General features: G+C 37.4%; 1 long non-coding RNA gene across 1 annotated transcript; it reads right to left on the bottom strand.

The window, feature by feature from the left end:
* Positions 1-44,270: 44,270 nt before the first annotated feature.
* LOC129266180 (uncharacterized) lies at positions 44,271-53,093 on the bottom strand. Its single transcript, XR_008585053.2, has 3 exons — positions 52,956-53,093; positions 47,406-47,615; positions 44,271-45,629 (listed from the first exon to the last, which is right to left on the bottom strand). It is a non-coding gene; the product is annotated as an uncharacterized LOC129266180 (long non-coding RNA).
* Positions 53,094-72,089: the final 18,996 nt, after the last annotated feature.

Below are 72,089 nucleotides of genomic sequence, written 5' to 3'. Positions count from 1 at the left end.
TTTGTGGGGGCTTTAAAAAATATAGTACTTGGGCAGATTTCTAACGTTTCCATCTGCTCTCTTGACTGTTTTCTTCTCTTTTAAGGACAAGTCCACCCCAACAAAAAGGTGATTTGACCAAATAGAGAAAAATCCAACAAACATAACACTGAAAATTTCATCAAAATCGGATGTAAAATAAGAAAGTTATGACATTTGAAAATTTTGCTTAATTTCACAAAACAGTTATATGCACATCCTGGTGGGTATGCAAATGAGGAGACTGATGACGTCATCCACTCACTATTTCTTTTGTATTTTATTATATGAAATATGGAATATTCTATTTTTCTCCTCATTGTCAAGTGAAACAACGATTAATTCCTCCCTAAACATGTAAAATGAGCATTGTTTAATACGATATGATTCAGTCAAGTTGATCCTCATTGTCAAATCTAAAAAAAATGAAATATTGTATAATTCAAACAATAAAAAACAAAAGAAATAGTGAGTGAGGGACATCATCTACTTTCTCATTTGAGTTGTACATATCACTGTCTTGTGAAAAATAAGCAAAACTTTCTTATTTTACATCCGATTTTGATGAAATTTTCAGCGTTTCGTTAGTTTGATTTTTCTCTATTTATTCAAATCAAAATTTTTCCGGGGTGGACTTGACCTTAAAGGCTGTTTTCGATAGCCTCATTATATAGTAAATTTTTTTTGACTTACCAAGAGTGTAAGCGTACTACAAGCCATCCATATATGACAAAGATAGAGATCGAAATCTTGCTTTATTATGATAATTGGAGCCACCGATTTTCTTCGGAAGAACGCTGCCCATGCATTTTATTACTTTGCCCTCCAATCATCACCATAGCAACCGGGTAATAGTACTTCATCATAATAATAGTCTTTCATTGCCGTATCAGGTGTTTTGATATATACACCGTTCTGATTATACAATAAACCGGAAGAAATTACCTATAATAATGGTAATGCTGTTTTATGATGTCCGATGTTGAAACGTATAACGTAGAACCTGTTCTTTTGTGTTTCTGTGTACGTGCCAATCTTTAGTGTTGTAAATTACGTTCAGAGGTGTATTTTCGTTTATTAAGCGTGGAGGTTGGTCGTTACATGGTCCAGATTTGGAAAGAGGTATACACTCCTCTCCCCGGCTCTCTCTCTCTCTCTTTCTCTCTCTTTCTCTCTGGAACTTACACACACACACACCCTCTTACACACACACACACCCTCACGCACCAACAGACACACATTCAACCTCATCCACACACACCTTCAGACACACACACACACACATACATATATACACACACACACACCCACTCACACTCTCGTAAGTTTAAAATTAGTCTGCAAGCACAGACTCATATTCGACACTTTAACCATCCGTGTCTAGAGTGAAGACTATACGCCAAACTCTCTAGCCACAGTGAATCTAGTCTCACTACTTCAGACTCGGCATTATTTACCATGGTCTACAAACTGCAGACTAGTTCACTCCATCCTGGTCATCATTTTCCTCTTCCTTAATTTAATCGGGCACCCCCCCCCCCCCAAATAAAAAAGGTATCTTTAAAAAAAAACGAACATGCTTATGTCACAAAATAAAATAAACACAATCCTTCAAAAATATGTTCGCCCCGAATACCGTCACGAGCCATGTCAAATTTCAATGTCCCGAGGTGGCAATACAAATTCCTCACGACAGCTTGAAGCAAAGCTACAAAATGTGACGGTTTCATTTCACACGAGGATACATTTTTACAACTCAATTTCTCGTCGCCCCAGGCGCTCTACCACCGATGCATTCTCGGTGCAATATAAAAAAAGTTCATCCGAAAAATTATACATTCGGCCTTGGGTCGAAAAATGATTTGCGTGGAATATACTGCACTATCGCCCTCCCAGGTTCCTGGCACAGTTAATTTCCACCGGCCTTCGCATGCTATTTAGCACAAAACAAAACATAGGGCGTTCGTTAGCACTTTTTAGGAATCATAACATTGAAGAAAGGGGAAATAGTTTTAAGTTGGGAGAAATACGGCCTCTAAAGAGGTCGATAACCTATCATAATAATAGTTCACTCGAGTCAATGACATAATAAACGCGAGGTACTTTGATCGAGCCTGGGGTCGGTTTATTGCCAGGGTGCGCCCGCTGAGTTGCGACCTGGTTATAGGGGTCGCAGCGGCGGGGAAGTGGTGTGTATGTCATGTGCGTGTGTGTGTTTCGTGCGAGTGTGGATAGAGGGATTGTATTAATAGATTTATTTCATTAGTAGCCTTCGTGGATAAGTGGCATTGTTTTGGTTGATCGAACCACCGTTGTTGGTATGCCATGTGAGGAGATTGATGTTGTAACAGATGATGATGATGATGATGATGATGAGATGATTATGGTGTGGATGCTGATGATGATGATGGTGGTGGTGGTGATAGTGGTTGTGATGATGATGATCAGATGATGGTGATGATGATGAGGAAGATGATAATGATGATGATGGTGATGATGTCGATGATGATGATGATGATAATGATGATGATCAGATGATGATGATGATGATGATGAGGAAGAAGATGATAATAATGATGATGATGATGATGATCAGATGGTGATGATGATGATGATGATGGTGATGGTGACAGGGATGGTAATGATCGTGATGATGTCGATGATGATGATGATCAGATGATGGTGATGATGATGGTAAGGATGGTGGTGATGATGATGATGATGATGATGATGATGATGGTGGTGATGATGATGATGATGATGTCGATGATGATGATGATGATGATGATGATGATGGTAAGGATGATGATGATGATGATGATGATGGTGGTGGTGATGATGATAACGATGATGACGATGGTGACGGTATAGTGGTGGTGATGATGATGACGGTGGTGATCAGGTTGATGTTGGTGATCGATTTTGTAAGAATATTTGGCGGCGCTGGTGGTAGTGCTGGTGGTGGTGGTGATGGCGGTGGTTGGACATAAACGACAAAGTTCAAATGAGTTCATGAAACTTCCCCTCCCTGTGCATCGATCTCCGCACCCGTCTACCTATTTTGTATTTGGGATAATGAATTGGAACAATATATCAGTGATTCAGTAAAACCACCTTTACCGCTAACACCTCCAATACGAATTCCAAATCGCTCATGATGGATTCAGACAAGTAATACTAGTCCATATTCTTAGTATTCACATTATTGGATTTGGTTGTTCGCTTATGCGCAATAAAATTTGAAGTTATTTAGGGGAACGGTTAACATGGTTAAAAGAAGATGTATTTCAATATAAACTCGTCAAAACTTTCTGAGTATTTCAATTTCCTTTTTCACTTATCATCGAATTACACCCTTCATCGCTTATTGCTTTTCCCACTGAAAGCAAAAAAAATGCTCATTAAAGTGTCAGGAATGGGGTTTATTTGGCTCTTTTCAACAAAAACCGCAGAATTCACAAACGGACCATGAAAAAGTGTACGCGCAACATAAGTAATTGCAGTGTCCCCGCTGATTTTGGAGGTTTCGCGTAGCAGCGCCAGCCTTGTGCCACCCCTGTAGTTGCGGGGAGCCCAGAGGCCAGTGTTTTGGTTCAGCGCGGTGTGCTAATCAAATACATATTGTACTTGAGGGGAGCTATCCTATTATTCCCCATGAATATCACTCGCAGAAACTTGGAAAATTCGATTTCCGAAGCTGTGTGTACGGATTAATTTCAGTTTAAATGACATCCTACTCAACAATCGAAATCAGAAACCGAGTCTTGTTTGACCTTCTCATGTGTATTTGTAACAGTTAATTTGGTAGATCATGTTGCACCGGGCCCATCTTTTCTTTCTTTATGGCATGTCGTAAAGTATGTGGTCCCATTTTACTCAAAACAGAAAGGCCAGTCTGGGCGGTATCGCCTTCACAACGCGAAAGACAATGTACAAAAATGTACAATTTCGTTGTCTTCCGAATGCAGCGCGCAGGTGCATCGTTTGACGTCATGCACATCACGTGATCCTTACTCGCTTACGCTAATGGCTGGTTTTAATTGCAAAGCCTTGATAACAAAATCATATATATGATTCCGTTCACCAGTTTAAAAAATAAACAAATTAACTCAATACAATCGATTTAATGGGTGAATCTTCGACATGGTTAAGTGGGAAATAGTGGCTTGTCGGACCTAGCAACGATGTGTATGCAATTATTGATTCTGACTATTGATATGCAATAACGTCACACTGGTGGCTGGAATTCCTCGTTTATTAGCCAGTGGCCCCATGGCCGAAATATGTCACACAGCGACTCTGATTGGCTGTGCAAAGGTGCAATGTAGTGCCGTACAGATGGAGGGCTTGGGGCCATGTACCCCCCCCCCCCAAAAAAAAAAAAATCGTGACCAAGAATAAAAGGATAAAAAGAAAGTAAATGATATAGAAAAGGGTCAAGTATATCTTCTTAATTATGTCAAAATACATCACAAAATTAGAATTTTGAATTAAAAAGGTAAATGCCCAATGCGCCCTGTCTGCCTCCCCCCCCCCCCACCCCCCCCCCCCATTTTTTCTCAATACGCCAGTAGATAAGTAGTAGCAAATGTAGGCGATTCTTTCTTTTGAAATGAGTGCTTTCAATATCGGTTTAGTAAATTGTATTCGATTAGAAAATGTGTCAAGAACGTATAGGCCTACCAAACAAAAACATAAGGATATTATAGGCCTATATTTAAAAAGAAAGTGTTTATATATAGTTCTATAAATAGCTGTTGAGGAAGAGACGGGCCAAGGATAAATACGTACACCTATTTTTCGAACTCCTTTTTAGACTGTGACATTAAAAAAAATATTCCGCAATATATTTGTGTTCTGATTGACATATTGAATTCATTTTGGTATTTAATCAATAATAAGCGATAGTAAGACAATAGTGAAAGTGTTATATTTTGTTAAGCACATAGAGTCTTTTGACTATTATGCGCTATATTATTATCATCCGGTCTCAAGTAACCAGATAAGAATGGAAGCGGGGGACGTGCTCTTTCCCTCAATCCCCCCCCCCCCTCATCCAGTTCTAAAATAAGAGAAATGTTGTGGGGAAATGGCATTGTGACATTAGCCACTCCCCCCCCCCCTCACCCTCACCGCGCCTCTTTACAAATCCATCTTAGAATAAAAAGGATAAAAATGTGTTTGTTGGGGGCCGACTGTTTTTTTAATTCGTAGGCCTAAACAATGTTTATTTGCAGTCACTTGACATGATTATTTTTTTCTAGATAAAATACGCCAGTTTGATACAGTGTCCATAGTGGTTTTACAATTCAATAATGAAAGAAATAACCATGAAGCTATTAATAGCTCTATGAAATAACTGTCACTTCGATATTGTACCTTATACCTACAATAAAATTTTAAGGCTTTCGTACGAACTTCGCAAAGCTTTGATGTCATTGGTGAAGGTAGTGAAATGTGCTACATTTTTCATGATTATAGCGCAGATTATACCACTAAATGCCGCATGAAAATGCATAATCCTAAACTTGAAATGGTACACGTTATAACTGCTCCCGAATTGAGTCACACGACGTAATTCGTAGTATTCCATTTCTTTCACTCTATATTCATAGAGCTCGCGTGGGTAGAGATGTATTAAAAGATTTGCTCGCATGAAACTAATCTTTTTATAACGCTGTATTTCCTTCAATGCATTCAAAGAAACATGATTTGAATTCAAAATCGTCGAAAATCCGAGTACGGCGCCTTTTTTTATTAAATACAATAGTCATCATGATACTGTCCAGTGAACAATTTCATCCGAATGATTCACTCGTTTTTTTGTTAATTTATTCCCTTAGCTTTGTTCTTTTCGATGTTGTTCAATTCCTATATGATTTCAAATAATGCACACTCTTTCTTCATTTATTTTCTCTGATTTCCATTGATTTCTCACATTGCGGTAGTAATTTCTCTCTAAAAAAAAGCTCTCCTGTGAATGTAAATATGGAGGAGCCGTGTTGTAGTGGTTCTGACTCTCGCCTTGTAAACAGAGGGTCGTGTGTTCGAATCTCACCGCGGTCTGGCTTCCTTTGGCAAGGCGTTAATCCACACTTTGCCACTCTCGACCCAGGTGCTAAATGGGTACCCGGTAGGATGTGAAGGTCATTGTAGCTTGTCCAGTACTGTGTGCGCCTCATCGGCGACTGACTGGAATACTCCCCAGGGAGTGGAGGATGTGCACACATTGTGCGCGGGAATGCCTGATTGAATCCGATGACCGGGGTAATAACATATCTGTAAAGCGCTTAGACACGTCGTTTCGATGTAATTAAGCGCTATATAAAAGCGGATTATTATTATTAAATACAGTGTAGGTGAAATGAATTTAAATGTATCAATTTCTTTGCTTTAATTTCTTTCATTTTCCCTTGGTTTTTTTTCACTCCTCCCTCTCTGATCTGAAGGTCCATCTATCTACTTTATAAATTTTCTGATATTTATCTCCTTTCTCTCGGTTTCTGTACTGTGCATGTCACTCTAACCATATATAGTACACCCCTCCTCTCTTTTTTTTCCATTTTTTCTTTCTTTCTTATTTCTTTCTTTCGCTTTCTTTCTTCCTTTCTTGCCTTATTCATCTCTATATTTCTTTTTTTTTCTTTCTGTTCTTTCTCTCTCTTTCTGTTATTTGTTTCTTTCTTTTTTTCTTTCTTTCTTATTTCTACCTTTCGTTTTCTTTCTTCATTTTCTTCCTTATTTATCTCTATATTTCTTTCTTTTTTCTTTCTTTCTCTCTCTTTCTATGCTATTTGTTTTCTTTCTTTCCTTCTTCATTCCTTCCTTCTTTTTTTCTTTCTTTCTTTCTTAATCTCTCTCTTTTTTAATGTGGCTGTCCGTTAATCTGCACTTGTATATCATTCCACATTTTGCTTTATTTCCCTCTCATCTCACTACCCCCTCCCCCCCCCTTACTGTCTATACTTGTTATTTTTCCTATAGGCCTTTATAAAATTAAATATTCTCATCATATCCAGTATTTTCACGTTCCGTGATACATCTCAGCGTGATCATACAGGGAAACTAATTCGACCAGATTGAAAATGATCCTGCGCTCGAATGAATAGGTTGTATCCAGTCATGTAGGGGCGTACGTCGAGTCACGGAGGGGGCACTTTATTGGTGTATAAATGGGGGCGGAACCGGAAGTTGTGAGTGAGAAAATGAGCTAAAATCAGATGTTGACTATACAGAGGAAGAGAGGAAAGGTGATTTTATACCATCACCACATTTTTTTTCTGTCATTCATTTTTGCGTTTTTTTCTCTCCCTTTTTTCTACTTTTTCTCATTTTTATCACTATAAGTGAGATTTTTGGACTTCTGTTGCTATGTCGGGATGTTTAATCGCACCGACTGCATGTAATTTCACATATTGATTGTCCCTATTTTATGAAAAATTGGCAAATTCTAAAAATCAAACTAACACATTATCTATAAAAAAAAATCCTCAGTATATCAACGTTCACATTTGTATCAATGCCCTTCTTATATTTGAGATGGTACATGTAGATCAGAAATTTTTTCAATGGTTATTGTTAGCATAGTCTTCACCACTGAGCAATCTCACGATACGAACGATTCTGTTGAATCCGTTTTTGGAAACAACTTTAAATTCGGAAATATCAAAATCCCTTTTTATTTTCTGCAATAAAGGTTAAAGCTAAATGAACGTAGTTGCAGTAAAACACTGATTTCGTGAGAAAGTCTGTAAAACCAAGGTAAAGTATTGATATATCATCGTGGATCTAGATCTGGTACAGTTACATAAACTGAACTTTGTGAAATCATAATATCTAGCTAAAAAACGATCACACTGAAGATCGCCAACACAGATAGGCACACGTGGGACAGTGTATTATTATTGCTGGAATAAAGACCCGACGGAAGTGACCGAATCCGCGCTTATTTTGCTTATTTCTCAGCAATTACACAAGTTCTTCCAGAATCCTTTGGCACATATTTTTTATTCATACAAACAGACACTTTGGTGATCATTATATTAAATTATGTAAAAGGTCATTTTGAGATCGTTCCCAAAACTGGAATTTATCTTTAACGATAAGCAATACTGTATCGTCATTCCTTTACACAAATTTTATCTGATCGCATCGTATTTGATGGTTCTTCAGGACAAGAACTCTTTGACAATAATACGAAAGCGTAGCATAACATTTTGCTGATACAACTATCGCATCATCCCAGTCAATGAAGCGACCGACATGGTACCCTTGGTTTGGTATGTCATCTGACAATGATCGGGTGATCGACCACGGGGAACGGGGTCTTCATGCTCTACATCGTTGACATCTGGCGTCATAGCTTCCATTGACGACACCCGTGTCATTGACGGCGTCATTTATGACATCATTCCTGTTCTACAATCAAAGGTCAGCCGACCTGATGAAGGTGAACTCGAGGCGGGATTTGAAAGCACTTTTGGACATATTCAGAGAAGGCAACATCCTTTTTATAGTGACCTTTTGTTAACCATGTCCACGATGATGAGATTAATATAGCACTTTAAGTATTTTGTGTTCTAAACTGGTACGCCTAATAATCAAGAAGCAAAGCATATATAAGGACATTAGTACGTGCGGCGATTTCGTAAGAATTGTTAGGGGGAGACAATGCTCTCCCATATATAGGTTGCTGTATATACAAAGTTAGAAATTCAAGGGGGACAAGTGCCCCCCCCCCCCATCTGCACCTATCAATTCGGGTATTTATTTGGATTTGCGTACACTGACTGACAGTGTTTCAGTAATTTGCCTCTTTTATTTTACCATATATAGAACAGAGATGCTCAAAGGGGAAAGTCACCCTGGCAAAAAGTTAAATAGCAGAAAAAATATATAAAAATTGGTGAAGGTTTGAGGAAAATCCATAAAAGATTTAAAAGTTAGAAGATATTTTTCTTTATTTGTGGCGTCATATTGTGAACAGCTTCCCATGTATCGTGAGCTAAAAAAAATCAATGAAATTTTATTTTTTTTAGAAATTGAAAATGTTTTTTATTGAACCTTCAGTATAATCATCAACAGACAAATCATTTCACACCCGCTCAAGAAAGAAACAAATTTTTAGTCAACACGAACCATTAAAAAATTAAATTAACGCATTTTATCTTACATAACATATGGGGCAGCTGCATGTATACTATAATGACATCACAAATCAAACACCTAAAATTCTAATAACTTTCTTAATCTTGAATGGATTTTCCTCAAACCTTCGCCAATATTTTTTACTTATTTTCTCTATTTTTCACAACAAACCTTCGTCAGGGTGAAATCCCCTGTCATGCCTGTAATGACAGCAAAGGCCTTTTCTAACTCAAGCTAAAAAAGGGTTCGAGAACATACCGGTGGGCTTTGAAATACGTTCGATGTCATGCCCCTGTCAACGTCACACCTGCGAAACTGACCCCATATATACCAAATCCATAACGTTATTACCAATGACATTCCATCTATCGGTTTGGAGTCGGTTTCATTGATGTGACTGTAACAATAGCGTGGGGGTGAAATCGATGATTAGCAATTCAGTTACATACTCCTTATGAATTGTTTGTTTGTTTGTATTTATTTCCATATAAAAAGATAAAATATATACATGCTCAATTTAACATAACATACAGATTGCCATACAGATTTGTCCTAAATATAGCGTGGGGTGAGATCGATGATTAGCAATTCAGTTACATACTCCTCATGGATTAACCCCCAGGATAATTTTAATGAAATAGTGATTCGATTTGGCTGTAAAGAAATGTCTGTAAAGTAAGCCTAGGTCCCGTCTTACAAAGAGTTGCTATTGATCCGATTAAGCACATCTATGAATGGCCAGCAGTGTCAACATATAACATGGAAGCGTCCTTGTGTAGCGGTTCTGACTCTCGCCTCGCAATCAGAGGGTCGTGCGTTCGAATCCCACCATGGTCTAGCGTCCTTTGGCAAGGCGTCAATCCACAATTTGCCATGCACTCTCCACCCAGGTGTTAAATGGGTACCCGGTAGGATGCGAAAGCCTATAGTATGCCTAGCAATTGAGTTTGAACTCTTGTTGGAACGCTCCCCAGGGAGTGGAGAAAATGCATACATTGTGTGCGGACATGCCAGGATCCGATGACAAGGGTAATAATAATTACAATGTAAAGCGCTTAGAAACAAAGTGTAATAAGCGCTATATGAATATGCCTATTATTATTATTATATAAAATGCATGTTTGTTTAAAATATTTTCTAATACATGCATCTTTTCCTTGACAATTTGGCATGCTCCCCTTTGTTTCCAAATGGACATTGTGCTAGGTTCCTGTATATGGAAAATGAAGATATTGATGGATTTCCATATAGTTGTGGTAATAATAATAAAAATATAGGTATATTTACCCAGGGTAGCCACTTCAGTTTCGAAAACTGTTCTACCAGCGGGCCCTGCAATTATTATTACCCCAGCTTTAGCTGAGCTGCCTAGGCGCTCAAGCATGCAAGGAATTTCTTCCTACCGGGTACCCATTCACCTCACCTGGGTTGAGTGCAGCGCAATGTGGATGAGATTCTTGCTGAAGGAAATTACGCCATGACTGGGATCCGAACCCACGACCCTCTGTTTCAAAGTCAGAAGACTAATCCACTGGGCCACAACGCTCCGTGGTTGATCGGATCAATCACAAATCTTTGTAAGACGTGGCCATGGTTGCAACCGTGTCATGCACCGTAAAAAGTGAGCTTCGAAATAAGATCTGGGCCCCGTCTTACAAAGAGTTACGAATGATCCAATCAATCGTAACTCTATGGAAATCCATCGGTGTCATAATTTTTTCTACGAAAAATTTGCACAATGTCCTTTGTAAAGAAAGGAGAATACACCAAATTGTCAAAAAATCAATGAATATATGGATATACATTCATATATAGAATTTTTTTGAGCAAACATGCATTTTAAATGTTGACTTTGCTGGCTTTCCATAGTTGCAAGATGATCGGATCAATCGTAACTCTTTGTAAGGCGGGCCCCAGATGACATGCCCTATATATTCAACGTTAAATCAGATGTGGACTAAACACCGTATGGTGTTTAATCATTCATGATTATGAAATGTGTCATGAATTATTCCATATGTTTATTCTAAATTGATACAGGTATACATTTTTTCGCTTAACAAAATACCCGTACTATACGAAAAGGATAGAATTTTGGAGGTGACCATTAATGCTGGAGTCCAGTTTTTATTACCACTGTTATATTATTTCTATTATAATTAGTCATTACTATCACAATATAATTCATATTCACTCAGCTCTTCACGATAATAAATAATAGTAGAGTAACAACATTACACAGCGAATAACTGTAAGTATTATCACACAATATGGCAGATTAGATTATGTAGGGATAATTTTACACCTCTTAAAATTAGAATTTACATTAGAAATTTAAGAAGGGTGACAAAATGATCAAAGTCAACTGCGCAAATGGGAGTTAGACGTTCGGCATCGCTTCATATGACATTTAGATGTATCATTTTAAGCTATTCTTTTATCCTTATTATATTTTAGCAACCTAGCAGTCTCTCTCCCAGTGACGTAATGGACCAAAAATGAAATTGAGGGGGAGTAGACATGGCATATCGGGCAAAATGTATTAAACTTGTGAAAAGAAGCGAGTGAGTAAACATTTCCAAAATATCAAATTTTATGATAGATTTTAGTATAATATTCAGAAAATAATAACATATTTCACCATTCTCTCTCTCTCTCTCTCTCCTTTTGTCCCTTTTTTGGTCGTAAAAATCCCCCCCCCCCATCTGTATACGCCAGTGAACTCTCCAGTATTGGACATGTTATTCTTTCACCTTCTTTCTTGATGATGATACAGTCGCACCAACGAAACCAATTCCAAACTGACCAATGATGCTATTGGAAATAACTTAATCGGTCTGTAGTCGTTTGTTCCGTTGTGACTGTGGCTTGAATGACAAAAACGAGAGCGAGAGAGTGGACTTGCTTCTTAACTGGATTATCCACAGTTCTGGTTATTCTTTTTTCTTTCAAGGCGTTTGCAATTTAAAGATTGTTATCTTTCGAGTAAAAAGAAATGAAAAAATAAAAAAATATATAGATATTTTCTGGCAACATCTTATGAAATGCTTAACACATGATCGCAAGCAACCTGGTGAACTGTTATTATTCTTGTTCAGCAAATAACTTGATTATCTGTAATGGAGTATCATGGGGTCAGGGGGGACACAAGGGGTAAGACAGTGCCAATTTGGGGGGGGGGGCATTGGGGCATCCCCTAGCGATTTATTAAAATGCTTTTTAGCCTTAATTCAGATAATATCACATTTTTCATACATACAAGGGTAATAAATAAAATATACAAAATAAAGTGAAGTGCATGTATACAGCAATATAACAAATGAAATATTGTACATTATGATATACATTTTTTAACAAAGATTATCACAACCCATAATACAAACAAATAAACAGTTATTTTCACTTGTATTTACTGTATAATAATGCGGTATTGTATGATGGAAAAATCCAAACATAAACAGACTTTTTAAATTCTCAGCAGATAATAAAATTGATATATAAAATAATTTGTTTAATAAAGATGTTAATAGGCTACCCCATAATTAATATACATATATATATATCTATATCTCCATATTTTGTAAGACAATACAAACAAAATAAGTCGTTTATACTTACAAAGTGTACACCAATCTAAATAAAGATTTTATATATAAAACACACACAAAAACAAAACAACAACAAAACAAACAAAAAATATGAAGGGGGAGCAGCCAAACTGAAACCCATCTACTTTATCTTTTACCCATAATGGTATAATGATATATAAAATTTATTGATATTATTACAATACTGTATTATCAATCATTTTATGCAAAATGAGCATTGATGGGGGTTTTTTTGCGCGGCGTAAAGCGGAAAATGGCGCCATCTTACTTCTAACCATCATTCTGTCTCCGGTTGAATTTTCGGTTGTTCATCAATTCAATAGAGTCGTTGTTTGAAAGTTGCCCGACACAACTCACCCCTATCACAGACTATATTGGACAGAATGCCTATAGTATCATCATAAATTTGGGTATGAATAAAATACACTTCAAGAAAAAAGTATCAGCACGCGAGCCCCTATCCCTCATCCCCCCCCCCCATAAAGGAAAATAAATAAAGAAATAATCAGCAATGTTGTTGTGTCACAAATGTTGTCACATACGCCCATTAGCCTCCCCCCACCAATTTTTTTTACCGCCCGTACACCAGTGCTAGAAATACACCCATGACAACAATACATCCATATCTAATCTAGATCGTCGAATCCTTTTCACGTTTGTGGAATTATAAGATCCGTGTTGCATATAGCTTTTCTCTTTGATTGAATATTCATACAGGATCCTTCCAATTTACAGATGAAGCTTGCGCCTATGCATTCTAATGAGATAGGCTTAATATTTGGTAACTTTTTATACATAACGGTAGAGTTGATGACACCCATTATGCATTGTTATTATCAAACCTCGATTCTCTCTTCTCCTCTCTCCCCTCTCCCTCTCCCTCCACTCCACCCCCCCCCTCTCTCTCTCTCTCTCTTTCACACACACACACACCCTCACACGGACACACGCATGTTTTCCCTCCATCATGTCCATGATCAGTAGGGGTGGGGTAGGCATCGTGACAACCTCAGGATGACGACAGTTATTATGCTCACTCTCCCAAACAAGTCGGTCTCCCTATATCTCCATTTCCTTTCCCCAATGTGCCCCCTCCTTTCTCTATTTCTTTCTCCAACCCCAATATCTACCTCCGTATGTCTCCCCCCCCCCCTTTCTCCCTCCCTCTCCCCTTCTTCCTCCCCCCCCCCCCCCTCTCCTCAAACCTAATTCCTCTGCTTCATAGCCCTATATCAGTCCAACCGACACTCCATGATTATCAAGCGTATATAGCGTGGGTGTCGACAAATCTCTGTACCCTTTTTACAAATTTCTTTCGACAAACATTATTGATGAAATCTCGAAGCACTCGTCCTGAATACCAAAGAGGGCCGCTAAACCCCGTTTGAATAATTTAACGTGACCTTTCTTTAAAAAACCTGCTTCTTTTGCCGCTCTGGTTAGTTTTGTCCTTATAGATGTTGTTGTTGTTGTCATCGTCGCTGATGGTGGTATAGAACGGGTTAATTTCTAATCAAATTGGTAATTTCCTGATGTTACACTTATTATTCAATCATTATGTATTATGATAAACATTTTTAACAGATTCTTCCAAAAACCAATCACAAGAACAGCACATGTTTTTCATCTTTTACGTGTTTAAATTATACAAAGTTGTGCATTGCCGTCGCTTGTAATTTGCTCTAATCAATGAACCCTTTGAACATGAAAATTAACTTTGTCTTCATATTCCCGACATGACCTTTAAAAATGGATGTGAATTTGGCGAGATGTAAGAAGGAGCGAAGAGCAGCGTGAAATGTCTGTAGTGGAGGAACAGCGAGTCTTTAGCCTTGCGTGAAGGTCACCAAGCATCCATTGGATGCGTGCGAGCATCTATCATGAAATGGCGCGAATTAGGCATGGGTGCATCGGGAGGGCGTCCGCAGATTTAAAGGGGGAGTGAACTGCGTGTTACCTCTCATTCACTGCGTGTTTTAAATTAAGAGTCTTAAGATATACCTACTGAGATAAGTATTATACAGAAGATTAATCAAACTAATTTATGATTGATTTCAATAGATAAATGTTTTTTGAGAGGAAAGGTACCTATTTTGCTTCTTGATAACATAATTATGATAATATGGATGTACTGAGCAGTGAATTCTTGTGTTGCCATTCAGCTAAGCCTATATCAGAACAAGAGTAAACTGTTTAGGATGTTGCATTATGGTTAATGGACCTGGCCAGATATGAGTAGTTTAGGACTTGTGGTCGCTGCTGCTTCGTTTGCCCGTTAAACAAACTGTTCTGTTCAGAGTCATACTCGAAATATTATACTAAAGTTTCGGTAGATCTCACAGTTGTGTTAATTGTCCGAATTGATGATATGAAATAAATAAAAAATGGGCTAAAAATTCATGATGATATCTTTATTATCATGCAAGTACTAGTGCTGTGAGATAAGTGATCCCTTTCTCCTCACCCCCCCCCCCCCCCTTCTCACCCCTTCCCCTTTCTCTCTCACCCCCCCCCCCCTCTCTCCACCTCTTTGTCTCTCTCCCTCTCTTTATTTCTCTCTTTCTCCTTCCTTCCTCTTTTCTGCTCTTATACCCATATGCACCACCACCACCATCAATCCTCTTTTCACCCCTCCCTCGTCTGTCTACCTTTATGTGTTCCTCTCACTAACTCCCTCCCCCTCCCGCGCGTCCTCCTCCTCCCTTTCTCATCCTTATTTACATCCATCTCTAAAAAAAAAAAAAAAATGCTGAATACTGTCATTATACCGCAACCTGAATTCCTTCCTCTCTTATAACTTATATTACCCTTCAATCTTGTAGCCCTTAATCCAAGCAATTGATATGAACACCTAACTTAATAAAGTTCACTCCATTTCGCGGTCACAATAACAAGCACTCTCAAAACACACCTTTTTCAAAACCGGTGTTCTCATTATTCCAATCTCGTAATTACATGGAATTAATGAATAATTACAATGGTACTTTCTCTTGTACTTTTTATTGCATATTAATATGTCAATCCCCATTTTCTGAAAGATTCTTAATGGAACTTTTGTTTAATAAAAGAAGACGAATTCGGTTTACGCTTAAACCTTAGATTCAAGAACTGAATACAGCCTGGCCAGAAACGAGTTATTTCAGGTGCAAGCAAATACACTATCTACATATTTTACCTCGCTTTTGATATGTCTCTAAAATTGAATTATATTTGCTATTTACATCCATTTATGATATTTTTTACTGTTAATATTTCTCATGTTGTTTATTTCATCATGTTATCACGACACAATTGACCTCTCAGACGAAACTTCTTCAGCTTTTGTTAGTTTGTATTCAACTATTGTGTATCTATATTCTATTTATAATTGTGTTTTATTATCTTGCTCTCCGTAGATCCGCAATATTGCTTTTCTACGAAATATTGTACTGTCAATATCAAATCTTGTTTTGACCGTCAAACACAGAAAATGTGATGGATATTGAATAGCCTGGGGTGAATTTGGAAGAGGGGGAAAAATTGTGTTAGCAAATTGGTCTATTCTTTGTGTTGTCGTGGTTATTTTTTAGTCCACTCATTTATTCTTTGTGCGTGTTCTACTTTTGATTGTAAACAGATATTACGACGATAACCACATAACGCAGTTTAAACGAGGATAAGATGTCAACCCACTCTCCCCCTCTCTCTCTTTCTCTTTCTCTCTCCCTCTCTATCCATCTCCACCTTTCTGTTTTAACCTTCCTATCCCAGCCCAACATCTTCATTCTATTTGCATTTTCTGTCAATCGCTTCTCCACCATCTCTATCAAAATGAATGATTCATTATTTTCTCGGTCACATCGGCTTGCCAACATGCATTGACACAGACCAACCCAAGTGCATTTTTAAATTTCATTTGGTTCATCATCGTATCGTGTGACTGCGGTCTTGTAACGATCGGTAATCGTCTCGAGGAGGCACCATTCAAATTATTCACATAACCTCCTTTCTGACTGCATCCCCAACATGATGCCTGCCTGATGGGGCATCTTCTTCTTTGTCTGAAGAGTGATGTAGTTGCCATGGCAAAACGATCTGGGGTTATTGCCCGAATGGTGTATTTTTGGACAAAATCCGTGCAAAGTGCAGCAAAGAATAATGATGAAGGAATGTACATTAGCCTAATGTAGCAGCAGGAGTTGATACCAGTCAAATTAAAATGAGAATAGTCATAACAAAAGAAAAGTGATAGTGGTGGTGATATAGTAGCATAAATTTTTGGAGTAGAAGAAGTAGTATTTATTATTAGTAGAAGTCGTTGCAGCAACAATGGTAATAGTAGTAGAAATATTATTAAATGTAGTAGCAGTAGAAGTAGTAGTAGTAGTGGTAGTAGTAGTAGTAGTAGTAGTAGTAGTAGAACTAGTAATAGTAGTAGCAACAATGGTAATAGTAGTAGGAATAGTAATAAAAGTAGTAGAAGTTGAAATAGTAGCAGTAGCAGCAGTAGTAGTAGTCGTAGTAGTAGTAGAAATAGTACTGAATAGTAGTAGCAGCAGCAGCAGTAGTAGTAGTAGTAATAGCAGTAGTAGTAGTCGTAGTAGTAGTAGTAGTAGTCATGGTAGTAGTAGTAGTAGAAGTAGTAGAAGTAGTAGTAGTGGTAGTAGTAGAAGTAGTAGTAGTAGTAGTAGTAGTAGTACTAGTAGTAGTAGTAGTAGTAGAAGTAGTAGTAGTAGTAGTAGTAGTAGAAATAGTAGAAGTAGTAGTAGTAGTAGTAGTAGTAGTAGTAGTAGTAGTAGTAGCAGTAGTAGCAGCAGTAGTAGTCGTAGTAGTAGTAGAAATAGTACTGAATAGTAGTAGCAGCAGCAGCAGTAGTAGTAGTAGTAATAGCAGTAGTAGTAGTCGTAGTAGTAGTAGTAGTAGTCATGGTAGTAGTAGTAGTAGAAGTAGTAGAAGTAGTAGTAGTGGTAGTAGTAGAAGTAGTAGTAGTAGTAGTCATGGTAGTAGTAGTAGTAGAAGTAGTAGAAGTAGTAGTAGTGGTAGTAGTAGAAGTAGTAGTAGTAGTAGTAGTAGTAGTACTAGTAGTAGTAGTAGTAGTAGAAGTAGTAGTAGTAGTAGTAGTAGTAGAAATAGTAGAAGTAGTAGTAGTAGTAGTAGTAGTAGTAGTATTAGTAGTAGTAGAAGTAGTAGAAGTAGTAGTAGTAGTAGTAGTAGTAGTAGTAGTAGTAGTAGTAGTAGTAGTAGTAAAAGTAGAAATAGTAGTAGTAGTAGTAGTAGTAGTAGTAGTAGTAGTAGTAGTAGTAGTAGTAGAAGTAGTAGTAGTAGTAGTAGTAGTAGTAGTAGTAGTAGTAGTAGTAGTAGTAAAAGTAGAAATAGTAGTAGTAGTAGTAGTAGTAGTAGTAGTAGTAGTAGTAGTAGTAGTAGTAGAGGTAGTAGTAGTAGTAGTAGTAGTAGTAGTAGTAGTAGTAGTAGTAGTAGTAGTAGTAGTAGTAGTAGTTAAAGTAGAAATAGTAGTAGTAGTAGTAGTAGTAGTAGTAGTAGTAGTAGTAGTAGTAGTAGTAGTAGAAGTAGTAGTAGTAGTAGTAGTAGTAGTAAAAGTAGAAATAGTAGTAGTAGTAGTAGTAGTAGTAGTAGTAGTAGTAGTAGTAGGAGTAGTAGTAGTAGTAGTAGTAGTAGTGGAAGAAGTAATAGTAGTAGTAGTAGTAGTAGTAGTAGTAGTAGTAGTAGTAGTAGTAGTAGTAGTAGTAGTAGTAGTAGTTAAAGTAGAAATAGTAGTAGTAGTAGTAGTAGTAGTAGTAGTAGTAGTAGTAGTAGTAGTAGTAGTAGAAGTAGTAGTAGTAGTAGTAGTAGAAGTAGTATAGAAGTAGTAGAAGTAGTAGTAGTAGTAGTAAAAGTAGAAATAGTAGTAGTAGTAGTAGTAGTAGTAGTAGTAGTAGTAGTAGTAGGAGTAGTAGTAGTAGTAGTAGTAGTAGTGGAAGAAGTAATCATGGTAATAGTAGCAGTAGTTTAGCAGAAGCATGCAGTTGTAATTATATAGCGGCAGCAGGCAGCAGCAGTGGTAGCAAGTAATATAGTGCTGGAAGTATAACATGAAGTAGGAAGTTTTGTATTGATTCTTACTTTTTTGCGGAATTTGACATTTGACGTTGGCATGAAATTTTCGTTGTCGAATTTGCTTGTAAAGAAATGAATGATCAAATTGGGGGATTATAATTGTGCCTGTGTGGGGAGGGTGATTATGAATGTATGCAATTATTGTTTTCGCGTCTTTAATCGTCACTCTTGTCAACAAGATGAGTATAAATATTCATTGGGGCAACATGACGTCTATCGTTCGTCTAAAAATAGCCCTACTCGGTGTCTCGAAGATGTCCTTCACCAACCCACGACGGGGCCCGCGTTTCAGATTTCTATGCTCAAGTCTGGTTCCTTAAAAGAAAGCAAAATGTGCTGTATGGTCGATGGAGTACCGGATGTGATTGTGCATTCGACCATGAACTATGGAGACATTTGAAATTTCGATGGATTAATGGATTAAGGGAAGATGGGTCAAGACTTGGAGATACCAAATTAGCATCTCCATGGTCAAGGGGCATTTGCTCATAAGGATTGAAGCAATTATTGAAATCTCAGTGGGGTAGGCCTATTTGCCCTTAAAATATGGTGGCAATTGAAATCCCAATGGATTAACAAAAGGAGGGGCATTTGCCCATAAACTATGGTGACAATTGGAAACTAAATTGATAAAAGGAGAAGTGGTCGAAGCGTATTTGACCATGAACTATGGTGAAAATTAAATTCTCACTGCAGTCAGTCATGTTATACATTACGTCTACATCTACCATAGATGTGTATGTATTAATGACACATAGCGTAGAACATCGGAGCTCACAACTGTCATGACAGTAATTGGATTAACAATAAAAACTATCAGGGATATTGTGAAATTGTCTTTTTCCACTGTTCAGCAATTACCATATTTGGGCCTACCAGTGTTCTTATTTTATCAGGTTCTTATTTTATCAGGTGATGAGAAGAAAGACAAAAGGAAGTAACAGAGAAGAAAATGAATAAAGAATATGGAAAAAGTAGCAATCGCATTTTTCATAACATGCCAACACCTCCCCTAAGCATTCTTAAATATTGGCAATTTTTTTTTTATAACACTGTGTGCATTCATGAGCAGTTACATTGTCTTAAAGATAAATACCAGGGGGCCGTTTCATAAAGCTGTTCGTAAGTTAAGAGCGACTTTAAGAACGACTGGTGAACCTTTCTTACGCACTAAACCATCGCCAATGGTGTATACCATTTACCAAAAGAAAGGATCACCAGTCGTTCTTAAAGTTGCTCTTATCTTACGAACAGCTTTATGAAACACCCACCAGGTTTGGTAACGATCTCAAAATGAGTTCGAACAGAATCCAATAAAATGACCACCAACGTGTTTGTATGTATGAATGAAAAATAAATATGTGCGAAGTGAAGAAAATGCGTAATTGCTGAGAAATGAGCAAAATAAGCACGGAATTCCATCAAATGTCGGGTATTTTTCCGAGCAATATTGATACACAGTCCCACATATGCTTTCCTGTGTTAATGATCATTAGAATTGTCGATTTTCAGCTAAAATATCAAGAATTCACAAAGAAAGATTTATTTCAATGTACCAGATCTAGATCTGTGATAATATTGTGGCAATTAACGTCTTTCTCATAAAATAATTGTTTGCTGCAATTACCAACAAGCGTGAGTGTACCCTTTAAAGTTCACCATCCGTGTGGCACTTTCCCCCCATGTATAATACCTAGACTTGTGTTTAATAGTAAGAAATAGGAAATAGACCATGCTTGGATTGATGTCCTCATTGCACCAAAGTATAGACTTTCCATAAATAGAGCGACAGCTTGCAAATGGGGTAAGTACGAAGGATGGTTTTATATAATCACTCTGCCAATCGATGTTTGAAAAGATTGTGTCTTAGTATAGTACGTCACTTTCTTCGCGTTGGTTGAATGGTTATTGAATTTTAATGGGACAGAGTGTATAATAAAAAAGGACGGTGGATTATTGAGGAGTTTTCGCAGCAGCTACGCAGACGCTTTCTGGAACGTAGAGAATCTATTGTCAAATGCTCTTCGCAACGATGAAGACTTTGTCGAGGGCCGCTAAATCGAAATAGCAGTTTCGTCCTTCACTGCAAAAACTCTGGTGTTGATTTAACACCAGCCCGGAAGCTAATATGTCCACACCAGAGAAGTGTTAAATAACACCAGTATCGTTTTGGTCTAACAACAGATATGTGGTTATACAACACCAATTAGTATTAAAACAGCATCGATTTGATTCCAAACTGATGTTTTTTCAATACTTCTCTGGTGTGGACATATATAGATTCCGGGCTGGTGTTAAATCAACACCGGAGTTATTGCAGTGTTGACTGTGGACAACCTACATATTATTTGTGATTTTTCATCAGCTCTGGAACGAAACTTCTGTTCCGGTTCACCAAATTTCTACAAAGACCCCCAGCTGTCCATTGTCTTGTGACAGGCATTTTCAATACATTTACTGTGTCTTGAACCTTCCGTACCTCGTGGACGAAAACTCCCTATTAAGACACTTAGGAAGCCGGACGGAGTAGCGGACATGAACGGGTCCAAGCAAATTGACGAGCCAAAATAAGGAAGAATAAGAAAAGGTCATCCCCGTTTCCGGAAAGACATTCCCTTGATATATTTTTTTCTGACACCTAGAAAGACGGGCCGTCACGTTCGGACGGAAAGAAAGTTATGTAGACGGAAAATCATGCTACATGAACCTTTGATTGACCATAGACAGTTATGGGAAAGTAAAACATTATGTAGGTACAACAATTAATTAAAACGAAAAGGATGTCGTAGAAGGTAACAATAAAGGGGAATGAAGGTTTATAAGTACAATGGAATAATTTGGAGGGAGGGGTATATGGGGTAGGACGGGTGATTCTAATGGAGTCAACGGATTTTATTGGAAGTAAAAACAAAATCAAACGTGGGAACAAGAAAAATATGAAGAAAATGTGTCGTGGAAGGGAACAAAGAGAGAGTGGAAGCTAAAAGGTAGATTAATTAAAGATATTTATCGGCCTATGTAGGTGGGTAAGGGGAGTCCACGTAGACAAACATACGGAAGCATTTAATTAATGAGGGGGCGAACATGAAACGTAATTAATACGCAGAGTCAATCAGAGACGACAGAGCGAACGGGTGGGAATGGACATTAGTCCCGAGAGAGGAGACATAAAGAATGAGAGAGGTGGAAGAAAAAAGAGAGAAGATGAAAGATAAAGAGAGATGAGAAATAGCATGGAAATAGGGAGAGAGGGAAAGAGTTTGTGATACAAAACGGAGCAGAGAAAGGAGGGAGGGAGAGAGACAGATGGATTTTTAGTTTGTTTGTTTGTAACGGTTTTTTATTATCATTCTATTTGCTCACAAATAATACAAAGAAATTAAAGTCATAAAACGTGTTCCAGTCGTATCACGGGATAGAATTGTATATTTCAATACTCGTTTCACATCAGCATAAGATAGCATTAGAGCTGGCTTACCCCATAATGGGTAAGATGAGACATTTATTCGTGTGGTTTTTTATGTACATACATGAGTGTTACAAAGGTGATTTTTCTCTTTCAGGCAATACAAATATTCAGTGTAATGATAGAGCATCATGACAGTAAAAAAAGAAAAGAAACACAGCGAATTGTAGTTTAGGATGGTATAAATTTCCGTACATATCTACGGTATCTTGGAATAGAAAAATTGGAAACAAAGACTCGTTGAATATGAAAAATTGAAGAAGTGGAATTGGTTTATGTCGATAAAACTAATTAAGAAATGGGTGGCAAGCTTTGGAGATGATGGGGATTTTTAAACCTTTCAAAATATTTTCACTCTATGATTTCTTTGTTATTTAAAATACATTTTACATTTTTCTTGAATGTCATTTGGTGTTGTTAACGGCCCACTTCGGGTGTCTTTTAAAACGCTGCAATGTACATTGAAAATGAATGAACAGATGAATATAAATGAAGATCAAATACGCAAATGGATAAATAAATGAAAAATAAAGCACGGAGTAAATTATCTACATAAATGAATAAATGAACAAACAAACCAATAAATATAATAAATAATGAATAAATCAATCAAAAAATAAATAAACAAGTAAAGATGAATAAATGTAAACGTGAAAAAATGAACAAATGAATAACAGTGAGAAATTAATAAATTGATTAATATAAATAAAAGAATAAATACATGAATAAATAAATACGTGAATAAATAAATAAAATGAATAAATAACATATAAACGAAATAAACAATCTTTTCTTCTGTTTTAACAGACATATTCTTCTTCTGGGTAAACGACCCCTTTAAAGCTGTAAAGTGGGTGCACGGCATAATGGATGGCATAAAACATTGGTAACGTGAGAGACGTGTTCATTATTCATGCAATGTACTAACCCCGTCATGTGAGGCACCCTCTGCCGATATGTCGAATCGATCATGCCCGCTCAAGCAACTATTTTGTCTGGTAGGTCTGGATCGACAAGGTGATCGGGCTCAAAATTTCTTGATCGGGGGATCGAAATAAACGCTCTGAACTCCCTATACGAATATTTTGATACTGTAAAATATTTCATTTGATTTTGATTCAGGGGCGGATCTAGATTTTTTTTTCCAAGGAGGGGGGGTTTGGTACCGAGAATTTTACAAGCAAAAAAAGCGGGCGTTCGCGACAAAATGAAGATAATTTGGAGTTGGCTCCAGAATATAGGTCATTACTTTTTATTTTACTTTGTAGCCCCAGGGGGGGGGGTAAACCCCTACCTCCCCCCCCCCCCCTCCCCGTTGATCCTCCACTGTGATTTAATTTGATTTGATTTCTTTAATGCTAAATGGTTTGAGAACGATGGATGGGGTAGACCGTGGTTGTTTCCCCTTTTCAATGAAACATTACCAGAAACAGAGCCTAAACTCAAACTTTCTCTTGAAGTGCTGTCCACAGCGATTACTCAGTAGACGATACCGATATGACGTGGGTGTCGTCTGCTCTTGCGCAATCCCTCAGGATTAGGAAATTCGTTGCATCTTCCCGCGCTTTTGTATTTATCACGCAATACACGCACTTTCTTTTCCTTTCTTTTTACATTTTAGCGTAATGGGACAATAATTATTCTCTCTTTTGAGGAGCATAACTGAAAATCCTTCACAATTATTAATGTGAACTGGTTTACATGGTTTAGGAAAGGGGAACAAAATATGGTTCGTTTTATGTGGATTATGTCCAACTAAATTATCGATCAGTATTAATTTTTCTTTGCTCTCAATCCTAATGGACTAGTAATAATCAGCTTAGTTGTAGCTATATAGGGGGAATTTAGGACGATTCTTTCGAATGTCAATTTATGGTTTTCATGTTTTGTTTTCTTTTGAAAAAACTAATGTTCTTGGAATTCTGTGTGTAGCATTTCAGTGCGTGGGAAGTGAATCTAGATTGCTTTATCGTATTTTGTGTCATAAATTGCTCTTTCCAATTCCCTAGTTTTTCTATATATTAACTCTTATTGTGTTTTGAATTATATTCAATGACAACGAATATACTCTGCTTTATTTCAGCATACGATTATGACTTTTATCAAGTTTGATGTGCTTATATAATTTTCTTAAATCAGTGTAACTACGTAAGGAACTCTGTTAACAAATCCCATTTGAGAAGAAATGTTATTGGAAGATCTTAGCTCCCCCCCCCCCCCCCCATAATCTAGCGGACCGAATTTGACGACTGAAGGGCTAGGGGAAGTACTGCAAGTGCCACGAAAGATTGTTGGGGGCTGAACCTGCATATAATCACAATTTCATGGTCATTTGCGCGTTTTTGGTTACCAAAAAGGGGCGGAGCTAAAGCCCCCCCCCCCCCCCCCCCGTTCCGCGACCCCTCTTGACCCTTTGCAAAGAATCAACATTCAAGCCTCTGTCGAAACTGATTGGTCATTCATTATTTTGATGCTACTGAAAAATGTACTTTTTCACGGTCATGAAATGCCGGTACACTTTCTCCCACCCCTCTCCAATCCTGGGCTAAGCATACCCCACTTCTCACCCACACCCCAAAGCCCCCTGAGGTATTATTAAAACACTTTCTGAAGCGATTCTCTCACAAGAATTAAAAATAATATCCGGCTACGCTTCGCCTGCGAGGAGGGGCAACGTTGAAAAAAAAACTTGCAAAAAAAAACCCGCGTTCGTGTTTATATAACAAACTTGATCCGTCCCCCGTCCTCGGGCAACAGCTCAGAAAAATCAATGGACGTTTTTGTGCGAAGAATCACGTTTATTTTCTGCCGCTTCGAGCAAATGTGAACGTCAAATAGAATTTAGAAAGAAGTAACTTTATTTTTTTCCCCTGTCGGAGAGTTGAAGTGGAAGAATGAAAATGAGGCCCTTAAACGGGTATGAATTGTGATCTAATGGACTCTTGTTGAAGTGGAGAGGAGTAAACTTGACGTCTATGACAATCCACCCCTCCGCATATCGCCAGAATTAGGGTCCACGCAACCCGACTTCCAAAGTGGGGATTTAGTTAGTTCTTTGTCGGGAATTGGTGAACCGGGACAGCAGATGACGTCCGAAGATGAGGAGGTGACCAAAAATGCAAAAGTTTGTCCAGAGTCAGGGACGACACTGCTGTTTCGATTTACCAATTTTCGACAAAAACTACTTTGTCATATAACTCATAAAAGGCTTTTGGCATTATATTCTCTACGTTCCAGAGAGCGTCTGAGTAAGGTTGCAAATACACCGGCGAAACCGATTTCAAGACAGTCAAATAGAGATTTATATATACCATAACATACAATAAATTGGTCGGTTTAAGAACTATGTGGCGTCAGTTGCATTGGTGTGACAGTAAAGCACGATTTAGAATGAAGAGGGGAAATTATGCATTCTGAAATCATGGAGATATTAATAATTTTTCCATGCTAAAGTCATCTACAGTGGTTGCGAAGTGAGGTCACAGAGATGTAACCTGCGGGTTAGGAGAAACAGCCGTAGGTTACATCCTTTTTCAAGCAGGTTAAGAAGCTACACGCAATGCATGTCATCTCCTTTCCTGAGCACGAACTGACATGTCAACTAAATCTGAACAGGTCCCAAATGAAGCCATCTCGTTGTCGGCATGGCAACGGAGATTGATTCCATCATCCGTCCGTGGGAAAGTCACTGGAGGTCGGTGATCCTCCGAATCAACCGGTAGTTTCTTCGGCGGATGCGATACATTCCAAACAATTAGACCAACCCTACCGTGTGTGTTCCGAGACTAATCAACCGCGAGGTGGTCTTAAAGGGTGCACTCCACCTCTTCTACACACTGGGTGATCCATTGGCCCCAACACACGCTATTCCAATTTTATTTTAATGTTTATTATTTACATCATGGAGGAAAGTGACATCGGGTGATTTAACATGAGAGTGGAATCATGAAAACTTCATAACAGGCAACCTCTTTTTTTTTAAATACGTTCCAGCAATTGCAGTGTCGTCAAGATTGCAGACGTCTTTAGAGTTAGGTAGATCTGAAGCTTCACAAGTAAAACATTGCCCTTCCCCAGGATGGGAGCGTGGTCCTTTAAGAATGGGGTATCAGTCGATTTCATGGAAAGGGGTCATGCTGCGCCCCTCAACACGATACGCTGTCTTCGATTTACTTCCTAACGCCGAGAGGGGCTTCTTCAGACACCGCCCTGGTGGGGGCCCGGCTTGGTTCCCCCCTCGGACGTCTGATCAAATTTGCCTTCGAGACTCTAACAGTTTAAATAGTTTTCGTGGTGTAATAATTAGGCAATGGTGGTTTTTGTTGGTGAGAATATTATTTTTAAAAGAGTAAGAGCTATGATGTTGGCATCACCTGTGAAGACATGGCAAGAGTATGAAGCAATTTTCCTTTGCAAGTCAGCATAACTCCGAGATGCTGTCACGTCAAACTTTTCGTGATGCATTTTCCAAATAAAGTCTTCGAATGACATTGATTAGGCCTATGAAATTAGTGTACTCTCCAAAAAGAGTGAATTTAACTTGTTTTTCACTCTCATTGGTATAGTGACGTCAAGGATCACTCAAATTGGAGTTGATTTAGAATGAACATAATTACGGCATCACACACATTAATTTCACTTCTCAAAAAATGAATTTCACTCATTAATTAGTGAAAGCCACTCTTCATCTGGTGAATTGTATTCATTCTCTTTGGTGAGTGACTGATTCACTCGATTTTAGAGTGAAATTATGCGCATGCCTATGAAGTGCGGCAGTATAGGGGTGGGCTGACGGTCTCGCGTGCTGTCGGTCTTGCGGGAGCAAGTCTCGCGTGCTGTCGGCCTCGTGTGCTGCCGGTCTCGCGTGCTGTCGGCCTCGTGTGCTGCCGGTCTCGCGTACTGCCGGTCTCGCGTGCGGTCGGTCTCCCGTGCTGCCGGTCTCGTGTGCTGTCGGTCTCGCGTGCTGCCGGTCTCGCGTGTTGCCGGTCTCGCGTGCTGCCGATCTCGCGTGCTGTCGGTCTCGCTGGCTGACGGTCTCGCGTGCTGTCGATCTCGTGGATGACGGTCTCGTGGGTTACCGACCGTAGAAATCAATAATATTTTGAGATGTTTTCAGGCAAGGGCAATAATTAATAATCTAGCCTTATTATAATTTGGTAAATGTGGGACTGATTTGAAAAAAAACTGCTGAGATGTGCAAATGCATGCATTGTACCTGTATCGATGGAGATTTAATTTGAAATTAAAAGTAAAATTGTAAACTTTGCACTTTTGACAGCCCATGTGTTTTCCAATACATGGTTGAATGCAAAGAGTTTGAAAGTGTGCGCCATCAATTTGGTTTCCTATACCACAATATCAGCAGTTAATGAATAATTTATTTCTATGTCTCCGATCCGAAGCGAAATTAGCATCAATTCGAAAGCCCTCTAAATGTCATGAATGTTTTCAATTTCCCCCGCAATAATTTAGACATTATATCGACCCTGCCATTCGAATACTTTCATGAATTACCTCAATAAAAAGAGTTTTCATCGTGGTATTGCATAAAATGTAACTTCCGGGTAACATAAAATTCATTCTTTCATCTCGTAGAATGTGCATCATGACTTAAATTAAGCCAAAATCATTTTGTTTGTAGCTACTTTGGGAGTTAAAGAATGCTCGAAACTCGGAAAGTTACCCCGCCCTCCCACAAAATGGATGAGTTGGGCGACGAATTGTGACGTTTGGTAGCAAGTGTTTCTATTGTGGCGTAGATATATTACATGTCTTTATCAAATAAAACGCCAATGTAATCATGAAGAAGGCTCGATCTCGTATACATTTCAGATTATAGTTTTCTACATCATCAGGCGATACAGCTGGGAGCATGAAGCCCCTGTTCCACTATAATTACAAAACCTATAGGCTATATCTGAAAGAAATATTAAAAAATGTCTTCGATTCATCAAAGAAACAAAATAAATGAATAATTGTTTTTCTTCTAAAGACCACTGCTCAGATATGATAATGTTGATTTCCAGCAATATTAGGGGGGACTGATCCAGGATTTGTCGAAAGGGGGGTACATTTCCCCGAGGAAAAATTTGACAAGCAAAAAAGAAATAAATAAAAAAAAGTGTTTCAACCAAAAATTAAGGCTATTTCGTCCACACAAAAAAAAATTGACAAGCTTCCCCTGGTTCCGCCAGTGAATGTACAAGCTTTGCAATATCGTCGCAAAGAAGTATGGATTCTCTGCGACCTTTCTTCAAATTTTGAAGGTTGAGCGCTAAATTCCCAGGACTTATTTTAGATTTCTCAGAAAAAAATGGTCCGGGAGTAATAAATATATCGATGTGATCGCAAAGTGCCGTGTTGTATTATCTTATGCGGCAGATATACTGTACATGTACATGAGATGGATGTAAATTTCTTTGAACTCAGAGTGACCCCGTGAGAGACTTGACATTAATGATGCGTAGTCTAACTTTCAGTCTAAGCGATTTTCCAGGCTTGCTTTTGAAGTGTTGAGATAACATTGCGTGTGTATGACAACATAAATCAGACGTGTATATTGTCCCCGAGACGTATGGCAAGTTGGTTTTCGCATGCACTTTTGGTTTTTTCCTTAAGAATATGGATGAAAATTCGTATAAAAAATCTTTCTGAAAAGAAAGGAATTGCTAAAGCAGTGTTTATTCATAATATTGGAGTTGAATATAACTCGTATTTTAGGCTTCATACGGGTTTAAATTTTCTAATAGGACTGCTTTTACTGCTCTCATTTTTTTTCTCTTCTATGCTCGTTTCTTGAATGCATATTAAGAACATAACTGCAGTAGAATATTTAATGTGTACATGTGCATAGCTGGTGTATAGTTTTGGGGCACGGGATCGAGCCGCCCCCTCCCCTTAAAAAAGAACACGACGAAGAATAGAAGGCGAAAGTTTAGGAGGAGAGATATATAGCCTTCAAATTGATCAAATATTAGTAATTTTCGCTCGCTCGCACTGATTCTTAGAACTTCGACCACATAAACGATCTTGTGCCCGTCAAAATTGTTTGCTCATCATACCAATGGTGATATATCGGTTGCAGCCAACAAAGGCGGGTGTTGCACTCCCGTTCTGCCCCCCTCCCATCCCCTTCTTTATCCTGTTCTCCTTCCTTTCTTTCTTTTTTCTTTCCTTTCACATGTCTCCGCTTTTCATCACAAGTTTTTAACGTGTCTGATCTCCGAAGACTACCCTTATTGGTCAAGCAGACGATAGTTTGTTGTGTTAATGATAACGAGATTAATTACTTCCAAATCACTTCCCTGTGTGGGAAAAGTTTCTCGAGCTTTGCATCCACCACTTTCCATTAATCCAGATAAATTCCACCAGTATAGTTAAAGCGGAGGTTCACCCCAAAGTTGAAGCAGAAAAATTACAGAAAGGTGCTTTGTCGAGTTTTTAAAGGACAAGTCCACCCCACCATAAAGTTGATATGAATAAAAAGAGAAAAATCCAACGAGCATAACTCTGAAGACAAATTCATCAAAATCGGATGTAAAATAAGAAAGCTATGATATTTTAAAGTTTTGCTTAATTTCACAAAAGAGTTATATACACATCCTGGTCGGTATGCAAATGAGGACACTGATGACGTCATCCACTCACTATATCTTTTGTATTTTATGATATGAAATATGAAATATTCTAATTTTCTCATCATCGTCAAGTGAAACAATTATTAATTCTTCCCTGAACATGTGGAATTAGCATTGTTTAATATTATATGGCTCATTCAAGTTGGTCCTTATTGTCAAATATGTAAAAAAAATGAAATATTGTATCATTCAAACAATAAAAAAAACAAAAGAAATAGTTAGTAAAGGACATCATCGACAGTCTCATTTGCATGCCACTGAATTGTGCATATCACTGTTTTGTGAAAAATAAGCAAAACTTTAAAATGTCATACACCCGATTTTGATGAATTTTTCAGCATTACGCTAATTTGATTTTTCTGTATTTATTAAAATCAACATTTTTCTGGGGTGGACTTGACCTTTAATACCTCAACAGAAACAAAAACAGAGAAATTTTTTGGCGAATGTTTGATTTGAATCAATCGAAGAATAAGAGGGATATGAAACTTTTTATTAATTGTGACGTCATAATTACTATGCCAGCTCCCCCATCATGATTTCCATCAGATTATCTTTTTTTCTAACAGAAGGGTGTATGCCATGAATTGGTGTGTCTGATGATGTATCCCCTGTATATAGGCCTACTACGGAATCACTTTAATTTTTTTTATAGAAAATTGCATTCCTAAAATGCCAAGTCACCCAAACAACAGGTTGGTTTAAGAAAAAATCATAAGAAGCATAACTCTGAAAATCCCATCAAATCCATTTGCAAAAATAGGGCCTATATTTCGATGTATTTTCTCGGGCTGTATAATATGCAAATGGGTAACCAATGACGTCATCCATTCAATATCCAGGGTTTTCCTTTTCCTCATTAGTTCCTTGAGCAAGTGGAATTGCCATTGTGATCCATCGAGAGCTTGAATTTTTCCTTGTTGTCTCATCTGCAAAATATTTAATTTTCTTTCACTGACAAAAAAATGTTATAAGCTACTGAAATCATTGCATCTGATTGGCTCAGAGCAAATTAGACATTCAAATATAACCGACCTTTGGTGCGGAGGTCAAGACTAGACAGAGCGCTGAATCTGGAAGGGTCTGGGTTCGAAACCATGTCGAAGAATTTACAGAAATTATACTTTGGCACCGGGAGATTTTTCAAAGAAAAAAGAAAAATTGACATTCCAGCATCTCCATGATTTTAGTCGCCCTTTATCATTGTGCTGTCACTCCCATAAGGGGGGGGCACACTTGTGTGTGAACAACATAAATTATTTACATTAAAAATATTTATCGTGACTCTCAGAAGGGGGGGGCATGGTCAGGATGTGCCCCCCCCCCCCTGGATCCGCCACTGATTGGGCTCAATCTGTTAGTCTGTTCTGCAGACCGATGTACACTTCGAATTTGAAGAATGAGACAGAATACAGTTGATTTCCTGATTTTAAAGCGACCTTTAATTGACAAATCGTGGGGAAATCAAGGCTAATCTCGGAACAGAGATGTTCAAGTCTTTCACTCGGCCGTATGCCTGGGGTGTTATGTAATAGACGCCGGCATGTCTGGGAGGTCTATAGGAGAGCAATTAGTTAGTAGACTAACCAACCAGAAGTAAACTGCGTGTTTTCACTTTTGAAACATGTAACTTCACAGAGGTATTTGTCTAGGAATTGGGATAGTTGGAAACTGGAACTGCAATGATCCGAAGTAAATAACCCTCACGAGTATGGGGCGCCAAGTGTCCGCCAGTGAATTCCGTCCAAATCACGGCATTCCGTACACAAAATGTGTTTTTATTCAGACGAAAATCATTTCGTCATGACGCTTTTTTATTTCGTACACAAAATTTATTTTTTGTCACACAAAATCAATTTCGTCTCGACGAAATGCACGAAATCAATTTCGTCTAGACGAAATGTAATTGCGTCCACAAAGTTTATTTGGCGTGCCATACGAAATGAATTTTTATCAAACGAAATGGCGCACCAAATGTCCGATGGTAAATTCCGTCCAATTCACGCCATTCCTTACACAAAATGTGTTTTTGTTCATATGAAAATCATTTCGTCATGACGCAGTTTTATTTCGTATACGAAATTATTTTTTGTCACACAAAATCAATTTTCGTCGAGACTAAATGTAATTGCGTCCACAAAATTTATTTCGTTGCGATGCGAAAATCTATTCCGTCGACGAAATCATTTTGTGTCAAAACCACAAAAAAATTTCGTTGACGAAATGATTTTGTGTCAAAACACAAAAAAATTTCGTCGACGAAATGATTTTGTGTCAAAACACAAAAAAATTTCGTCGACGAAATGATTTTGTGTCAAAAGACAAAAAAATTTCGTCGACGAAATGATTTTGTGTTTTGAGTCTTTTTGACATAAAATCATTTCGTCTCCTCTGTCTCGAAGGGGACATAAGAAGGTCGCTGATTGGCTGCACCTTGCTCAAGCTGTTTTCGCTCCGGGACGATCACACTTTTTCACAGCTCAGATTGGCATGTTGGTGAACTTATTAGCTTAGATTTCACGTTATTCATGCCTACATGAGCTGCATACAACTGCTCTAATCGGTAGGATGTGGACGGACATTGCATTCGTAAGTTCAGCTATGTTTTCGACTTCAAAATTACGTTGAAAAAAAAATGGGAATTCGTTATATAGTCGTTACCAAACTTGCATTTGCAAAAAGCTGTGTAACAATACTAGTCCCGTGTATTTAAGTTTATGTACTGTAGTCAGCAGACCATTGGGGGGGGGGGGTTGGTCTTTTCTGCACACCTAAAAAGTAAAATGGTTATGAATTATACAGGTTGAAGATATTTAGGCCTTGATCTTAATAAATGTAAAATTCATTCCGAGCAAAATGCTGAAAATTTCATTGAAATTGGATGACAACAAAAGTTATTGATGCCTGGCCGTACATCTGTACATGCCGTATGAAACTCTAACTTAACCGTTTAGGCTACTCCACTCAGTGACTCACGCGTATTGCGAGGTTAGTATTAGTATACTAACCTCGCACCATTAACCACGTTTGGCAATGGATTTCTAACTAGTGGGTCACGCGTGCTGTGATCCCACTTCTGGTGTCCACAACACACAACTTCTATTGCTTGATTTTTCTGTGCGCGGCGGCATGTAATGAACCCTTGAGTGACTAGGCCTAAAAAACTCAGGCAATGGTTCGTATAGCCAGCCATTAAACACTCCACTATAGCATATAGGTGAAGCGGAGGTTAGCAGTAGTGAAGTGTAGTGGAGCTTACACAAACCATCGCCTGCTGTACTAGTATAGTTGTGGTACTGGCCCTGGCCCCACTCATTACTAGTTCGAGGTTAGTTGCTACATATAGTTGCTACAGTACATGTATAGATCGACTATATAGTACTAACCTCGTACACCGAACTGCATTTGGCCCTGGATTTCTGTGAAGTTGGCAAACATCGCTTCATTACAATACAGAATTAATATTTGCCGAAACTCCTCGCTACTCACCGGGGCGCTTTGCGGTGAGTAGCCATAATACAAAAAGTCAATAGTATATTTTTAATTAAATCAAAATCATATTAAAAAAAAAAGCAAATTTGATTACTTTGGAGTTTGGACTAGAAAGTGACTTCGCGTGTCTCTTCTTTTTACGCAAATAAAAGGAAGCCAGATGGTGGCGCTAATAAATTTCACAGCCTTGATTCAGGCTCGCTTCAAATGCAGCTCCTCGGTAATTATGCCCCCGCAGACAAAGTCCGGAGGGGGCATTAAGCGTTGCCCCTGTCCGTTGATTCGCCCGCCCCCCCCCCCCCCACTTGGTTTCCGCGCAATAAATCGAAATATATTTCGATTTATATATATTGATTAAAAAAATTTTGGTGTGTAGGTATGTGACACCATAGTACAGGCTAACTTTGAATTCGGAGTCTGCCGGTCCAAGGTCACAGCTCATGAAATATCCGAGTTGGTTTCCACATGATGACTTATGAAATATTCTACATATTTAAACGAATTTGAGTGTGTAGGTAGATGACACCAAAATACAGGTTAAGTTCGAATTCGTAGTCGGCAGGTCAAAGGTCACGGCTCATTAAATATGCAATTTAGTTTCCACATGATTACTTTAAAAATATTCTACATATTTAAACAAATTTGAGTGTGTAGGTAGATGATACCAATACAGGCTAAGTTCGAATTCGGAGTATGCAGGTCAAAGATCACAGCTCCTTAAAGATATCTTATGAAATATTCAACAGATTTTTAAAAAATTTGGGTGTGTAGGTAGATGATGATGATGCACAGCATTTTTACAGCGGCGTAACAGGGTTCGGTGGCCAGGGGGGGGGGGGCAAGAGCCAAAAATTTCCCGGTCATATCATGGTATGAATAGGCGTAATGGTGTAATAAGGCGACTATTTTGAGAAATGCAGCTCCTTGGTAATTTTGCCCCCGCAGACAAAGTCCGGAGGGGGCATTAAGCGTTGCCCATGTCCGTTGATTCGCCCGCCCCCCCACTTGGTTTTCGCGCAATAAATCGAAATATATTTCGATTTATATATATTGATTTAAAAAAAAATTGGTGTGTAGGTACATGACACCATAGTACAGGCTAACTTTGAATTTGGAGTCTGCAGGTCCAAGGTCACAGCTCATGAAATATCCGAGTTGGTTTTCGCATGATGACTTATGAAATATTCAACAGATTTATAAAAATTATGGTGTGTAGGTAGATGACACCAAATACAGGCTAAGTTCGGAGTCGGCAGGTCAAAGGTCATGGCTCATTAAATATGCAATTTAGTTTCCGCATGATTACTTATGAAATATTCTAAATATTTAAACGAATTTGAGTGTGTAGGTAGATGACACCAAAATACAGGTTAAGTTCGAATTCGTAGTCGGTAGGTCAAAGGTCACGGCTCATTAAATATGCAATTTAGTTTCCGCATGATTACTTTAAAAATATTCTACATATTTAAACAAATTTGAGGGTGTAGGTAGATGATACCAATACAGGCTAAGTTCGAATTCGGAGTATGTAGGTCAAAGATCACAGCTCCTTAAAGATATCTTATGAAATATTCAACAGATTTTAAAAAAATTTGGGTGTGTAGGTAGATGATGATGATGATGATGCACAGCAATTTTACAGCGGCGTAACAGGGTTCGGTGGCCAGGGGGGGGGGGGGGAGGGCAAGAGCCAAAAATTTCCCGGTCATATCATGGTATGAATAGGCGTAATGGTGTAGTAAGGCGACTATTTTGAGAAGGCCAGAACTTATCTTTTAAAAAAGTTGCGAGCGAGCGAAGCGAGCGAGCAATTTTTTTTTACCTTTTTAATACAAAAATCAAATTTTGTGATAGATTTTGACATGATATCCAGATAATAAATTTATTTAATTCTTCTCTCTTTAGATTCCTTTTTTGTCACGGTGGTCTGTACGCGCCACTGTGAAGAGGATTATTTGCGGCAGTAGCGTGAAGAGTAAAAAACAAAACAAAAAAACAACGAGGGGCGCAGTATAGAAATGTGCCAAAAGGCTGCTTTATATATATATATATATATAAGTCCTGAGCGAGCGAAGCGAGCGAGAAAAAAAAATCAACTTTTCATGAGAATATAACTTTGAGCTATTTTTTAACATATTCAGTAATTAAAATCATATCCTACAATACTTTTCCAACAAAAAAGGAGGTAATTCCTCCTTTTTTTTTAAATATTCCATTTTCAGTAGCCAAATAGAGATGAAAATTATCCTATTTGGGAGGGTAACCATGGACCTGGGCCTTTACTGTGTATTTACAGTAAACTCTTACTAAATGAACAAATATATAAAAAATTTGGTTTACCCTACATAATAATCCTGGGCTACTTTTAGATTGCATAGCCCGGGGGGGGGGAGGCTTTTTGGTCCCCCTCTTCAGATCTCCGTCGATCGCAACGAAAACCAATACACACGTCACCATCAATGTAATCTGCAAGCATGGAGCTAAGGGTGTATCGCTGATTTTACAGAATTTAAATTTATTTTTAATAAATTAATAATGCTAATTTATGCCTAAATATATAATTCTCTGCATTAAAGGTAAATCTCTAAATAATTCCCCAAATTCTATGATTTCTAAACAAATGTGCTCCTGAAAAAAATGGTAAATCAAATTTCTAATCTTATGTATTTTATTGGTTTTATAATTCCATACGTATTTCTTAGTTTTGGGGCCTTATGTATTTTATTGGTTTTTTTTCAATGGGATCACTTCGTGGTACTATTCCAATTATAAAAAGCAAAGATTTGATTATTTTCAACCAATCAGTGCAAGAATAATGATGCATTTGTCAATTATGACTGAAAACAGAATTTCCATTGGATTAAATATGTATACAAAATAATATTTTTTAGCAATTTTTGGTCCAACATAAACTCATAAAATGTTGGGTAACTGCGTATCCGGGCGTCTCGAATTTGGTCTCAAAAGCTCTGCGAGAATTGAACGAAAAAAAAAATTGTGGTACCTCGTTTCTCATTGTGGACTTATCGTGAAAAATGTGGATAGGGGGGCTTATTAAGCCCCCCCCCCCCCCAGGGGCTAGATAGGGTTAATATATCATCATGAATATTAAAAAAAAAAAACATTTATTTTGTTGCAAGTCACTGGAAAAGGTTTGATTCCTAAATAAATATTATTCTTCATGTATTATCAAATATTTAATTGAAAAATTTTAAGCTATCTTTTCATTCGATGTATTAAGCGCTATATAAAAGCGGATTATTATTATTATTAGGTTTTATCATAATTTTACTTTTTGAAAATTATGCTATTTTGTGACTAAGGCTACGTTTCATGTACTTTCCACCAATAGTATACGATATCAATGGATTCTAGTTAATCCTTTTGGGTAAGATTGGAACTAACTCTGTGTTTGGTAGATAAAGTTATATGACTAACTTGTCCAAGTGTTGAGAAACGGGCCCCTGCTGAGTACATGTAGGCCTAGAGTTTTTATGCCCCCACAGACGAAGCCCAGAGGGGGCATTAAGCGTTGCCCCTGTCCGTCCCCCCCCCCCCCCCCCCCACTTGGGTTTCCGCGCAATAACTCGAAAAATATTTAATGGATTTAAAAAAAAAATTTGGTGTGTAGGTAGATGACCACAAAATACAGGCTTAGTTCGAATTCGGAGTCCGCAGGTCAAAGGTCACATCTCATTATATATGCAAGTTATATTATGCCTAAATATAGAATTCTCTGCTTTAAAGGTAAATCTCTAAATAATTCCCCAAATTCTATGATTTCTAAACAAATGTGCTCCTGAAAAAAATGGTAAATCAAATGTCTAATCTTATGTATTGGTTCTATAATTCCATACGTATTTCTTAGTTTTGGGGCCTTATGTATTTTATTGGTTTTTGTCTCGCCTGCATAGCAGAGCGAGACTATAGGCGCCGCTTTTCCGACGGCGGCGGCGGCGTCAACATCAAATCTTAACCTAAGGTTAAGTTTTTGAAATGACATCATAACTTAGAAAGTATATGGACCTAGTTCATGAAACTTGGGAATAAGGTTAATCAAGTATTAGTAAACATCCTGCTCGAGTTTCAGGTCACGTGACCAAGGTCAAAGGTCATTTAGGGTCAATGAACTTTGGTCAAGTTGGGGGTATTTGTTGAATTACTATCATAACTTTGAAAATTTATGGATCTAGTCCATGAAACTTGGACATAAGGTTAATCAAGTATTAGTGAACATCCTGCCTGAGTTTCAGGTCACATGACCAAGGTCAAAGGTCATTTAGGGTCAATTAACTTTTGCCAAGTTGGGGGTATTTGTTGAATTACCATCATAACTTTGAAAATTTATTGATTTAGTTCATAAAACTTGGACATTAGGTTAATCAAGTACCACTGAATATCCTGTGCGAGTTTCAGGTCACATGACCATGGTGAATGGTCATTTAAGGTCAATGAACTTTGGCCGTGTTGGGGGTATTTGTTGAATTACCATCCTAACTATGAAAGTTTATGGATCTAGTTCATAACACTTGGGATATAAGAGTAATCAAGCATCACTGAACATCCCCTGTGAGTTTCAGGTCACAAAACCAAGTCAAAGGTCAGTTAAGGTCAATAAACTTAGGCCATGTTGGGGTAATTGTTGAAGTGCCATCATAACTTTGAAAGTTTATGGATAGAGTGAATGAAATGTGGACATGGGTGTAGTTGACAGTCTTAAGTCTCCGTTCAAATGTCATTTATGGTCAATGAACGTGGTATTATGTCATTATATGAATGATGTTTTTGTGAATGATTATTTTATAGTAGTTTTCAAAGTTAGCACTGCTGCTATATTAAATTGCGTAATGCAGGCGAGACTGCCAGAGGCGTTCCACTTGTTTTTCAATGAGATCACTTCGTGGTACTATTCCAATTATAAAAAGCAAAGATTTTATTATTTTCAACCAATCAGTGCAAGAATAATGATGCCTTTGTCAATTATGACTGAAAATAGAATTTCCATTGGATTAAATATGTATACAAAATAATATTTTTGAGCAGATTTTGATATTATGGTATTGTAGATAATGCCATGGGTAACGCGCGTGCCAATTTTCGTCGCGATTGCGAGATCAACGGCCGAGATCATAAGGGGGGCTGAATCAGCCCCCCCCCCCCCGTCTTCTTAGGCGTCGAAATAGCCCAGTCTATTTAGGGTTAAAGATAAATCCCTAAATAATTCCCCAAATTCTATGATTTCTAAACAAATGTGCTCCTGAAGAAATGGTAAATCAAATTTCTACTTTTATGTATTTTATTGGTTCTATAATTCCATACGTATTTCTTTGTTTTGGGGCCTTATGTATTTTATAGTTTTTTTTCAATGGGATCACTTCGTGGCACTATTCCAATTATAAAAAGCAAGATTTGATTATTTCCATCCAATTAGTGCAAGAATATTGATGCATTTGTCAATTATGACTGAAAATAGAATTTCCATTGGATTAAATATGTATACAAAATAATATTTTTGAGCAATTTTCGGTCCAACATGAACTCATAAAATGTTGCGTAACTGCGTATCTGGGCGTCTCGAATTTTGTCTAAAAGCTCTGCGAGAATTGAACGGAAAAAAAAATTGTGGTACCTCGTTTCTCATTGTGGACTTATCGTGAAAAATGTGGATGGGGGGGGGCTTATTAAGCTTATTAAGCCCCCCCCCCCCCAGGGGCTAGATAGGGTTAATATATCATCATGAATATTAAAAAAAAAAACATTTATTTTGTTGCAAGTCACTGGAAAAGGTTTGATTCCTAAATAAATATTATTCTTCATGTATTATCGAATATTTAATTGAAAAATTTAAAGCTATCTTTTCATTCTTCTATCTGTTTTTGTTCAATATTTCTTATATGTTTCTTTTTTTTAATTCATTCATCTCGTACAGAGTTCATCCAAGCCAAGGAATTCCCCGAAAGAAAGACGTTTTGATTCAGCAAACAACCTGCCAGATACTGCAAAGTCTTCAGCACCTTCATTTCTCGAGGACCACTCCTACTCAATATCAGAAAGTCCAAGAGGGGTAAAGTGGAAGATAACAGCAATAATGGACTATTAAAAACTTGGAGAAGAGGCTGAAACCACACAGCAGAAGTCCCGCCGTGTACATTACTTGCTCTTAAGTTTGGACAAACATGACTTGCAAAACTTTACAACAAATAATTTACGCTATGTGCATTCTGATTATTTAAAATAGCTCAATGAAAAAGTTTACCACTGGGCATGTAACAAAAGTGCATTCATTAAATTTGAACGTGTTGCAAAAATGATGTCTTACAGTATATTCATTCTGACTTAGAATGTCAGAAGAGAAAAAAGTTTGTGAAAAGTAGGAATGACAGCATGCTGACAGAAGAATAGAACAGGATAGAACAAGGCGATAGTTATGAATGAGCTGTTGGATAGAGACAAAAAGATGAATTAAGAATGGGGGTGATAGAGAAAGAGAGACGGGTGTTGGGGGAGCCTGTGATCAATGCCTGAGAAAGCGAAGATTACCATAATTTTTTTAAGGATTTGAACAGTCAGGAAGAATCTGGGTTTTTTTTCTGTTGGTATTTCTCAAAATACTTGTATGTTTTATGTAACGAAACGGGTATAATCCTTCGGAAGTTTCACTCACACAGAAAATATTAACTAAACAAAAGAAAAAAAGCCAAATAATTCACTGATTTTCAATTGTTCAGTAACTCTCATATCCAAAGTGCCCCCCCCCATCATTTCAATGTATTGGAGAGAGAATATGAACGGGACATGGCTGTCTGCAGAAAAAAAAATACGGGGGGGGGGCAAAAAAATTTTGGGATATGTGCAAGGGAGCGAAGCGACAGCAGAAAATTATTTTGCAATATATGCGAGAGAGCGAAATGACAGAGAAGAAAAATGCAAGAGACAAGAGATTTGGGGAATATGTGAGAGGGAGCGAAGTGACCAAGCAGAAGAAATGTAGAGGACATACAATTGTTGGGGTATGTGAGGGAGCAAAGCAACCGATAAAAAAAGCAGGTCAAAATATTTTTTGTGAATGATTATTTTATAGTAGTTTTCAAAGTTAGCACTGCTGCTATATTAAATTGCGTAATGCAGGCGAGACTGCCAGAGGCGTTCCACTTGTTTTTCAATGAGATCACTTCGTGGTACTATTCCAATTATAAAAAGCAAAGATTTGATTATTTTCAACCAATCAGTGCAAGAATAATGATGCCTCTGTCAATTATGACTGAAAATAGAATTTCCATTGGATTAAATATGTATACAAAATAATATTTTTGAGCAGATTTTGATATTATGGTATTGTAGATAATGCCATGGGTAACGCGCGTGCCAATTTTCGTCGCGATTGCGAGATCAACGGCCGAGATCATAAGGGGGGCTGAATCAGCCCCCCCCCCCCGAAATGAGCGAAATGACAGAGAAGAAAAATGCAAGGGACAAGAGATTTGGGGAATATGTGAGAGGGAGCGAAGTGACCAAGCAGAAGAAATGTAGAGGACATAAAATTGTTGGGGTATGTGAGGGAGCAAAGCAACCAATAAAAAAAGCAGGTCAAAATATTTTCGAATATGTGTGAGGAAGCGACTCGTTCACTCTTGAGCAGTAGGGACTTGTTTAAAAATAGCTTAAGAAATATGCGTTTTCTAAGCATGGTAAACACATATTGTAGGCCTACGGTAGAATTTAGGTGCTCTAAGAGTTAGATTCTGAATGAGCTGCATTTGCTGGTAAGACATGCGCAGAGGATCTTTGTCTTTCATCCATTTTCCACACTTTTCTTTTGATTTCAGTTTCCAGGCAGAAAGGCCCACCCTCCTGTGGATGCCAATGGGGCAGGGGATTATATGCTTAAAATGCCAATTTTTCTGGTTGGAATATCAAACATTATCCTGAGCTTCGCGCTCATTTTAAAAATTATGTATAAACTATTAATGCTGATAAATACATTTAGATGTGCAGTGCTCTCTTGTAAAGCAGTTTTGTACTGAAGAGGCTACCCTGGGTAAATAAAACAGAATAAATGAATAAAGAAATAAATAAAAATGATGTTTCTAATCTCAGACTTTCTTATGCCCCTCGAAAGCTCACCCATTTTTACAATTCTTTGTTTCTCTTTTGATATCTAAAGTGCCGGTTTTTCCCTTTCTATCGTGCACTATTCTAAGCCCCAGACCCACTGGCTTCCACAGGAGGGGGGGGGGGGGGGCTTCCCCTGAAAACTGAAATCAAACAAAAGAAATTTGAAAAATAAAAATGGATAAGAGACACAGATCCTTGCCGCATGTCTTACCAGCCAATACAGTTCATTCAGAATTTGACTCGTAAAACACCTAAATTCTACCGTAGGCCTATAATAGGTTTATTGCAATTTCGTCTACTGCCATTTTGTCCACTCACCAAATGGTATGTCATTTCATCTACCATCAGTTGTTCCTTTTCCGCATCTTCCAATTACCATTTTGTCCAATAGCTAGTTCGTCTAATAACCAATTTGTCTACTTTCATTTGGTCTAATTGCATTTTTGGCCAATTTGTCCAATAGCCACTTTGTCCATTTTCATTATGTCTATTACCATTTAGTCCAATAGCCAATTGGTCTAAGGGCAAATGGCCACTGACCACTTAGTCTACTTACATTTTGTCTATGTTCCATTTTGTCCAACTGCAGTTGATCCACTGTCACTTAGTCTAAACCCATTTCATCTAACAATCATTTGGTCTAATCATCAATGGGTCCAATTGCCATCCCGGTCAATATTCGTTTCGTCTACAATTAAATAGGAATAGTCTACTACTAGCAGTCCTTCTAGTTTGGTGCCTGTGTATTGCTACCTCGACTCCTGTTGCTCTTGTGATTTGTTATTAATTTACACCTGTCGTTTGATTAATATTTTATTAGTGTTTTTTTAAGCTCCATTGTAATACATTTTATGTTTTTATGTAATGTTCTCCCCATCCTTTCCCACTTTTCTCTCTTTTTAATTTTTTTTGTACCGTCCAAGGCTGTTATCGTTATTATTATAGTACATTTCTTGTTTATTAGTACTATCATTAATTATTATTATTACAATTATTATCATTGTTGTATGATGAGTGATGATTATCATTTTTAGGTGTGCATTTGTAAAAAAAAAGAAATGAGGGTAAATTCCAAATCAAAGGACCCTATTTCAATTTTATCAATTTTAACCACTCCAATTCCCCCTTTTGTGTGCGTGATGTGGTAGAGAGAGCGGGGGGGGGGGTAGGAGGCTGCATGCTGTACCGCATCATTCCATTCCTGATAGCAGGCCTAGTTATATATTTTTTTATCTTCAGGAATTTCAAGGTATATTTAAGAAGTCATTTCGTCCCCCCCCCCCCGGATGATGCATTATATTTGTATTAGACAACATGGCTATTGGACCAATTGGCTATTAGACTAAATGACTATTGGACGATTTGAGAATTGGACGAACTGGGCGATTTGGTTGTTAGACAAACTGATTATTGGACCTAATGGGTGGTGGACGAAATGATAGACGAAATGACAATTATCCGGTAGATAATTTGGATATTGGACCAACTGATATTAGCCAACATGGCTTGGACTAAATGAACATTGGACGAACTGATTAATGGAGATGGCATTAGCCTTAATAGAATTAGACTAAATGGGTGGTAAACGAAATTGCTATTGGACGAAATGGCATTTATAGACAAAATGAAGGTAGACCATGTGGTGAGTGGACTGTATGGCAGTAGACGAATTGGCAATTTACCTTAAAATATGGGTTTACCATTCTTAGAAAACGCATGTTTCCTAAAACAAGTCCCTACCGCTCGGGAGTGAATGTGTCGCTCCCTCGCACATATTCCAAAATATTTTGACTGACCCTGGGTAAATAAAATAAACAATTACAAAAACAAAAATGTTGTTTTTAATCTGAGACTTTTTAATGCCCCTCGAAAGTTCACCTGCTTTCTCACTCTCCCCCTCTCTATCTTTGTTTTTATTCATTTTCATTTTACAATTCTTTCTTTCTCTTTTGATATCTATAAAGTTCAGATTCACCCTCTCTAACTTGCACTATTCCAAGCCCCCGCCCCATTGGTATCCACAGGAATGGGAGGAGGGGGGGGGGGCTTACCCCCTGGAAAATAAATTCAAACAAAAGAAAAATGTGAAAATAAAAATGGATAAAGACAAATAATCCTCTGCGCATGTCTAACCAGCCAATACAGTTCATTCAGAATTTAACTCTTACAACACCTAAATTCTACCATATTATCAGTTTACCATGATTATAGAAAACGCATATTTCCTATGCCATTTTTAAAAAAGTCCCTATCGCTCGGGAGTGAACGTGTCGCGCACCAGCACAAATTCGAAAAATATTTTGATTGACCTGCTTTCTGGTTTTTTTTATCGGATGCTTTGCTCCCTCACACATACCACAATTTTTGTCCCTCTTTCCTTTTACTTCTGCTTGGTCACTTTGCTCCCTCTCACATATTCTCGAAATATTTTGGCCCCTGCATTTGTTCTTCTCGTCACTTTGCTCTCTCACATATATCCCCAGAATAATTTTTCTGCTCGGTCGCTTCGCTCCCTTGAACATATCCTAAAAATGTTTTGCTCCCCCTGCATTTTTTCTGCAGACAGCCAATCCATTTCTCATCCAACCTCTCTCTCTCTCCAATACCTTAAAATGAGGGGGGGGGTACTTTTGATATGAGAGTGTCTGAACAGTTGAAAATAAGTAAAATATAATTTGGCTTTTTTTTTTGTTTAGTTAATATTTTCTGAATGAGTGTATCTTACAAAAGGATTATACCCATTTCATTACATACAACATACACATATTTTGAGAAATACCAACAGAAAAAACATGTACTATTCATTACTGTCCAAATCCTCAAAAAAAAATTATGGTAATGTTCGCTTTCTCAGGCATTCATCAAAGGCTCCCCCACACCTGTCTCTCTTTCTCTATCACCCTCAATCTCAATTCATCTTTTTGTCTCTATCCAACAGCTCATTAGTAAAGGTCAAGTTTACCCAAGAAAATTGTTGGTTCAGTTAAATTTAGAAAAATCAAACTAGCATAACGCTGAAAATTTCATCAAAATGGGATGTAAACTAAGAAAGTTATGGCATTTTAAATTTTCACTTATTTTTCACAAAACAAAAATATTTACAACTCAGTGACATGCAAATGAGACAGTCGATAATGTCCCTCACTCACTGTTTATTTTGTTTTTTATTGTTTGAATTATACAATATTTCATTTTTTACAGATTTTACCATAAGGACAAACTTTACTGAACCAAAAAAGTATTGAATAATGCTAATTCCACATGATCAGGGAGGAATAAAATTTTGTTTAACATGACAAGGAGAAAATTAGAATATACCTTATTCTATATATCAAATGAAATAGTGAGTGGATGACGTCATCAGTCTCCTCATTTGCATACTGACTGTGTACAGAATGTGCATATAACTCTTTTGTAAAATTTAGCAAAATTTTTAAATGTCATAACTTTCTTATTTTACATCCGATTTTTTATCAAATTTTCAGTGTTATGCTTGTTGGATTTTTCTCTTTTTATTCATATCAACAATTTTTGGGGTGGACTTGTCCTTTATCTGTCCCCCTTGCTCTATCCTGTTCTATTCTTCTGTCATCTTGCCGTCATTCCTACTTTTCACAAACTTTTTTCTCTTCTGACATTCTAAGTCAGAATGAATATACTGTAAGACATCATTTTTGCAACACGTTCAAATTTAATGAATTCACTTTTGTTACATGCCCACTGATAAACTATTTCATTGAGCTATTTTAAATAATCAGAATGCACATTGGGGTAATTATTTGTTGTAAAGTTTTGCAAGTTATGTTTGTCCAAACTTAAGAGCAAGTAATGTACACGGCGGGACTTCTCGTGTGTGGTTTTCAGCCTCTTCTCCAAGTTCTTAATACAGTCCATTATTGCTGTTATCTTCCACTTTACCTCTCTTGGACTTTCTGATATTGAGTAGGAGTGGTCCTCGAGAAATGAAGGTGCTGAAGACTTTGCAGTATCTGGGAGGTTGTTTGCTGAATCAAAACGTCTTTCTTTCGGGGAATTCCTTGGCTTGGGTGAATTCTGTACGAGATGAATGAATTAAAAAAAAGAAACATATAAGAAATATTGAACAAAAACAGATAGAAGAATGAAAAGATAGCTTTAAATTTTTCAATTAAATATTCGATAATACATGAAGAATAATATTTATTTAGGAATCAAACCTTTTCCAGTGACTTGCAACAAAATAAATGTTTTTTTTTTTTAATATTCATGATGATATATTAACCCTATCTAGCCCCGGGGGGGGGGGGGGCTTAATAAGCCCCCCCCCCCCATCCACATTTTTCACGATAAGTCCACAATGAGAAACGAGGTACCACAATTTTCTTTTTCGTTCAATTCTCGCAGAGCTTTTAGACAAAATTCGAGACGCCCAGATACGCAGTTACGCAACATTTTATGAGTTCATGTTGGACCGAAAATTGCTCAAAAATATTATTTTGTATACATATTTAATCCAATGGAAATACTATTTTCAGTCATAATTGACAAATGCATCATTATTCTTGCACTAATTGGTTGGAAATAATCAAATCTTGCTTTTTATAATTGGAATAGTGCCACGAAGTGATCCCAATGAAAAAAAACTATAAAATACATAAGGCCCCAAAACAAAGAAATACGTATGGAATTATAGAACCAATAAAATACATAAAAGTAGAAATTTGATTTACCATTTCTTCAGGAGCACATTTGTTTAGAAATCATAGAATTTGGGGAATTATTAAGGGATTTATCTTTAACCCTAAATAGACTGGGCTATTTCGACGCCTAAGAAGACGGGGGGGGGCTGATTCAGCCCCCCTTATGATCTTGGCCGTTGATCTCGCAATCGCGACGAAAATTGGCACGCGCGTTACCCATGGCATTATCTACAATACCATAATATCAAAATCTGCGAAAAATCTCATTGCTCATTATGTTAATTAATGCGTAAAATCATAAGTTTGCTCTAATTAACAAAATAATGCCCCTAAAATGCTCATTTTTGTTTCACTTACTCTTTATAGGCATCTGATTAAATTAATTTTTTAAAAAGTTGTCAACATCACATTCATTTTTTATGTATTTTATTGTTTTCTAAATTTCTTATGTATTTCTGTGTTTTTCGACTTTTTGTTTTTTATTGTTTTTTCAATGGAAATTGTCGGAGACGTTTTTTTTTACCATAAACAAGATAAAATTAATTGATTTTGAGCAGTAAAAGGAAAAATATGATACATTTTATAAATTTTGGCTAAAAACACTACTTGCATTGGATTTGTACACAAATACACGTTTTTGAGCAATTTTGGTTCTGCATGCAGTTACGAAATGTTGCGTAATTTCGGAACCCTGTACCTGGGGGTCACAATTTTGGTCTCAAAAGTTGCGCAAGACTTGAAAGTAAAAAGTCAACGAGTGACGCGGTCAAAAAAAAATGTCGAGCTCCATGCTTGCAGATTACATTGATGGTGACGTGTGCATCGGTTTTCGTTGCGATCGACAGTGCATGGAGATCTGAAGAGGGGGACCAAAAAGGCCCCCCCCCCCCGGGCTATGCAATCTCAAAGTAGCCCAGGATTATTATGTAGGGTAAACCAAATTTTTAATATATTTGTTCATTTAGTAAGAGTTTACTGTAAATACACAGTATAGGCCCAGGTCCATGGTTACCCTCCCAAATAGGATAATTTTCATCTCTATTTGGCTACTGAAAATGGAATATTTAAAGCAATGTTCTATCAAACCAAAGGTAGATAATACAGAGAAAATATTTCTTTAGAACACATGTATGATATAGATCTACTGTACCTTCTGAAGACGAGGCAGGAAATCAAACATGGTTGGGACAGCATCCTGTCTAAGACGAGTCACTTGCCCAGTCCTGTCAAAGCAACCATCTTCAAAATGGTCAGAACGGAGTACAGAGCTCTTGGAGGAATTCAATGAAGCTCGCTTCATATTGACCATCCATACTGTGTTACAGACAGTACAGGTTCAGTCCAACGGCTGAATGGGAATCTGCAGCAAATGTAAACACATGTCATAAAATCAATTACACATAATTAAGAAAATTTGACTTGTCCAAAGGACACAGATGCCCCCGCTTAAAGGGGAATCCAACCCAAATAAAAAATTGTTTTTATAAGGAAAAGAAAAATCAGACAAGTTGATAGGTGAAAGTTTGAACAATATTGGACAAACAACAAGAAAGTTATGAATTTTTAAAAGTTGTAAATATTGGTAATCACTGTACCCATGGAGACTTCAAATTGGCTGCATATGGGATGTCATAGTGATGTAAGGCAAGGACTACTCTTCCATGTACTCCAATTCATATTATGGCGAAAATGTGATTTTTTTTTCCCAAAAGTTTTATTTCAAATTAATATTTTTCTTTCATGAGGACATAAAACAATATACTACCTGGGTTATATTTAGATTACTGCCCCAGGGGAATGGGTACTTAGGAGAAAACCACTAATCCCTGATAATAAAGTACATGGCCTATGGGAAAGTTGTCCTTGCCCCTTGTCATAATTTACTTATCCAGTTGCCAATTTGAAATCTACATAGTATTAGTGATCTCAATTTTAAAGCAGCTATAACTTTCTTATTGCTTGTCTGATTTCTTTCAAACTTTCACCATTCTGTTTAATTTATTTTTCTCCTTCCCAACACAACATTTAATGGCCAAGGCTGGATTCCCCTTTAACGCGATCAGAAATCCATTCAATATGATTGAACTTAATATCATGCAGAAACCAATATGCATATATATAATTAATTAACAAATTTAGACCTTTGAACCGACTTGCATATATAATGAGATGTGACCTTTGACCTGCGTACACCGAATTCGAACTTAGCCTGTATTTTGTGGTCATCTACCTACACACCAAAATTTTTTAAAATCCATTAAATATTTTTCGAGTTATTGCGCAGAAACCAAGTGGGGGGACGGACAGGGGCAACGCTTACTGCCCCTTCCGGGCTTCGTCTGCTGGGGCATAAAAACTCTAGGCCTACTCAGCAGGGGCCCATTTCTCATTACCTGGACAAGTTAGTCATATATCTTTATCTATTAAACACAGAGTTAGTTCCAATCTTACCCAAAAGGATTAACTAGAATCCATTGATATCGTCATATTGATACTATTGGTGGAACAAAAATAGCATAATTTTCAAAAAGTAAAATTATGATAAAACTTACAATTATTGTGATGAATTTGGAAATACATCCTATCAAAATAATAGCAGAGGCGAAATATGCATAAAACATACTCAAACATGCAGACATGGGCATTAAATTGCTGATGAAATGAAATTATCAGTAATTCATTTCATGACAAAAAAAAATCACATGTATGTGGACATTGAGATGGGTATCCCCAGATATAAAATTTGAATAGTTTAAGTAAACCATACAGGCTTTCTTCCTAAAATGATGATAATTATACAGGTTTTTAGGATTCCAAACACCATCAAAATATTATCATCATGAATAAACTCTTTAGATACCGAAACACACGATTTTATAAATTCTATGCGTATATTAGAGAGAGAAGGGTCTGAAAGCGACGAGTACGAGTCCAATTATGGATGGCCTGAAGTGGTAGAATCTTTGTCAATTCAATTATTTTACTACTTTAAAATGAATGGTTTTGTGATGTTTTACCAACACTTGTTATAATTCTGTGCATTACAATTACTATTGAATGATTTATCCCACTTGTGTACAATATAATTCATTTTCTATGAATTATTATGTAATATTATAATTTTCGAATTTCGAGGCTCATTTGCATGTATTATGGTGTCATCTATCTAAACACCCAATTTTTAAAAAATCTGTTGAAATTTTATAAGTTATTATGAGGATACCAACTCGCATATTTAATGACCCTGTGTAGTGGTCCACCTGCATTCCCCCAACCAGTTATCGGGAGGAGAGACCTGCGGGTCACAGTTCTGTGTGCGCGCCCTTGTAGGCGACCCAGATTGGCTGGCTCCTCCAATATGCCTTTGAATGTCTTTGACAGATATATGGTGCTATAAAAATGCAGTGGCGTAACAGGCGGGGGGGCAGGGGGGGCAAGTTACCCCCCCCCCCCTGGCGGATTTCACCGGGAAAATTAAAAAACAACGGGAAAAAGAAAAAAAGGAGGGAGAAAGAAAGGGAAAGGGGAAGGAAAGGGGAAAGAAAAGGAGGAAAGGGAAATGGAAAGAGAAAAGGAAAAAGACAACGAAGAAAAAACTGTTTTTAGTAAAAAAGGGAGGAAAGCGGGAAAATGTACGATAGAATTAAAATTTGAAAAAGAACAAATCATTGAGAAAAGGGCCTTTGTAATGCAATAGCACGGTGGGAAATAAATTAAAAGATGACAAAATGGCAAACAATAGCGGGAAACGAAGGTAGAATGTAATTAGTCAAGAGCTAAATTAGAAAACAAAGAAAAGGAACAAGAAAAAAAATAACACGACCGGGCTGCTGATGATTGAAATTAAAGAGCGGGAAGAAAGATGGACTGCATACAACATTGTGCTATAAGTTTTCTAAATTTTATGCAAATAAGCTACCGGGGCTTTGCCCCAGACCCCACAAAGTAGGGGCTCTTCATTTATAATCTTCAAATGGCTCTATAACGCCCCCGTTCAATCACGTTCAATCACTGCCATACAGGCGGGGGGGGGGTCGTGGTTCCACACCCAAGAGGATATAAAAGAAATTTTATAGGAGACAACGTACATGACGTATAATGAAATGAATAAAAACAAGGAAATGTGTTATTTGCTGATAATAATGGAAAAATCTATCACATAATTAGATTTTAATTTCAATAGGCAATTTTTTCCAGCTCGCTTTGCACACTGGCGACTTTTTACAAATTTTTCCCACATTTCTATGTTTTGCCCCCTCAAAATATTTGGTTCATTACGCAACTGGGTTGAATAAATGTGTTGTGTAAAAGCTATATTATGCCCGCGATTTGATTAAAATTGGGGAAATCTGCAAGGTTTAAATGGCTTTGATATCAAGAAGTTCCTGGGGCTCTGCCCTGGACCCCAAACACACAGCACTGCGTATGGAAGGGTTGGGCCATGGCCCCAAAAAGTTCTACAGCCAAGAACAAAAAAAAGGAGGAATTACCTCCTTTTTTGTTGGAAAAGTATTGTAGGATATGATTTTAATTACTGAATATGTTAAAAAATAGCTCAAAGTTAGATTCTCATGAAAAGTTGATTTTTTTTCTCGCTTGCTTCGCTCGCTCAGGACTTATATATATATAAAGCAGCCTTTTGGCACATGTTCTATACTGCGCTCCTCGTTGTTTTTTTGTTTTGTTTTTTACTCTTCACGCTACTGCCGCAAAGAATCCTCTTCACAGTGGCGTACAGACCACCGTGACAAAAAAGGAATCTAAAGAGAGAATAATTAAATAAATTTATTATCTGGATATCATGTCAAAATCTATCACAAAATTGGATTTTTGTATTAAAAAGGTATTAAAAAAATTGCTCGCTCGCTTCGCTCGCTCGCAACTTTTTTTAAAGGTAAGTTCTGGCCTTCTCAAAATACACCAATACACCATTACGCCTATATTCATACCATGATATGACCGGGAAATTTTTGGCTCTTGCCCCCCCCCCCCCCCTGGCCACCGAACCCTGTTACGCCGCTGTAAAAATGCTGTGCATCATCATCATCTACCTACACACCCAAATTTTTTAAAAATCTGTTGAATATTTCATAAGATATCTTTAAGGAGCTGTGATCTTTGACCTGCATACTCCGAATTCTAACTTAGCCTGTATTGGTATCATCTACCTACACACTCAAATTTGTTTAAATATGTAGAATATTTTATAAGTAATCATGCGGAAACTAAATTGCATATTTAATGAGCCGTGACCTTTGACCTGCCGACTCCGAACTTAGCCTGTATATGGTGTCATCTACCTACACACCCTAATTTTTATAAATCTGTTGAATATTTCATAAGTCATCATGCGGAAACCAACTCGGATATTTCATGAGCTGTGACCTTGGACCTGCAGACTCCGAATTCAAAGTTAGCCTGTACTATGGTGTCATGTACCTACACACCATTTTTTTTTAAAATCAATATATATAAATCGAAATATATTTCGATTTATTGCGCGGAAACCAATTGGGGGGGCGGGCGAATCAACGGACAGGGGCAACGCTTAATGCCCCCTCCGGACTTTGTCTGCGGGGGCATAATTACCGAGGAGCTGCATTTGAAGCGAGCCTGTAACAAGGCTGTGAAATTTATTAGCGCCACCATCAGGCTTCCTTTTATTTGCGTAAAAAGAAGAGACACGCAAAGTCACTTTCTAGTCCAAACTCCAAAGTAATCAAATTTGCTTTTTTTTTAATATGATTTTGATTTAGGCCTAATTAAAAATATACTATTGACTTTTTGTATTATGGCTACTCACCGCAAAGCGCCCCGGTGAGTAGCGAGGAGTTTCGGCAAATATTAATTCTGTATTGTAATGAAGCGATGTTTGCCAAGGCCAACTTCACAGAAATCCAGGGCCAAATGCAGTTCGGTGTACGAGGTTAGTACTATAGATCTATACACGTACTGTACCAACTATATGTAGCCACTAACCTCGAACTAGTAATGAGTGGGGCCAGGGCTACCACAACTATACTAGTACAGCAGGCGATGGTTCGTGTAAGCTCCACTACACTTCACTACTGCTAACCTCTGCTTCACCTATAGGCTATAGTGGAGTGTTTAATGGCTGGCTATACGAACCATTGCCTGAGTTTTTTAGGCCTAGTCACTCAAGGGTTCATTACATGCCGCCGCGCACAGAAAAATCAAGCAATAGAAGTTGTGTGTTGTGGACACCAGAAGTGGGATCACAGCACGCGTGACCCACTAGTTAGAAATCCATTGCCAAACGTGGTTAATGGTGCGAGGTTAGTATACTAATACTAACCTCGCAATACGCGTGAGTCACTGAGTGGAGTAGCCTAACGTTAGAGTTTCATACGGCATGTACGGCCAGGCATCAATAACTTTTGTTGTCATCCAATTTCAATGAAATTTTCAGCATTTTGCTCGGAATGAATTTTACATTATTTATTAAGATCAAGGCCTAAATATCTTCAACCTGTATAATTCATAACCATTTTACTTTTTAGGTGTGCAGAAAAGACCAACCCCCCCCCCCCCCATGGTCTGCTGACTACAGTACATAAACTTAAATACACGGGACTAGTATTGTTACACAGCTTTTTGCAAATGCAAGTTTGGTAACGACTAACGAATTCCCATTTTTTTTTCAACGAAATTTTGAAGTCGAAAACATAGCTGAACTTACGAATGCAATGTCCGTCCACATCCTACCGATTAGAGCAGTTGTATGCAGCTCATGTAGGCATGAATAACGTGAAATCTAAGCTAATAAGTTCACCAACATGCCAATCTGAGCTGTGAAAAAGTGTGATCGTCCCGGAGCGAAAACAGCTTGAGCAAGGTGCAGCCAATCAGCGACCTTCTTATGTCCCCTTCGAGACAGAGGAGACGAAATGATTTTATGTCAAAAAGACTCAAAACACAAAATCATTTCGTCGACGAAATTTTTTTGTCTTTTGACACAAAATCATTTCGTCGACGAAATTTTTTTGTGTTTTGACACAAAATCATTTCGTCGACGAAATTTTTTTGTGTTTTGACACAAAATCATTTCGTCAACGAAATTTTTTTGTGGTTTTGACACAAAATGATTTCGTCGACGGAATAGATTTTCGCATCGCAACGAAATAAATTTTGTGGACGCAATTACATTTAGTCTCGACGAAAATTGATTTTGTGTGACAAAAAATAATTTCGTATACGAAATAAAACTGCGTCATGACGAAATGATTTTCATATGAACAAAAACACATTTTGTGTACGGAATGGCGTGAATTGGACGGAATTTACCATCGGACATTTGGTGCGCCATTTCGTTTGATAAAAATTCATTTCGTATGGCACGCCAAATAAACTTTGTGGACGCAATTACATTTCGTCTAGACGAAATTGATTTCGTGCATTTCGTCGAGACGAAATTGATTTTGTGTGACAAAAAATAAATTTTGTGTACGAAATAAAAAAGCGTCATGACGAAATGATTTTCGTCTGAATAAAAACACATTTTGTGTACGGAATGCCGTGATTTGGACGGAATTCACTGGCGGACACTTGGCGCCCCATACACGAGATCGGTCAAATTCGTGCTGTACGAACTTTTATCGCATTAGTAGTCCGACGGGCGCTCATGACGGACGGATTATATTATGCAAGTCAATTGGCCTTTTGCAAATTTCGTATTGATTCAATTTCCCCAAAATTTATTTGACAGTATTGCACTGGGTATAATCATGGACCTATAGGTCCATGGTATAATCACAAACTCTTTTTTCGTTTTCACTTACAGCAGACTTGAAGACGCAGGGCTCTCTCCACAAAGAATCAACAAATTAATCACCGGATTTTTTTTTCAAATTTCAATCGTAAGACATGTTTCCAAAGTGATTCAACTCTGAATGTTTATTTCCTGGTGGTCCTTAGGCGTATATGAAACATGCACAATCTTTGACATAATATAACCATACATATCCCGTTGCCATGTCAGGAACTTCCGGGCAAAGTTTCAGAATGCCGAGAACAGCCTTTGTAGTATATGGATTCGAACTCAGAGGAACCAGAACTACGGCGGCTTTAATGAGGGGTGGCTTCCAAAAGATATCAAAAGTAATTTCAATAAAGAGCCACATCCGTTGCTATGTCAGTGTACTATGAATTATATTTTTGCTAGTCTTGGGAGTAATTTGATAGTGAGAATTTTGCACCCAGTACTGACGTCTCTATGACGTAAGCATAAACTTTGAGTCTACTCATGGAGCTATATCCATGGTCTACTGTTGTATTCGAATTGCCTCGGAATAATGTTCGTGAGATAATTCCTGGAGGATTTCCAAATGAAAGAAGAGTTTGCCCATTTTAAAAGAGTAATGCCGAACTCTTTGACGAATATTTTCCCCGCTCTCATTCACCCGTGGAGAGCATTCATGAAAAGTTTTTGTTACTTTCAGTGATTTTCACATCCTAACTACCTCTCAGCCATTCAGATGCATGGATAACCAGTAGCTTGTAACATTAGACAGTGGCGTGAAACGCTCCCCTGTTCAGCCATGCTTATTTCCAGAAACAATCCGAAGGTTTTCGAATAATCATTAAAGCCGAGTCTGAAGGATGAGACTATATTTACTCGGCCTCGGAATCTGACAGTGGTACTGTTACATTTGAGTCTGTGCCTGCAGACTATACAGCCAAGCTGCGTGATCAGCTGATCGCTCGCATGAATGAAAACTACAAAGTGGGCGGGGTGTTGTCAAGGAAGATCGTAGAAGGTGTGCAATTCATTAGTTGCTCGAAAATCCTGGTATTGTTACGTCATCGACTGATACTCAAAGGTCAATCGTTGGTCACTCTCACTCACACCATGTAATTCCTGCTCACATCATCTCGAGCGGTGTGATCTAATTACAGGCGCGCAGCCAGGGGGCGGTCGCCCCCCAAACGCTCCCAAAAAGAAAAAAAGGAGAAAAGGAAAAAGCGAAAGGGGAAAAGGGAAGAAAGACATAGCTGTTTTCCCCCTTCTTTTTAGGTCAAATAGAATGAAAACCTAAGGAAGTTAAAACATGGAAAAGAAAAATATGAATGAATGAATGTAACCAGATCTAGATCTACTTGCGAAAAGGGGGCGCAGGTTAATTACAAAACAAAAAAACAATAGCATTCCTTTATCTCTATAGAGCCCGCTGTGTTTTTTAATCTATTCCGTACACACTATAATTTATGTATGCGCTCTACTTCCTCGTAATGTTTACTCATGGTCAGATTGGTATCATGTATTATGCTTATCTTCTCTTTCGCGGAGTATACATATATATATGGTCCTTGGAAGAAGAAAACATTAGCATAGCCCTGGCCTGGACTGTCCTAGGTTTTAGAACTGAAGGCCAAGCTCGATGAAGGCCACCAGCGTGGAGGCGCGGCGCAAGCCCTCGAGTTGTCGAAATATACATGGACCTATATGAAATCAGTCTGAATTTTAAGCCCACCAGCGTGGAGGCGCGGCGCAAGCCCTCGAGTTGTCGAAATATACATGGACCTATATGAAATCAGTCTGAATTTTAAGCCCACCAGAGTCTGAATGGAATTGTAGTGCTATATTGAATTGTAACATTGCTTGACTTGTCTTTAGACAGGAAATGCCATTTCAAGGAAAACCAATAAGCCGAAATCCCAATTTTTTCTGTTTTGTTTAGCCAGAAATTATCAATGGATTTACTAAGCATGCCTGACATGGCAATAAGACGAATGCCAATCAATAAAATCCACTACTCCTATTGCGATGAATTCCCAAGAATGAATAGACATCCATGCTCCATCGTCAGAAACGCATTATGCAACTTGTAGGCGGTCATTCACTTTACATTTCCAACACCGACCCCCCCCCCCCCCTATTAGTTCCATGGTTACCTAAAGCAATATTGTAATTCTTCTGTTACAACAAATTCTGTTGTCCTACCATGGAGCTATAATAGCTCTATGGTCCTACCAAGGAGATATATCCTACCATGGACCACTACATGTTCCCCGACATGTTCATACCCATTAATGTTCTGCATGTCTTGGATGAGTTTAATGCCCTATCTTATAATAGGTTAGAAGTCTTTCTGGTATGCGCCCCAAGAAAGGTCTTATTTTCATAGAGAAAGGCTATTGTTTGTATTATGTCGGAGCGAATTGTCTCATTAACGTAAACGAAAATGCCCCACTTGAATTTCCTTTTAGGATAAAAGCCCTTCTGGATTCTTCTGAGTCGGGAGATGACGGCATATAAAGATAATGGAGCTTTACTTAGCAAATATTTGCGGACACCGGCAGAGGTGCCTGAATAAAATAGCTCAACTCCTCGAAGTTAGGGCTGGACCAAATAGAATGTCTGCAAGCACAGTCTCATATTTGATACTTGAACAAATTACAGCGTGTCTAGGATGAAGACTAGTATCAAATTTGGTCAAAGTAGTCACAGAACATGAGTGAACCTGTAGTCTCACTACTTCAGACTCTGCATTTGTGCATGCAGAGGGAGATTTATATTTTTACCTCCATACATGCATGGATCATGCATGGTCTGGTCACTGTTTTGAAAAATTGTCTAGCAGACATTGCGGTTAATGAAGATTGAAAATGCAGTTTATAAAGAATGAAATCCAGTTAAAGGTCAAGTCCACCCCAGAAGAATGTTGATTTGAATAAATAAAGAAAAATCAAACTAGCATAACGCTGAAAATTTCATCAAAATCGGATGTAAAATAAGAAAGTTATGACATTTTAGAGTTTCGCTTATTTTTCACGAAATAGTTCTATGCACAACTCAGTGACATGCAAGTGAGACAGACGATGATGTCCTTCACTCACTATTTCTTTTGTTTTTTATTGTTTGAATTATATAATATTTCATATTTTACAGATTTGACAATAAGGGCCAACTTGACTGAACCATATGGTATTAAACAATGGTAATTCCACATGTTAAGGGAGGAATTAATTGTTGTTTCACTTCACAATGAGGAGAAAATTAGAATATATCATATTTCATATGATAAAATACAAAAGAAATAGTGAGTGGATGACATCATCAGTCTCCTCATTTGAATACTGACCAGGATGTACATATTATAACTGTTTTGTGAAATTAAGCGAAACTTTAAAATGTAATAACTTTTTTATTTTACATCCGATTTTGATGAAATTTTCAATGTTATGCTTGTTGGATTTTTCTCTTTTTATTCAAATCAACTTTTTGTTGGGGTGGACTTGTCCTTTAATAAAAAGTGAAACTCCAGTTTATAAAGAGCGAAAATCTAGTTTATAAAGAGTGAAAATCCATTTTTTTTTAATGATTTCCTGGTTTCGATGTGAAAATGCAGTTTAAAAAAAGTGAATTCCTAATCGATTAATTCATTTTGGAGTGGCCTTGAAAGATCAATTGGAGATCTTAGAGTGAAACTATGATATGCAGTTTATAAAGAGTTAATTTATAATCGATGTATATTAATTCATTTCGGAGTGAATCTCTCAGCAGGGATCTTCAAGTAATATCTTCACTACTCATTTTAAATGATGACGTCATCCCAACAAAAGCTTGATTTTAATAAATAAAATTATGGCAAAATCAAACAAGCATAAAGCTGAAAATTCCATGAGATCGGATGTAGTATAAGAAATTCATGGCATATAGATTTCTGTTATTTTTCATAGCTCAGTGATGTATAATATGCAAATGTGGAACCGGCGATATCACACACTCACTATTTCGTTTATTTTTGTTTTACTATTTAATTTTTTTTTAATATTCATTATTTGACGAAATGGATTAGCATCTCTAATAGTTGAATCGCAATATGTTTAATAAATAGCAATTCCACATATTCAAGAAGGAACCTTCATATAATGAGGAAAACAATTGAGAAATTTCATTTTCATGGAATAAAATACATAGAAATAGTGATTGACATCATCAATTCTCCCATTTCCATAAACATGGTAAAGATCTTGGATCTGTTTCATGATAATTGAAATAACTTTGTCATTACTGCAATTACCATGGTAACACTGCTCAGCAGCCAATCACAATCAAGTATTCCATGGTCATATGATGGTAGTTACCATAATGGTAATAATGGTGGTGATATTTTTCCTGATTGCTAAGAAAGCATGACTGCTCGTAAGCAAGCGACCAGAGAACCCTCTCCGATGGACCTGGTAATGAGGGTTTATGCCTCCCCAGAGAGCACTAGCGCACCAAGTGGGAATCAAATAATGGTAAAAATACAATAGCTGTAAGTTTTTTTATGAAACAGGTCCCAGGACATAAGCATACATCCTTTTTTTTTTGCTAAGCTTTGAAATGCCATACCTAAATTGTTTTACATCCGATTTCGATGAAATGTTAGTGTGATTCTTTTTCTCTCTCTCCTCTCTCTCTATTTATTTTTCCAGATCCAGGTCTGGGTTATCTTTGCTTTGTTTTACGATACTAAACCAGGTCTTTATGTGGAATGTCGTGTTTCAGCTTTATTTTTAATCAGTAGTTCTATTAGACGGCGGCGGTTTTTTTTTTATAATTGATGTTATCTAAATGCGTTTACCGTATTAACCACTTTAAATATAAGAGGCAAAAGATAAATTAAAACGATATCTTTCCTGTATAAAAGACCACAGAAGCTTCCACGGGTTTAATGGTGAGAATAATTGTCAAATGGTGAGAAGAGGGGCGCCCCCCCCCCCTATAAAAAGAAGAAGGAGAAGATGAAGAAGAAGAAGACGAAGAAGAAGAAGAAGTAGAAGAAGAAAAAAAACTATACAGCGAGAGAACTCGAAACAAAGCGCAAAGCGAAAGAAACTCATATTTATTTTTTTCATATTTTTATGAATGAGCATTATGAATTCTGATGCCCCTGAAAGCCCCCCCCCCCCCCTTACATGGCACTTAGTATGCCCCTGGCTCTATAAAGAATTATATTTGATAAGATATCCCATCTGATTTGTCATCCATTTTATCTCTGTCAGCAGGGACTGGGCCGAAATTCAAATATCTTCGACAAACTGTACCGATGGGATTAATTCAGTTGTTAACTCTGATTAATTAGCTTCTGTTGGTCGTCAAACTTTTGTGGGTAGAAAGATGTGTGTTGTGCCGTTGAGGGATTACTTTGACAAAAAGAATTATTATACTGTTTAGGTCACCGTAATTATCATGCAGCTCGCTCGATCGAAGATACTAGAAATTAGATTGGTCGAAGTGAGAAATCTCTTCAAAAGACCCCTGCCCCATGAAAATAATAATAAATGAATAAAATAAAATGATAATAATAATAATAGTAATAATAATAATAACAATGATAATACCACTGGCGGATCCAGAATTTAGTGGGCACAGCCAGACCGCCCCCCCCCCCCCTTGGAAGGCACAATTAAAATTTATAATGGTAAAAATGCCGTTAAAACAGAAGTTTGTCCCCCCCCCCCCCCTTGAAAGTGAAGACCTTTTTTTATTTTGCTTGTCCAAATTTTCCTCGGCAAAAGGTGCCCCCTTGGAAAATCCTTTTTCCGCCCCTGATAATAACAATAATATTAATAATAAATAAATAATAATAGTAATAATAATGATTAATATATTAATTAATTTATTATGATAAAATAGATTAATGAAAATAAATAAGAGAAAATGTAAACAAACAGACACACAAACGAGAATAATGAAAGAACTCGGATCTAACAGCGGTAAAATTATTTTTACTTATTTGGAATCGATCGAAAATAATAGACATAAAATAACGCATTTATGGAATAAACTAAATAACAGATGTGGAATGTTGGACAGACATGAATGTAGACAGTAACCATGGTAACTGCAATTGGCATAATGTTTGATCAATCATTCGAATGAATAGATAATAACATTTTACATTATTAATTATTTAATTGGTAAATAAATGTTTAATGAAATGATTCAGTTAATGAATAATTACAGCATCTACTTTGCTTTCTTTATGTACTGTTTTCTACTATTTTTCCTTTTTTTCGGAAATCTTGTTGTTAAGATAAAGAAACACTGAAGGCTTGGGCGGAAGTCGCGGAACGTTCGATAGGGGAGGAGCACGCGCGCCCCTAACCCTCCCCTGCCCCTCTCCCAGCTCCTCCCCTTACACACACTACGTGTGACCTTGTTCGGGTTTATAACAGCAAATCAATGGTGTTTGAGTTTCTTCAGTTCAAGTAGCCATAAGCTACACAATTTATTTGCAGAGTCAATAAATCATCTACACAATGATTGTATTTCATTTCACAATCTGTGTAAAATGTCATTGCTGTAATCCCCTCTGTCCATATTTTGTCCAACGGTTTGGGGCCATGTACATAATAGGCCTATAAACGAGCGTATGCAGTGTCCATACCACGAAGTAACCCTTCATCCCTTGCCTAGAGATGAAAAGTATCCGTAGTAAGTAAATGAAAATAACAAACCAACACAAATTCAAGGCCGTTGATGACGTCTCCTCATTTGTGTCTTTAGAATTATTGCAAATTTCCGAACACATATAGGTCCTCTTGTCAGTTACAATGCAATATTCATAAAACAAATATGCCATGCTATGCCAGGCAGGCCATATTTTCTAGCTTTACAACCAATCCGCAATCACTCTACCAGTAAGCAAGATGCGCTGCCGGACTGACATCTTCTTGCATGTTACCCTTTATTGATTTCTTTTATACATCTGGGTTGTTAATCTGTTTATTTTAAACATAAATACATGAATGTATTGTGTTGATGCCTTGATGTTATTAAACGTTAATGACCGAAACTATATTGATCTGCTTTTTAAACCGATCATGTAGCCATGATGGTAGCTCTATTTTGTACAGTTCGTCAAAAATATAAATGACCGTTGGTCACTCACTGTTCAGTGAACATGACCATGGACCTATATTACATAACGAGGGAACTGAAGATTTGCATTATAGTCAGTGCCGTAATCCCTTCCAACATAATAACACGATCGAGGGTATATAGCGCAATAAAATGTCAAAAATTTAATGTAGGTCGCCTTACCCCCCCCCCTCCCCCCCCCCCCCAAAAAAAAAATACAGCAATCTGGTTCTGACCCTGATTGTAGAATATCGTCAGACCCATCAGACTGATATATTTCACCCCCCCCCCCCACATCGTACCATGTCCTCTGTCATTACTACGTAATTATTATGTCAGAGTTTCGAATTGCCCTTGATTATGTAAAATTTGTCATTTTGAAATGGGCTCTGCATAATGTCAATGATTAATTACCTCTTAAAAATGATATGGCTCGTGAGCCTAACTTTTGACCCTCAAGTTTAAGAGCAGACTTTGGATTTGTTTGAACGGATGTTTTAAAAAGGTAATCATAAGCAGGATAGATATGTACTCGCTGCTAACAAAGAAGCTTGGTTTGGGGGGCATAGTACAAAATGAAGGAATATTTAAGCTCCTGTAACGCAGCATGAATTTGCATTTTTTTGTGTGTAAGAGTAGGCATATATTGCACCAGTCAATTTCACATTTCGGTAAACTCGTCTGATAAAATTGACTTCCAGTCAGTTATTAATACTTGTTCTATGTTCCTGTTTAAAATAGTTGGACAATAATTCGCAAATTTTCTGCAGGTGTCCCCATAAGATTGACAGTTTTGGGGCAGTACCAATGTATTTGATAGGGGAGGGGCAATATGACCCAAAGTGTCTCTTTTTATTCAATAGACATATGGACTTTATAATGATCCCGTGAAATACTCCTATATCTCGGGGTTTCTCTGGTGTTATGTCCTCCCCTTCTTCCCATTTGAAGAGGTTTCTTTAACGTACGGGAATCATGGGGTAATCATCCGCTTACCCCGCCCCGCCCCTCCCCTCATCCGTTGGGGCTGCCCCTGCATGGATGCGTGAATTAGTTTAAGGTCCACCCCAGGAAAATGCTGACTTGAATAAATAGAGAAAAATCAAACTAGCATAGTGCTGAAAATTTCATCAAAATCGGATGTAAAATAAGAAAGTTATGACATTTTAAAGATTCCCTTAATTTTTTCACAAAACAGTGATATGCACAACTAGGTGAGTCAGTCGATGATGTCCATCACTCACTATTTCTTTTGTTTTTTATTGTTTGAATTATACAATATTTCATTTTTTTTTATAGATTTGACAATAAGGACTAACTTGACTGAATCATATAGTATTAAACAATGCTAATTCCACATGTTCAGGGAGGAATTAATCGTTGTATCACTTGACAATGAGGAGAAGATTATGATATTTCATATTTTATAGAATAAAATACAAAATAAATAGTGAGTGGATGACGTCATAGTCTCCTCATTTGCATACCAGCCAGGATGTGCATATAACTGTTTTGTGAAATTAAGCGAAACTTCAAAATGTCATAACTTTCTTTTTTTACATCCGATTTTGATGAAATTTTCAGTGTTATGCTTGTTGGATTTTTCTCTTTAAATTCAAATCAAGTCTTTGTTGGGGTGGACTTGTCCTTTAAGAATTCCGCCTGTCGAGAATCACTTTATTAGTCAAAATTACCTCGCAAATAATATCCCATTCTTTCTCTTACTCTTTCTCCATTCTGACCTCAATTTTATGCAAATAGAGCTCAAACAACATAACCTTCGAGATATCTCCCAAATGCTGAACGATTTGCAATGTCAATACGTTTAGAGTGGGTTCGGAAATGCATTATAAAATGACATTCCCCTGAAAGTGACATTTACGGGGATTTTTTTTTTACATGATTTATAATTAATATCTCGTTTGTTTAAAATTGTTCATTCTTTCTCCCCATCTGTCCTTGTTATTTCTCATTTCTCTCTCTTTCTCCTCCTTTTTCTTATATTTTTCTATACTTAAAAAATATTAGAGGCAATCGCCCCTGCCCCCCCCCCCCCCCGGGTGCCTCGTCTCCCCAAGAGAACCCCGCAGAGGGCAGAAAGCATCCACAGAAGTACCCGTATGTCAATGTGTTTGCAAAACCTCAAGACATAATAGTTCGTAAAAATTCAATTTTCTGAGGCGTGTTACAAACCTCAGTTCCCAAGTTCAAGGAAATGTCATGCCCAGGTAGTATGTACTGACGTGTATAAACTATCCATGTTTATTCATGGAAGATTAATGTTTCATATCACACCGTCTCATTTTATGATTCGTATTTGTCAGGTATATTTTCATTACAATCGAATGTTCTCACTGATGTATCTATTGGGTATACATGTATGTCCCATCATGGACCTTTGTAGGTCCATGGACCTGTCCACGGAGGATTATCTATTGTTACTGGGGTGCTGTGACAATGCTCAGCACCCCCAGTAACAATAGAATAATCCTCCGTGGACAGGGCCATGATATGTCCCCTATCACAACTCCCACCCCCCCCCTCCCACTCCCCTGGGTTGATCGACGAGCAAAAAATGGCAAGTAGATCGAGTCCACTCCATATCTATGCCCCTATATTCCTTTCCCCTGAACTGGAAAAATGAACATGGATGTTTCGTAGTACTTCATAAATTCCGTACTGAAAATAACAATTTTCTCACTCTGTCGCTACGTCCTCCCCCCCCCCCCCAAAAAAAATAAGATACTACATAATAACTGTACATTTTTACTTCGCATATACCTCTTCATTGCACATCGTATATGTTCAAAATGTTAAATTGTACTAGTGAAAAATAGCAAACTTTCTTGCTCGGTCGCTATTCCCTTTTACGTACATGAACCCCACTCACTGATATGACTTATTTGACCAAGTTGGTGGTAAAAAAAACACTAACTTGTTTTCACTCTCTTCATTATATTATTTTTTACCCCTTTACCTCACTTTAGAATTCATATAAACTCTGATATTCTTTCATAGATTTCATAGATTTTCGTCAGGCTTTATTATGTTCTCGGTTTTTTTTTTCTAATTTGATTACACACTTCTGGGCAAGGGTGGACGCCCCCTTTAAGACGACACACTAACCATTTATCTAATCTATGTTACATTGTTTCCTCTAATGTATATAGGCCTTCTTCTCATCAATTGAACGATTGTTTCAATAGCTCCATGTTTCTATCGTTTTAATCCGGAACGAACTGGGATATACTATTATCAACGTTCTTATTCATATCATGGAGCTATTTATTGTCATATCCCTGTGGTTGACCAACGCCTGTTCGTGATAACACAAGATGGACTTTGAATCTTGAGGAATTTGTTCCCTTATATCAGACTTTGGATATAATTTTAATCCCTTTTATTGCCAACTGAAGCTTCATCGATTCCATAACACATGTATAAGGTATACTATACTTGTTCGTCATTTAACCGGTTTTTTGTATAGACAAAATGTTAAAACGATTAATTTCAACGCCCCCTTGCCTTTTTTTTTAAATATGAAATGAACTTTTTCAACATTTTAGCATGACAATATAACGCAATAAAGGGGCGACTTGTAGAAAATTGAGAAAATGACAGAATTTCGTCCGGACGCCCCCGCATCCCCCCCCCCCCCCCCAGTTATTTGAGAGAGCAACCGATATCATACTACTGAATTCACTACCTATTCCCCGATTAAACTGATTCTTTATCAGGACAAAGTTTGATTTTAGTAGGCTCGTACGTCTGGTATCTTATCTCGTCTTTGTCGGAAGGTTTAAAATTACTATTTGGGTCACAGGCAGGTTAGTATTCCGGCATTTTGATAAGAACACTGTATAGTCACGTTACACTGTTGGGTACATGCTGGAGTTTGGGTAGACGGGCAAGCCTCAAAATTATTGATCGAATGTACCTATTCTCATAATAATATTGAGACGATCATGGCTTTGAGAAATTATTATGATCATTAATTAAGTACATTTGGGTTTCGTATGACTGAAGTCTGAAAGATTTTTTTTCTATCTCTCTCTCTTCGTTGTTTTGTATACTAGGGTATATAGGGGGAGGCTGAGGGTGATCTTTTTAATCTAGGCATATAAAGCGGGCCTGAGACTGATCTTCCTAATTTCGGAGGTACTGGAACTGATAACAGAATACGAGATTTCAATGTCCTGATATTTGAGGGAATCCTTTGAAAGTTATATGATGTTGAAGAAACACGAGTGCAAAAGAATGATTATCTTTGGAATTCGAGCACCGACTTGATCTCGAACCCATGACTTACTAGTTCACTGACCTTAGCTCCCGTAATCATACCACCAGACCCCCTCTTCATTTTCCCCTACTCTCTCTCTCTCTCTCTCTCTCTCAACTCAGTAATCACTAGATCACATTATTGTCGTCTATTCGTAGGTAACGAAGCAGATAAACTTCCACTTTGTTCAATTTCAATGGGAAGCACGCCAAATGTAATAGTTTGTAATTCGGTAATTATCTTACGCACGTCCACAATGCACCCTTTTAATCCCTCCTTTTGAGCGGGAGTAATTCCATGTCAATGGCCCACCCTCCTCAACAAAGATGGCGTAATGATCTAAATCATAATTGGGATAAAAACAGTTTCGGTTGCCATTCACAAGTAATGCGTTATTTTCACCTATTTATTGACTTTGAGAGGGATCTAAACTATCCGCTTCGCGCGCTGTTTGTTTAAGCGTTTCAGCTAACAATAATGACATGAAAATGCGATTATTTAGTTGTTCAATTTTGCATTGTTAATTCTAGTCAACAAATACGCAAAATGAGTTAATTTGCAGCAATGGAGGTTTTTCGCGGGGTTTTATTCTCCTATCTTCGAGAGATTTATTTACCCAGTCATTTACACCTATTTTCTCTAAAATACGAAATCCTTTTCAGTTTTCAAACAAAAGGTAAGTTTTTTTTACTAACCAACTTGTGTTTATTCTTCTTTCATCAACATAACCCTCATACCATTGCTCCGAACCGTGATAATAATGACCTCAAGCGGTTTCTCTATTTTGGTGATAATGATATCATTAGAGCGTGTATTTTGTTTGAATATCATTTTGTTATGTAAGTACATTTGCCTGAAGGTTGAGGTTGTTTCACAGTTGTTCTTGGAAAGTTAAATAACCAATTTGATTAGCAGCGCGATTAGCCATGCAACGGATTCGAAATTTTATCGCCGTCAATCAGTGACCCGCGTCAACGTGGGTTTGTCACGTGATAAAAACTTTCAACCAACCACAGTCCATGATCTTGTTCTACCCAGTACCGTATGTAGACATGAGGAGACGACTTTCATTTCCTCTCTCTCTCTCTCTCTCTGTTATTTCTCTTTGTCCATATCTGTCTGCGTTCCCCTTTCTCACAAAAACTACATGCACACACACACATCCACACACACCCGCCCTCTCGGTCTCTCCCTCTCTTTCCTTTTTCCTTTTAACTCCTCTCTCCCTGTCGCCTTCTGATTCAACTATTTCATGTCTTTATGTCTATTTTGATTGTTTCTATCGTGTGTTTCATCATTTTATGTCCTCTTTTGTCATGTTTATCATCCATGTACTGCATTAATCGGCATCAACATCATTCTACCGCGTTTTCGATTTAATAAGAACAGATACTTGAACTTAAACCGCGTATTGTTTAACTTATAGGCAACACCAAAACAAATCGATTTGATTCGTTAAGTGAGCAGTGTTTTCTTGTGCTTCTTCGCGCTTACTTATTATTTTTCACATGTAGGCATGGAACTGCTAAATCAAATTAAATGTACTTGCGAGGTCCTTGACTATAAATGCACCATACAGGTTCCATAACCAGCATGGACTATGGTTATGTTGCCCTGCAATATGTTGATAGAGACCACGGAACGACTGATCAAAGATATCTTCTGTCACTCATAAACCAGCTTATTGCTTACCTGACAAACTGTAACGTATTGATAAGGAAGCACCTTGAATGGTCATTGCCGAGGTGCTAATTAAGGAGTGCAAAACGTAATCCAGCAATTAAACATTACTTGCGGATTATTCGACCAGTCCGGCATTGTACTCCTGGATAATTATTGTCTACTGCTCTGCGGTTTGAAAATGGGACACCCCATCATCGTTACACGGTAGCTTGACCATCAATAGAGTAGAATTCTTGAGGTTCGTTTTATCTCGGCTTAAGTTTTAGATTCTTCGTCGGCCTCTTAACCCCCTTTGAAACTTATCTCCCGGTTAAGGGGTGCACTGTTGCACCCCTTCCAGATCCTATTGTCCCCCTTAAGCCCTGTTTGAATTGTCATGTCTAAATAGAGACAAGTCTGTGATGCTTTGGCAACACGGATTACCCCTGTAACGTAAAGAAAAAGGCGAGAATATATAGTGACAAGCTTCCCCAAGTTTAGGCCATGGTCTTGGCCCAGCACCGACTGGTAAATTGCCAATTCGTCCACTCACCACATGGTCTACCTTCATTTAGTCTAATGCAACATTTCAACATTTCGGCCAACAACCATTTGGTCCAATAACCATTTGGTCCAATCATCACTTCGTGTAATCACCAGTTCGTCTATAACCATTTCGTCTGATAACCAGTTTGTCTAATACCCGTTTTCTTTTCATTCACTTTGCACAATTAACACTTCAGTTTAATAAGACCAAATGGTATATGGACTAAATGGCTATTGGACCAACTGGTTATTAGACGGAATGGCATTAGACTTAATGAAAGTAGACCTTGTGGTGAGTGGACGAACTGATGGTAGACCAAATGATAGTAGACGAGTTGCCAATTGGACGAATTGGCATTAGACGAATTGGAAATAAACCCATCGTCTCTGAAGTGTATTTAGCATTTAAAGCTAAATGACAGTAGTTGCAGTAAAACACTAATTTCATGAGAAAGTCTGTAAAACCAAGGTTAAGTATGACTATATCATCGTGGATCTAGATCTGGTACAGTTACATAAACTGAACTTTGTGAAATCATAAAATCTAAGCTGAAATACGATAACACTGAAGATCGCCAACACAGATAGGCACACGTGGGACAGTGTATATTGTTGGAATAAAGACCCGACGGAAGTGACCGAATCTGCGCTTATTTTGCTTATTTCTCAGCAATTACACAATTTCTTCCAGAATCCTATGGCACATAATTTTTATTCATACAAACAGACACTTGGGTGGTCATTATATTAGATTCTGTAAAAAAGTCATTTTGAGATCGTTACCAGAACTGGAATTTACCTTACTTGTTCATGCCACTTGCAATGGAAATGGATAGTCAAATATTCAGTTGGTCCACATCAATTGTTTTAAAGATCGATGAATGCAGATCAAATAATAAAAGCGATACACTCACTGTATCTTTATTATTATAATTTGAAATTCCAAACGTTCTTATTTCTACCAAATGTTTATTAATAGGCCTACCCCTCCCAATGTCTGATTTTGCATATATTGTGTCTACAGCATCCATCTTTTGTTGTTTTTGGTGGGGGCGCTTGTGAACTGATTTTGACGGGAAAATACTCCCCTGGCCCCGTTTCATAATGGAATTTAATTGCTATGGTAACTTAAAGGGATGGTCCGGGCTGAAAATATTTATGTCTAAATAAATAGAGCAAAATGCTGAAAATTTCATCAAAATAACAAATAACGAAGTTATTGAATTTTAGAGTTTATCAATATTTTATGAAAAGTTATATGCACATAATCATGAATGTTCATTAGGTGGGCTGATGATGTCACATCCCCACTTTTTTTCTTATGTTATTCAATGAAATCTTAAATTTTTCATACTTGTGTAAATGATATGTCTCCATTGTGATGAAATAAGTTGCGGCAATAAATGACTAATGCACTTAAGCAGTTGTCATCAAATTGTTTTAGTTCTTGGTAGAAAATGTTGAATAAACCTAATTTCATAGAATAAAATACAAAAGAACAAGCCCACCTAATGAATATTCATAAAGACATGCCTCGAACTGCTTCAACGGGAAAATGCAAATCATTAAAATTCAATAACTTTGTTATTTGTTATCCGATTTTGATCAAACTTTTAGCATTTTGCTCTGTGAATTTTACGCTATTTATTGAGATATAAATATCTACAGCCTGGACCATCCCTTTAACTCTCATGGTAACAGGGCTCAACAATCAAGATACACATACAATAACGACAAAGTCACAATAATTGCAATTGTTTATGAAACAGGCACCACAGGGGTGGTACAAACATTGTTCTTTGACTCAACACCTTTTCTATAGGTGTCACCCCCGCCCCCTTCTTTCTGATAGTTTTGTTGGCGAGATTTAGTGAGAAATAATTAATTTGCGTGTACCGAAACTTTTTTTTCGTATTCAATTCGCATTCTATGACTACAAATAAAAAATGCATAATATTATACTCTATAAGCTTATCCCAGAGACTTGCAATACTATTTAAGAGATCTGGTCAAAACAAAATATTGGTTTGCTGAAAGTGGCACTTTCTTTTGAGCTGATTATTATCACACGGGAAACATACCACCTGACGACACAATCGGGGAATTCATTGATGGGATCATGGAATACTTGAGATTCCTAAAGGTTTTTGTTACCTATAATATTATAATTAGCTTAACTCCCACCTCAAAGAGGATTTTCATTAAAGCGGTACGTGTAAATGGGGCAAGGGGTGGTAGGGGCTGGTGCCCCTTTTGGTCTGAAGTGGTCTGTAATAATTATGTAATAATCTTAGCAGTCAGGTAAAAACAACCTCGGTAATAATTGTTATCCCGCGGTAAGCACATGGCCGTACGCAGATTTTTTTTCTCGGGGAGCGTAAAAAAATCAGAAAAAATCATAAGCGAGGGAGAGCAGCGACCGAGCTTGTCATGGGGGGTGTGCATTTTCTAAAGTGAGACTGAAATATTTTGTGCACACTCTTGGTGAATTTCTTGACTATTTTCAGTAAAAATGTAAGTTTTCAAAATTGTGGGGTAAGCAATGTCTCTCTCTTTTTACCCCCCCCCCCTTCATGAAATACAAAGCAAAAGCGCTGTAATATAACGCTGGTTATTATAATGGACCTTACAGTAGTTGCATGGAGCTTCATAGCTCCATGGTAGTTTTTCAAACGAGAAGGCCTATATTGTTTAATATCTGAAACAACAAACTTTAATTTTTAATATTTACTTCTCAATAAAGTAAACATGGTTGTTTAAACTGTAAAATCAACTACTGTATAATAAGGTTAATCGCGTTTTATAAAAATTAAAAATTAAAACAGGGTTTTTACCGTGTAAAAACTTGAAATTTGCCCAGTTTTTATTGAAAGTATACCTGTTTGCTTGCTGCTGTTAGCTCTTTTAAACGGAAGTTATGGTGGTCCATTTTTTTAAGTTGTAGAGAAGCGATTAGCATTTTTATTTTCTTTTGGTTAGGGGATGAGGAGAACTTTTTTTATGGATCAATTTTTCTTCATTTGCCCCGACCCCCCCCCCCATTATTCATGAAAACCTGAATCCACCCCCTGCCCGTGGAACGCCCCCCCCCCCCCTCACAAGTCCTTGCCTCTACTACACTTTTCAAGTAAACTTTGTTTATGAGGGGAAGGGGCATCGCCATAGAATGATGATTAATGTTCTGGTTAAAATCCACACTCGTAAGTGTTGTTTCGATTGTGGGTGGATTATTCCTGGGGATGAGGGGAATTAAGATGGATTAAGATGAGGAGGATTAAATCCTCAAAGTTATTAATTGATTTCTTCTCGGGGTTTTTTTTTTCGGGGAAGTTGGATGTGAGATGGACGAACATGGCATGCCTCACCGGCAAGATGTAATAGGTTTAGACACATTATTTGTAACTAAAGTAGTAGTAAATACTTAAAGGTGTGGTACGCAGTGTTTACTGAATGTAATATTGGAATATTTTTGATTACTTATTTGTTCTGTGAATACCGCTTCTCAAAAATCATTTAAATATACATTTTTATTCCTTTATAGTGACAAAGTTTTCCTCGAAAGTCCACCGACGTGCACTTTTGTTTAATTTCCAATATAATTTATACGAATCAGGCGAGTTTCAAGGCAACTTTAACAGTTTAAGCAAGTGAATAAAGAATGAATGGATCATGGAACATAGTTAGGCAAAGTAGAATGTTACTTCACTATGATAGAACATAAACCTTAAGATGAAATCAAAATATAGATTAGATACAAATCATTAACAATTGATAGGCCTGGTAAACGGGAAATTAACAACTCAGATAGTTTAAATTAGGACTCTAGTTTCTTATGATTAGAATTTTCATAGAATTCACACTCATCATTTTCTAACCACCACACAAACTTAATATTCCATATTAATAAATATTAAATAACTTCATTGGTTGTATGTGTGTTGTTGTTGTTGTTGTTGCTGATGTTTTAGTGGGGTACACATTAAAAAGCGAGACAATATTATCATGAAATTATAATTTTTAAACAAAATGCAAAAGATTTAAACACTATTCCATTTCTAATGTTTACCTAATAAAACCAAAATTGTTTGAGATTTAAAACGTTAAATTTTGTAGAAACTCGATCTCTTTGAACTCTCAACTGCTCAGAAAACAACTAAATTCATGTATTTTAAGATCAGACTCTACATATCGGAAATATAGTTTAAATCTAAATAGGCCAATAGCGAGATCAGCTCGTACTAGGAAATAATGGTATAAAATATCAAAATAAAGCTAGCTCTGAATGGTTACGTTATGTATAACCGAAATATTCTTATTTTCTAAAAAAATCCCACACCTCCTCACCAATTCCATGAAGTCCATTTCTAATCAATATCCAGGCCAAGTATCCCTTTAAATGTCCTAAAATAAACTTCCATTGTACATCTAAACAAACAAGAGGCGCTCAGTGTAAAAAAAATCAATAACCTCGATCA

This window comes from Lytechinus pictus, chromosome 17 (assembly GCF_037042905.1).
Source record: "Lytechinus pictus isolate F3 Inbred chromosome 17, Lp3.0, whole genome shotgun sequence".
Classification (NCBI taxonomy): domain Eukaryota; kingdom Metazoa; phylum Echinodermata; class Echinoidea; order Temnopleuroida; family Toxopneustidae; genus Lytechinus; species Lytechinus pictus.
Note: the sequence above shows the minus strand (reverse complement) of the source record. Positions and strands in the feature narration are given on the sequence as shown.